Raw genomic sequence first — 71673 nt, 5'->3', positions numbered from 1 at the left:
TTCTTTCTTTGACACACAGAGCAGCTGGCCCAGCCCCGTGTCACAGTGAGCACGAGAACTAGTGGGAATGGATATTGCCTCACCGTCTTGACATGTGTGGCAGAAAGCAGAGGAGGCGCTGTGACCTAGAGCTGGATGCCTCTGGGACCCCAGACTGCTGTGCCCCAGGAGGGTCTGTCTTCAGTGCCACGCTGAGGCCTGGGGACAGCTCTGAACTTTACCTGCATGGCCAAGAACCCAGTCAATAACAGTAGCTCCCTTCCCATCTTGGCGGCACCTTCATGCACAGGCACCTGGCATCTGAGCATGTACCCTGCTTGACAGCTCTGAAATGGAAGGTGCAGGAAGGAGTCCTGTCCCCTTCAGGCCCTGAGGAGAAAGGCAAACACTCGAGAGAGAGTGGGTTGGCCAGGGTGTGTCCGAGTGGTCGGGGAGAGGGAGACCCACTGGAGTCGACGGGGAGGCTGGAGGGATCTGGGCAGGAGGGGCTGGCTGGGACCTGTGGCTGCCCTGAGCGGGCAGGGAGGCCCTGACGCAGAAGCTGTGGTTTTCTCTCCCCATCTGCATGGCCAGGAATCCTGGGCGGTGAGGAATCAGTAGGGGAGACAGTGATCGGCAACCTTGGGAAGTCAGCTACTCTGCCCCTGGAGGTCCCAGCGGGGCAGGAGGTAGAAAAGGTTACCTGGAGCTCTCGAGGCCTTGTTGCTATTTTGCGACCAGGACCGGCAGGGGAGCCAATCCTGGTTGCTGGGAATCAGGGACCCTACAGCCAGCGACTGAGCATCCCCCACCACAACTACTCTCTTCAGATCAGCTCCCTGAGGCTGCAGGACTCTGGCCCCTATAGAGCCTGGATAACTCTGCATAGTCCCCCAATCATCATCACCAAGGATTTCATCCTGCGTGTCTATGGTGAGGGGGTTAGAGGGCTTATGTTTGAACATGACCTTCCCTCTCCTCTGCTTGGCCAGGCTGGAGCCTTCTCATGGCTTGAACCTTCCCTTCTTGGCACAGAGAGACTGCAGGAGCCCAAAATCACAGCCAGCTCTCAGATCATGAAGGATGGGACCTGCTTTGTCACACTGGCCTGTTCGCTGGACAAGGTTGGAGAGGATGTTCAGTACAGCTGCGACCCCCGAGGCCAGGGGGCAGTTGTGTCACACGGGGGCACCACTCTCAGCGTCTCCTGGAGACCTGGGGTCAGCGACAGCTATCAGTGTACAGTCAAGAACCCCATCAGCCAGAGCTCCCACTCCATCCCCGTCAGGTCCCTCTGCTCAGGTAACAGCTTCCTTCTGAGAACCTTTCTCTCCCAGTCCAGATTCTCAGCATGCCTGCCTGCCTTCCTTGGAGTTCTGGGAATGATTGAAGAAGAGGAGGGCTGGATTAGTTTGCAACAGGGAGTGTCTCTGGGGTGGCAGGAGATGAGAACTCTGGAGCTCTGCCCACCTTCTGTCGGCACTGTGCCTAGATGTGTGGCAGGCTCAGCTGGGCAATGGCTCATTCCTGGGACTCCCTGAGAAAAGCTGCTTCACTCACCCCATTCAGTCCTGCAGAACCCCTGGAGGAGGGGGTCCCAGACCTCCTTGCCTGTGAAGCTCTGCCCTTCTCCTTGCCTGTAGCTGCTCTGAGAGGACAATGGGACCGTGTTCCTCTGGTGGGCAAAGGTGGCTTCTCCTGGCTTCCACAGGCCACGGCAGGAAACCACCTCAGTCCCAACACACCTGTGTCTCTCGTCTTCTCCACTGACTTCTTGAAACGGTTGTCTCTGCTTCCTGTCTCTTGTTCCTCACCAGCCATCCACACTTCAACCCCTTGTGGCTGGTTTGTCCCAGTGGCATCCTGATGGCTAAGCTCATGGTTCCTCCTCAATTGTCATCCTTGACCTGCTTTCCTCAGCCATCTGGGCAGCTCTCTCCTGGACTTTTTTTCTCCAGCCAGCGTCCTTTTCAGGACTGATGCTGTCCTTTGCCCAGGCCTCTCCCAGCACCTCCTCTTTTCTTCCTGTTGCCAAAGGCAGAAGGTCAGGCATTATTTAGAACCTTTATCTTCCCTGCTGCCTGCCCTTGCTCACACCTTCCTTGCTTCACATATTCTTCACCTGGTCTTCTAACTTCTCTCCCCTCCCAATCACCCTCCTGATTGTGCTGCTGCTGCTGCTGCTGCTAAGTCACTTCAGTCGTGTCCGACTCTGTGTGACCCCATGGACGGCAGCCCACCAGGCTCCCCCATCCCTGGGATTCTCCAGGCAAGAACACCGGAGCGGGATGCCATTTCCTTCTCCAATGTGTGAAAGTGAAAAGTGAAAGTGAAGTCGCTCAGTTCTGTCCGACCTTTAGCGACCCCACGGACTGCAGCCTACCAGGCTCCTCCATCCATGGGATTTTCTAGGCAAGAGTACTGGAGTGGCTTGCCATTGCCTTCTCCGGATTGTGCTGCTAGGGGAATTCTAAATGAAAGAAATGCTTGTGTTTCTTTTCTGCTTTAAACATTATGGTGTCTGCCCAGTATCTAAAGTATAAATATTTTAGCACCTCTTTGTTCATAAGCAACACATATTTACAGAGCATTTTTAAGGCCTATGTTGTTCTAGTCATTGAAGATACGGTGAAGAAGAGGTCTGGATAAATTCCCACCCCTTGGGGAACTCACAACTGTAACCACCTTTAGCTGACTCTAGTAAATGAATTTTGGAGAAGGAAATGGCAACCCACTCCAGTATTCTTGCCTGGAGAATCCCAGGGACGGGAAAGCCGGGTGGGCTGCCGTTTATAGGGGTTGCACAGAGTCAGACACGACTGAAGCGACTTAGCAGCAGCAGCAGCAGTAAATGACTTTAGAAGAACACTGAGCATGCTGTATAATGGCCTTGATGCATGTGTCTGTCTCCTCAATTGAATCATGACAAAGCCCATGCTTACCTTTCTCTGCACCTCCAGTACCCAGCTTGTAATAGAGGTTTAAACTGTGAATTTGACAAGCATTTAAGGACAGTCTGAGCTGGGTGTAATGGGACACAAGGAAAAAGGATCATTGGTTTCAGACATTAGCATTCTCCCTCCCGATGGGACATGGAGGATATTTCAACTCCATCCCCAGATACAGCTTCCACAAGGGGCTTCTAGCCCCCCCTGCACCTCTGACTTTTCTTCCTGGAAAACTCCTCCCCCTGGTTTCTCTGTCTTCCTATTTCTTCCCTTGTCTTCCTTTTACCCAACTCCTAACCTGTGATCATTGTTAATTCAGGTTCCTTCCTACCCTGCTGCCTGAGGAAAGAGTTTCTTCTCTTTTTGATCCTGGGAGCTTTGCAGAGTAAATAGATTTGAACTTGGCATGTGGAAAAGCCAAGAGTAGGAACGTGAAAAGAAGGTCACTCTGTGAAACACAGATAGGAAATCTACACAGAGAAAGAGGAGTGTGACCTGACACCTGAATCTCCAGGTGTGAGAGAGAAACACTTGTACTGATTAAACCATGAAACCTATTTTGTTTGCAAACTGAGTTCAAAACAATGAAGAAACAGTTACATATTTTCTGTTCAAAACCACCTGCTTATGTTTTGTTTAATTGTGTTTTAACATGTTCAGAAAGAAATTGAATGGTTTGAAATATAATATATAATGATAATAAAATTATTAAATATTGTGCATAGGTATTATTTTTTATTAAAATTTATGTAAATGAGCTCAGAGGGCCCAGATTCAACTTAAATTTTGTCTCCTTGAAGCATTCTTTTTTTTTAAGTAATTAATTTATTTTTTATTGGAGGCAAATTATTTTACAATATTATATTGGTTGGTTTTGCCATATATTGACATGAATTCGCCCCGGGTTTACATAAGTTCCCCCTCCTGAACCCCCCTCCCACCTCCCTCCTCCCTCCATCCTCCCTCTGGGTCATCCCCGCACGCCAGCTCCGAGCATCTTATAACATGCATCGACCCTGAACTAGTGATTCGTTTCACATATGACAACACACGTGTTTCAATGCCATTCTTCTTGAAGCATTCTTTTACCACCTTATTTAAGCAAATCTCCCTGGGTTATTGTACCCAGTTAGTTTTGTCAAATTATCACAATTTGTAAGTATATATTGCTAGTTTACTTGTTTTTTGTCTGTCTCCCCCACAAGACATTCAGCCATTGAGGGTTCTTGGCTTATGGTAGATATTTTAATTTTTTTTTTTTAACACATGAATGACTAGATGGATCAGAGTTGAGAACATTGTTTTTAAGATTTGAGGACTATTAGGAAGTTTCATCGGAGAAGGCAATGGCAAGCCACTCCAGTACTCTTGCCTAGAAAATCCCATGGATGTAGGAGCCTGGTAGGCTGCAGTCCATGGGATGGCTATGAGTCAGACATGATTGAGCGACTTCACTTTCACTTTTCACTTTCACACATTGGAGAAGGAAATGGCAACCCACTCCAGTGTTCTTGCCTGGAGAATCCCAGGGTCAGGGGAGCCTGGTGGGCTTCCATCTATGGGGTCGCAAAGAGTCAGACACTACTGAAGTGACTTAGCAGCAGCAGCAGCAGGAAGTTTCATAAAAATTGGAGTCCTATATGATTGTGTGTTTTTTCCTTTATGCTTTTGATAAAGGGAAGAGGAAAATGGAATCTTCAGCCTAAAATTTCCTTGAGTGTTCAATAGCTAGCAAAAGAAAGAAGTTGGAGGTTTTGACAGCAAGCTGTTTTGAAGTGCTAAATAGATTGCTCTAGAGTTTGAGCCCAGAGAAGGAAATGGCACCCCACTCCAGTACTCTTGCCTGGAAAATCCCATGGACAGAGAAGCCTGGTGGGCTGCAGTCCATGTCGCTACGAGTCAGACATGACCGAGTGACTTCACTTTCACTTTTCACTTTCACACATTGGAGAAGGAAATGGCAACCCACTCCAGGGTTCTTGCCTGGAGAATCCCAGGGACGGGGGAGCCTGGTGGGCTGCCGTCTATGGGGTCGCACAGAGTTGGACACGACTGAAGTGACTTAGCAGCAACAGCAGCAGCAGCAGAGTTTGAACCATGTGCAAACAATGGAACCAAAAGTATAATTTAGGTGAGAGAATGACCTTGAACATCTTTTTTTTCACTCTCAACTGATTACTTTAGTTCCTACTTCACTTAGAATGAGGATTGACATACTCCATCCATTATAAAGATTCTAGTAAAGTAGTTGGTGATATATCCTGAAATGTAAATAGTCAGCCAAGATCACAAGCTATTTGAGAGTCTCCAAACAAACAGAATCAATTAAAAAAAGAAAAAAAGAAAAAAAACTTGAAAGACAGAGAATGCAGGGAGCAAGAGAAAAAAAATAACCCCCCTAAATCTGTATTTAATATTCTTAGAAACATGAGAAGATATTACATTTTTAAAAAGGAATAGAATGGAGCATGATGGAGTAGGATGACCCTGAACTCTCTTTCTCCCATAAAGAAAGAAAGAAAGTGAAGTTGCTCAGTCATGTCCGACTCTTTGCTACCCCCTGGACTGTAGCCCACCAGGCTCCTCCATCCATGGGTTTCTCCAGGCAAGAATACTGGAGTAGGTTGCCATTTCCTTCTCCAGGGGATCTTGCTGACCCAGGGATCAACCCCAGGTCTCCTGCATTGCAGGCAGACACTTTAAACTTCTGAGCCACCAGGGAAGCCCATGGGCACACAAATTATAACTATTTACAGAGAAGTATCAATGAGAAAAGCTGGAAGACTAGCAGAAAAGATTTTCTACAACTAAAGAGACAAGGAAGTAGCCACAGTGAGACACGGTATAGTCAAGACCAGTGTCCTCAGGCAGACCATCCACAAATGAGAGGACAGTTGCAATTACAAAAGTTCTCCCCAGGGAGTGAGTGGTCTGAGTCCCATGTCGAGATCCCCAGAGCAGAGGTCCTGCACAAGGAAGATAAGCCCCTGGAATGTTTGGCTTTGAAGATCACTGGGGCTTACTTGTGGGAGAGCCAGAGATCTGTGGGGAATAGAGACTCTGTTCTTTAAATTTTTTTTTAAATCTTACTGATTAATTTTTATTGAAGTATAGTCAGTTACAATATTGTGTTAGTTTCAGGCATACAGCAAAGTGATTCATCACCCCTCCACCTTCTCCTTTGGTAACCGAAAGTTTGTTTTCTAGGTCTATGAATCTGCTTCTGTTTTGTAAATAAGATTTGTGGTTATCAGAGGCAGTAAGATAGAAGGAGGGAGAATTAGATGACCTAGTGTTTAAAAAGTACAAACTTCCAGTTATAAGATAAATAAATATAGGGATGTAATATACAGCATGATAAACATAATCAACATTGTTGTATGTTACACATAAAAGTAGTTAAGAGGATAAATCCTAAAGTAACATTTTTTGAGGTCACATATTATGAACCCCTACTGGCAGGATTCAGAGTTCTGAAGGCACAGAAAAAGTGGAATTGCTGGATTACTTGATTGCCTGATGTGTTTGACCATATTCAGCTAAGTTTTACAAGTGGAAGAAAGAAATGATCAGCTCTAGGAAAAACAAAGAGCTGTTAGAAAGGAAATGGAGTCATAATGCTCTGTGTGACTCAAATGTGAGTATATATTATCTTAAATATTGAATATTAGTTTAACAAAAAGGTATGTCACAACTATCCTGGTAGACTTTGTGGGAAGTTTTTGTGTTGTTAAGGGCTTTAGGGAGGTGTGGGGTGGCAGTGAGCAAGGTGAAAAAGGGTAGGGTATAAGACAGCCAAATCCCCATTACTATAGCGTGAAGTCAATAAATAGCACCTAAACTCAAGAAATAGCAGAACCAGATATATTATTTCTATAAATCAAGGGGATAGAAGAAACAAATCAAAGAATTGATGATAGTTACCCATGTGAAAGAGAAGTTCTGGCGTGTGGCAGAGGTTGGCTATTTTTTGTTATGTTTTATGTTACTGAGTTTAATTTTAAAGGCCATATGTGTGTATATATGTAATACTTTAAAAAATTAAAATACTAAAAACCATAAAGAGATAAGGAACAACAAGACAACTGAAAGTTCTAGGAAATTGACTGGGGATGGGAAGACTTAGATCGGAGACGGGAGTTCCTCAGAACAGTTTAAACAAAGGTGCAGGGATTAACCAGTGAAGCTTTAGTTGAAACAAACTTAATCACTGTTGGATATCTTTTCAGTAAATCCAGCTTCAATTATGCATTCAGCTTAATTCAACATTATTAACTAGTTAATATTTATGCTTATTAAAAAGATAATAAACTGTCCTAACTGAGGAAGTCATTCTGGGGCTGTCAGTGATCTTGTGTACTGCTCCATACAGTTGTCTATCAGGCACCCCACACAGCATGCTCCGTGACAGGAAATACACAGTGATTGAAGGCACAGACTTAAAATATAAACCTGTGTCACAAGGCACTGTTCACTCTCTGCATCTGAAAAGAACCAGCACACTTCACTCATGGGCTGTAGTCTGGCACTGGAATATGGGGGAGAAGGAAGAATTTGCTCAGGGTCTGTTTTAGAGACCTTGCAGAAGTCCCCAGTGTTTGTGGGAGTGGAGTACTTCATCACTAACCTCAGCTGGGTAGCAACATGGGAGGCTTATTCCTGATAGAAACGATCCTGAGGGAACTTCCTTCATGGTGCAGTGAATGGGAATCAGCCTGCCTGTCAGTGCACACATGCTGCAGAGCATGTGTCACAACCACTGAAGCCCAGGTGCTGTAGGACCCACAAGCCACAATTACTGAGCCTGGGTGTTGCAGCTACTGAAGCTCTTTCACCTAGAGTCTGTGCTCTGCAACAAGAGAAGCCACAGCAGAGAAGCCTGCACACCACATCGAAGAGTAATCCCCACTCGCTGCAACTAGACAAAGCCTGCGAGTGGCAAAAGAAGACTCAGCACAAATTGTTTATATATATATATACACTGAGTTATTGTAGTCCTCAGAAATCTAGATGAGAAGAGGCTCAAACCCTGGTCTTTACCCACAAAAAGCTGAGGAAAGTGGGTGTTTATTAAATGCTATTTTAGGTGTGAAGTGTGACCTGAGTGTGTCTAAGTGTTAGGTACAGCCAGAAGCACTTCCTGTGTTGCAAAAAGAGGTGAGAACAGAAAGGAATGACTGACCCTCAGAAGTAAATTAGTTACAGTTGCATTATTGTTGTTGTTCAATTGCCCAGTCGGGCCTGACTCTTTGTGACCCCATGGACTGCAACACACCAGGCTTCCCTGTCCATCACCAACTTCTGGAGCTTGCTCAAATTCATGTCTATTGAGTTGGTGATGCCATCCAACCATCTTGTCCTCTTTCATCCCCTTCTCCTGCTGCTTTCAATCTTTCCTAGCATCAAGGTCTTTTCCAATGAGTTGGCTCTTAGCATCAGGTGGCCAAAGTATTGGAGCTTCAGTTTCTGCATCAGTCCTTCCAATGAATATTCAGGATTGATTTCCTTTAGGATTGACTGATTTGATCTCCTTGCTGTCCAAGGGACTCTCAAGAGTCTTCTCCAACATCACAGTTCAAAAGCATCAGTTCTTCGGTGCTCAGCTTTCTTTATGGTCCAACTCTCACACCCATATGTGACTACTGGAAACATCATAGCTTTGACTATATGGACCTTTGTAGGCGAAGTGATCTCTCTGCTTTTTAATACACTTTCTAGTTTGGTCATAGCTTTTTTTCCAAGGAGCAAGTGTCTTTTAGTTTCATGGCTGCAGTCACCATTTGCATTGATTTTGGAACCCAAGAAAATAAAGCCTGTCATTGTTTCATCTATTTGCCATGAAGTGATGGGACCAGATGCCATGATCTTAATTTCTTTGAATGTTGAGTTTTACGCCAGCTTTTTCACTCTCCTCATTTATCTTCCTCAAGAAGCTCTTTAGTTCCTCTTCACTTTCTGCCATAAGGGTGGTGTCATCTGCATATCTGAGGTTATTGATATTTCTCCCAGCAATCTTGATTCCAGCTTGTGTTTCATCCAGCCAGGCATTTCTCATGATACACTCTGCATATAAGTTAAATACGCAAGGTGACAATATACAGCTTTGACATAATCCTTTACCAATTTTGAACCAGTCCATTGCTCCATGATTGGTATGAAAAAGTAAATTGACAGTCTAGACTATGGAGCAACGAATTGTTGGGAAAATCTCCTTAGCTTTTCTCCATTGAAAATTAAACAGATTTCCACAATGTGGTTCTGCACAGCTTTCTGCACCTGTTCTCTCTCTGCACTCCAAAGTATAGCCACTAATGCCCCATGGCTGCTATGGTGTCTCTGTGCTATCATACCTGCTTCCCCCTTTGCCCAGAGGGCTGGTTGCCCTTGCTCCATCTGGCTGGATTCTCTCTTCTCTGTTCCCATAATTCTTTATCCAAACTCAAATCTGTCTAGCTGCTTCTTGACTTGTTTATTTTTCTTGTCAGATGAGAGCTCTTTGAGGTTAGGAGTCATGCCTTATTTTTCTCAGTTTCTTGACCATAGCACACAGTGCTGTTATTGTTCTTTAGCTGTTAAGTCATGTCTGACCCTTTTGTGATCCCATAGGCTGTGGCCCAGCAGGCTTCTCTGTCCATGTGATTTCCTACTCAAGAATACTGGAGTGGGTTGCTATTTGCATCTCCAGGGGATCTTCCCAACCCAGGGATTGAACCCATGTCTCTTACATTGACAGGCAGGTTCTTTACCACTGAGCCACCAGGGAAGCCCATAGAACAAAATAGGTGGTCATTAAATGCTTCTTGAGTGAGTGAATTTAAAAAATGAATGAGTGAATTATTAATAAAATCTCTGTGGAAGAAGGAACACAATCATTTCTGTTTGCACTACAGTGGGTAGAGTCTAGTTGGACAGTATCAACAAATTTACAGATATTTATTTTAAAGTTTGAAGCAATAAGAAAGTTCAGAAATAGACATGAAAGTCCAGAGTATCTAAATCCTCTATCCCACATTCTTATCAGTCTTCTATGGCAATTATGTGTCTTCTATAACAATTAAATTCTGCCTTCTTTTCTCTGTGTTCTTTTTAGACTTTCCTGATTATGTTACTTCAGTATTCTTCCCTCAGAAGAATTAAGTAGATACAATTAGGCAGCTTTACTCCATGAAAACACTGTATGTTTTTTCCCAGTTCTCATGAAGCTTAATGTACAGATATTTTTCATATGGTTTTATATTTCATTCAAAGAGCAAATATAAAAACAACTGACTATAATAAGAATCTATGATCAGCAAACTATAAATATGTTTGTAGTTCAGATAAATACAATCCTCAGTTCAATTCAGTTCAGTTCAGTCACTCAGTCGTGTCTGACTCTTTGCGACCCCATGAATCACAGCACGCCAGGCCTTCCTGTCCGTTACCAACTGCGCAAGTCTACCCAAACCCATGTCCATTGAGTCGGTGATGCCATCCAACCATCTCATCCTCTGTTGTCCCCTTCTCCTCCTGCCCTCAATCTTTCCCAGTATCAGGGTCTTTTCAAATGAGTCAGCTCTTTGCATCAGGTGGCCAAAATATTGGAGTTTCAGCTTCAACATCAGTCCTTCCAATGAATACCCAGGACTGATCTCCTTGAGGATGGACAGGTTGGATCTACTTGCAGTCCAAAGGACTCTCAAGAGTCTTCTCCAACACCACAGTTCAAAAGCGTAAATTCTTAGGCACTCAGCTTTCTTCACGGTCCAACTCTCACATCCATATATGACTACTGGAAAAACCATAGCCTTGACTAGATGCACCTTTGTTGGCAAAGTAATGTCTCTGCTTTTTAATATGCTATCTAGGTTGGTCATAACTTTCCTTCCAAGGAGTAAGCGTCTTTTAATTTCATGGCTGCAATCACCATCAGCAGTGATTTTGGAGCCCAGAAAAATAAAGTCAGCCACTGTTTCCACTGTTTTCCCATCTATTTCCCATGAAGTGATGGGATCGGATGCCATGATCTTAGTTTTCTGAATGTTGAGCTTACAATCCTATCTAAATATTTCAATTTCCTTTTATTGTGTTTTAAAATAAGAGATGGGACTTCCCAGGTGGTGCAACGGTAAAGAATTCGCCTGCCAGTATAGGAGACACAAGAGAGCTGCGTTTGATCCCTGGGTGAGGAAGATTCTCTGGAGCAGGAACAGGCAACCCACTCCAATATTCTTTCCTGGAAAATTCCATAGACAGATGAGCCTGGTGGGCTACAGTCTATGGGGTTTCAAAGAGTCCAACATGACTGAGAGACTGAGCACTCAGTAAGAGACTTTTCCTAAATAGAATTTTTAAATTGTAAAAAAACAAGCAAAAGCCCAAACCGGACTAGTTAGTACATTGGAGGAATTTGCTCATGGTTTTCCAGCTAACACCATGAGGGGACAGCAGCAAGCTGACCCCGGGCTTTTTAAATTTTGTTCATTGCTCCACACCACAAGGGCTGCAGCACACCAGGCTTCCCTGTCCTTCCCTGTCTCTGGAGTTTGCTCAAACTCACATCCTTTGAGTAGACAATGCCATCCAACCATCTCATCGTCTGCCCCCCTTCTCCTGCCCTCAATCTTTCCCAGCATTGGGATAATTTTTCCAATAAGTCAGGTTTTCACATCAGGTGGCCAAAGTATTGGAACTTCAGCTCCAATTCAGTATCAGTCCTTCCAGTGAATATTCAGGCTTTATTTCCTTTAAGAATGACTGATTTGATCTCCTTGCAGTCCAGGGGCCTCTCAAGAGTCCACTCCAACACCATAGTTCAAAAGCATCAATTCTTTGGCACTCAGCCTTCTTTATGGTCCAACTCTCACATCCGCTTGCTTTAAAATTTGTTGGAAAACCCTGAAGTCACTAGTTTGCATTGTGATTTTGTTTTCATAATTTTTTCTGTTTTTTTTTTTTTTTACTAGATGCTTCCCTGGTGTCTCAGTGGTAAAGAATCTGCCTGAAATGCAGGAGACCCAGGTTCGATCCTTGGATGGGGAAGATCCCCTGGAGAAGGACATTGCAACCCACTTTAGCATCCTTGCCTCGGAAATTTCATGGACTGAGGAGCCTGATGGGATACAGTCCACGGATTTGCAAAGAGTCAGTCACGAGTGAAGTGATTTTTTGTAAATGTATATAATAACTTATTGTTCACAGATGAATAATCTAAATTAGGCACAGAGCAGTTAGAAAGGTTGTTCAAAGCTTCAGGACCAAGGAAAGGAGTACTACAATGGAATTCCAGCTTCATTTCACCCTGGAATCAGTGGGGGAATAGTGGTGACTTCCTTTTCATGATACAACCAGCTGACGACAGGTGCACATGCATTGCTAGCTCAGCAGACTACTTTGGCATTCTCTCTTGTTTGAACTACTTCTCAGAAAGTGAGCTTTTGCTGAATTTCCAAAAGAACGATAGCTTCTTGTGTCTGTCCTTTGGCATTTGTTACTTGACAGGATACATCTGTGCATCTTCTACATTTGCAATATAGATGGTTAACTGTGACCTAATACCTTCCTTTTGTTCCACTACCTTTGTTTGAAATTACCTTCTTTCCTTGAGGATTATACTAGTCTATACTTTCAGGTTCACTAGTTGCTGTACATGTGAAAAATTTAGGTTCGACCGCACTAAGCTCTACTTTGCTAAGTGAAATTGTCACTTCAAGAGTTTTTTCTTTTCCTTTGTGCTTAGTCTAGTTTCACTTGCTCAGAGAATGCTATGTGCAAAAGACTTGCACCCAGAACTTCAGACGAGGGTTCCTTGTTTTCTGTCTGTTTTGGTTTCTCATCTGTGAAACGTGAGGTTGCATTGAGTTACCCTTAGAATCTCTTCCAGCTCCAAAATCATGTGTATCAGGTTTAAATAGGAGATGTCTGGCTCTGATCTGGGCTGTGTGAATGAATAAATCAATGAAACAGAGGGGAGTGTTAAGTATTTCACTTGATCTGTGAACACTGGTCTACCACCTCTTATCACGTGGTTCACTATTTTAATTGTCTGTTTAACAGCTATTACAAGGCTTCAACTACTCTTTATACTTAAAGGTCTGGAGAAGGAAATGGCAACCCACTGCAGTATTCTTGCTTGGAGAATCCCATGGTGAGAGAAGCCTGGTAGGCTCCGGTCCATGGGGTCGCAAGAGTCGGACATGACTTAGGAACTACACCACCACCACCATACTTAAAGGTCTAGAGGCTCAGTTCCAAATGAAATGTGTATGATTAGGCAGTGGTTTCCTAGGTAACTTTTGTTGAATGAGTATCATATAATAAATTCTCTGCTAAACCCTTTTGAGAAGGCAATGGCAAGCCACTCCAGTACTCTTGCCTAGAAAATCCCATGGACTGAGGAGCCTGGTAGGCTGCAGTCCATGGGGTCGCTACGAGTCAGACATGACTGAGTGACTTCACTTTCACTTTTCACTTTCACACATTGGAGAAGGAAATGGCAACCTACTCCAGTGTTCTTGCCTAGAGAATCCCAGGGACAGGGGAGACTGGTGGGCTGCCGTCTATGGGGTCACACAGAGTCGGACATGACTGAAGTGACTTAGCAGCAGCAAACCCTTTTCATGTATGATTATCTTTAATCTTTAATCCCACTATGCACCTATGAAGTAGAAATTATTATCTATATTTTCTAGATAAAGAAACTGACATTCAGAGAAGCTTAATGGTTATAGGATCATTGTTATAGGATCAGGAGGAGACATATAATACCCAGAATTGTTCCCTCTTTTCTCTCATCCCAGTTTTCAGGGTGGCAAAACTGTGGTGCTGGAGCAGACTCTTGAGAGTCCCTTGGACTGCAAGGAGATCCAACCAGTCCATTCTAAAGGAGATCAATCCTGGGTGTTCATTGGAAGGACTGATGCTAAAGCTGAAACTGCAATACTTTGGCCACCTCGTGCGACAAGTTGACTCACTGGAAAAGAGTCTGATGCTGGGGGGATTGGGGGCAGGGGGCGACGGGGATGACAGAATGAGATGGCTGGATGGCATCACCGACTCGATGGGCATGAGTTTGAGTAAACTCCAGGAATTGGTGATGGACAGGGAGGCCTGGCGTGCTGTGATTCATGGGGTCGCAAAGAGTCGGACACGACTGAGCGACTGAACTGAACTGAACTGAACGGTAATTCAGGTAGGTGATTAACTACCATTGGAAACATGGGCATCTCCTGTCTCTCCCGTTTTTAATTAAGAATTCTTTTATTTACTTTTGTTCCCTGGTGCTCCAAGTCAGTGTACCCCTTGGTTTTTGTTTTGCCTAGTGTCAACCAAAAAATAATGCAGGAACCTGAAAATAAGAAAAGAGCTTAGGGGATTTCTCTGGTGGTCCAGAGGTTGAGACTCTGCACTTCCACTGTCAGGGCTACAGGTCTGATCCTGGTCAGAGAACTAAGATCATGCATGGTGGGCAGTGTGGACAAAAAAAAAAGTTTATGTAGAGTCTTAAGAATTGTAATTATGGTTTTCTCAAGGTATACGCACAGTAGCGGGATTGTTGGGTCACATGGTAGTCCTGTTTTTAGTTTTTTACCTCCACACTGTTCTCCATAGTGGCTGTATTAATTTACATTCTCACCAACAGGGCAAGAGGGTTCCCTTTTCTTCACGTCCTCTCCAGGATTTATTGTTCGTAGATTTTTTGATGTGGCCATTTTGACTGGTGTGAAATGATATCTTATTGTAGTTTTGATTTACATTTCTCTAATAATGAGAAAAATTGAGCATCTTTTCATGTGCTTCTTCACAATCTGTATGTCTTCTTTGGAGAACTGTCTGTTAGGACTTCTGCCCATTTTTTGATTGGGTTGTTTGTTTTTTTGATGTTAAGTTGCATGAGCTGCTTGTATATTTTGGAGATTAATCCTTTGTCAGTTAATTCATTTGCAAATATTTTGTCCCATTCTGAGAGCTGTCTTTTTGTCTTATTTATAGTTTTCTTTGCTGTGTATATGTTTATAACTTTAATTAGGTCTTGCTTGTTTATTTTTGTTTTTATTTTCATTACTGTAAGAGGACACCTTATCTTTGACAAAGGAGGCAAGAATATAAAATGGAGAAAAGACAGTCTCTTCAACAAGTGATGCTGGGAAAACTGGTCAACCACTTGTAAAAGAATGAAACTAGATCACTTCCTAACACCATACACAAAAATAAATTCAAAATGGATTAAAGATCTAAATGTAAGACCAGAAAGTATAAAACTCCTAGAGGAGAACATAGGTAAAACACTCTACGACATAAATCACAGCAGGATCCTCCATGACCCACCTCCCAAAATATTGGAAATAAAAGCAAAAATAAACAAATGGGACCTAATTAAAATCAAAAGCTTCTGCACAGCAAAGGAAACTATAAGCAAGGTGAAAAGGCAGCCTTCAGAATGGGAGAAATTAATAGCAAATGAAACAACTGACAAATAATTAATCTCCAAAATATATAAGCAGCTCCTGCAGCTCAATTCCAGAAAAATAAACGACCCAATCAAAAAATGGGCCAAAGAACTAAACAGACATCTCTCCAAAGAAGACATAAAGATGGCTAACAAACACATGAAAAAATGCTCAACATCCCTCATAATCAGAGAAATGCAAATCAAAACCACAATGAGATACCATTTCACACAGTCAGAATGGCTGCTATCCAAAAGTCTACATGCAATAAATGCTGGAGAGGGTGTAGAGAGAAGGGAACCCTCTTACACTGTTGGTGGGAATGCAAACTAGTATAGCCACTATGGAGAACAGTGTGGAGATTCCTCAAAAAACTGGAAATAGAACTGCCGTATGATCCAGCAATCGCACTCCTGAGCGTACACACGGAGGAAACCAGAATTGAAAGAGACACATGTATTCCAATGTTCATTGCAGCACTCTTTATAATAGTGAGGACATGGAAGCAACCTAGATGTCCATCTGCAGATGAATGGATAAGAAAGCTTTGGTACATACACACAATGGAGTATTTTTCAGCCATCAAAAAGAATGCATGAGTCAGTTCTAATGAGGTGGGTGAAATTGGAGCCTATTATACAGAGTGAAGTCAGCCTGAAAGAAAACCATCAACACAGCATGCTAACACATATATATGGAATTTAGAAAGATGGTAACCTTAACCCTGTATACGAGACTGCAAAAGAGACATAGGTATATAGAACAGTCTTTGGGACTCAGTGGGAGAGGGTGAAGGTGGGATGATTTGAGAGAATGGCATTGTAGCATGTATATTATCATATGTGAAATGAATCCCCAGTCCAGGTTCAACGCATGATACAGGATGCTTGGGGCTGGTGCACGGGGATGACCTGCAGGGAGGATATGGGGAAGAGGGAGGTGGGAGGGGGATTCAAGAGGGGGAACACATGTACACCCGGGGCAGATTAGTGTCAATGTATGGCAAAACCAACCAATATATTAATGTAAAGTAGTTTGCCTCCAATAAAAAAATAAATAAATAAAATTAAATTAAAAAAAAAAAGATCTTGCTGCGATTTATGTCAATGAGTGTTCTGCCTATGTTTTCCTCTAAAAGTTTTATAGTGTCTGGCCTGACATTTAGGTTTTTAATCTATTTGAGTTTGAATTTGTGTATGATGTTAGGAAGTGTTCTAATTTCATTCTTTCACCTGTAGCTGTCTGGTCATTGCAGTACTATTTACAACAGCCAGGACATGGAAACAGCCTAAATGGCAGTTGACAGATGATGGATAAAGAAGCTGTAGTACATAATACAATGGTATATTCTTCAAACATAAAAACGAATGAAATCGGGACATTTGAAATGAAGTGGATGGGCCTAGAATCTGTCATACTGAGTGAAGTGAGTCAGAAAGAGAAAAACATATATTGCATATTAAGGCATATGTATGAAACCTAGGGAAATGGTACTGATTGCCCTATTTGCAGGGCAGGAATAGAGACACACTTACAGAGAATGGACATGTGAACACAGGAAGGGACAGGGAGAGTGGGACGAGCTGGGAGAGTTCAGTTTCAGTTCAGTTCAGTTCAGCCACTCGATCGTGTCCGACTCTTTGCGACCCCATGAATCACAGCACGCCAGGCCTCCCTGTCCATCACCAACTCCCAGAGTTCACTCAAACCCATGTCCATTGAGTCGGTGATGCCATCCAGCCATCTCATTCTCTGTCGTCCCTGTCTCCTCGTGCCCCCAATCCCTCCCAGCATCAGAGTCTTTTCCAGTGAGTCAACTCGTCACATGAGGTGGCCAAAGTATTGGAGTTTCAGCTTTAGCCTCAGTCCTTCCAATGCTGGGAGAGCAGCACTGACATATTTACACTGCCACGTGTAAAACAGATGGCTAGTGGGAAGTGACTCTATAGCTATGGAGCTCAGTGGTTTGTGATGACTTAGACTGGAGGGATGGAGTCGGGTGGGAGGGAGGTTTAAGAGGGAGGAGTATATGTGTCCATATAGCTGATTCACTTTGTCGTACAGCAGAAATTAATATAACATTGTAAAGCAACTATTCATTGTTGTTGTTCAGTTGCTAAGTCATGTTTGACTCTTTTGATCCCATGGACTGCAGCACACCAGGCTTCCCTGTCCTTCATCATTTCCCAGAGTTTGCTGAAACTCAGGTCCATTGAGTTTGTGATGTCATCCTACTATCTCATCCTCTGTCATCCCCTTCTCTTGCCTTCAATCTTTCCCAGCATCAGGGTCTTTTCTGATGAGTCGGCTCTTTGCAACAGGTGGCCAAAGTGTTGGAGCTTCAACTTCAGCATCAGTCCATTCAATGAATATTCAGGATTTATTTCCTTTAGGATTGATGGATTTGATTTCCTTGCTGTCCAAGGGCCTCTCAAGAGTCCTCTCCACCACCACAGTTCAAAAGCATCAGTTCTTCAGTGCTCAGCTTTCTTTGTGGTCCAACTCTCACATCCATACATGACTACTGGAAAAGCCAAAGCTTTGACTATATGGACCTTTGTAGGCAAAGTGATGTTTCTGCTTTTTAATTTGCTGTCTAGGTTGGTCATAGCTTTTCTTCCAAGGAGTAAGTGTCTTTTTAATTTCAAGGCTGCAGTCACCCTCTGCAGTGCTTTTGGGGTCCAAGAAAATAAAGTCTGTCACAGTTTCCATTTTTTCCCCATCTATTAGCCATGAAGTGACGGGACCAGATGCCATGATCTTCGTTTTTTGAACGTTGAGTTTTAAGCCAGCTTTTTCATTCTCTTCTTTCACTTTCATCAAGTGGCTCTTTAGTTCCTCTTTGCTTTTTGGCATTCCACACTAGTTCTACTAAGTTGCTTCAGCCGTGTCTGACTCTTTGCAACCCTGTGGGTGGTAACCTGCCAGGCTCCTCCCTCCGTGGGATTCTCCAGGCAAGAATACTGAAGTGGGTTTCCATTTCCTTCTCCAGGGGTTCTTCCCCACCTAGGGATCAACTCTGCATCTTTTAAGTATCCTGCATGAGGCAGGTGGGTTCTTTACCACTAATGCCACCTGGTTAGGGTGGTATCATCTATATATCTGAGGTTACTGATATTTCTCCCAGAAATCTTGATTCCACCTTTTGATTCATCCAGCCAGCATTTTGCATGATCTACTCTGTATGTAAGTTAAATAAGTAGGGTGACAAAAGCAAAACAACTCTACTGCAATAAAAAAAAAAAGAATTTTAATTTAGGAGACAGTGAAGAGGAACTCAAAAGCCTCTTGATGAAAGTGAAAGAGGAGAGTGAAAAGGTTGGCTTGAAGCTCAACATTCAGAAAACAAAGATCATGGCATCTGGCCCCATCACTTCATGGCAAATAGATGGAAAAACAGTGGAAACAGTGTCAGAGACATTACTTTGCCAACCAAGGTCCGTCTAGTCAAGGCAATGGTTTTTCCCGTGGTCATGTATGGATGACATGAGTTTGAGTGTACTCCGGGAGTTGGTGATGGACAGGGAGGCCTGGCGTGCTGTGATTCATGGGGTCGCGGAGAGTCGGACACGACTGAGCGACTGAACTGAAATGAACTGAACTGATTTGGGTAACCCCCAAAAGGTATAAAGAATGTTCTGAGGAAGAGAAAGAGTCAGAGGCTTATGAAGACAAAAAGCATGATGATGTTAAACGTTGCCTATTGAAAACTGTGATTGAAGCTATTTAGGGTAGGGGCCCAATAAATAGATAGACTCTCATGAATTATTGCAGGGCAGAGACATTACTTTGCCAACAAAGGTCCGTCTAGTCAAGGCTATGGTTTTTCCCGTGGTCATGTATGGATGTGAGAGTTGGACTGTGAAGAAAGCTGAGCGCCGAAGAATTGATGCTTTTGAACTGTGGTGCTGGAGAAGACTCTTGAGAGTCCCTTGTACCTCAAGGAGATCCAACCAGTCCATTCTAAGGGAGATCGATCCTGGGTGTTCATTGGAAGGACTGATGCTAAAGCTGAAACTGCAATACTTTGGCCACCTCATGCGACGAGTTGACTCACTGGAAAAGACTCTGATGCTGGGAAGGGTTGGGGGCGGGAGGAGAAGGGGACGACCAAGAATGAGATGGCTGGATGACATCACTGACTCTGTGGACATGAGTTTGAGTGAACTCCGGGAGTTGGTGATGGACCGGGAGGCCTGGCATGCTGTGATTCATGGGGTCACGGAGAGTCGGACACGACTGAGTGACTGAACTGAACTGAACTGAACTGAAGTGTCCAATAAATATAATCTTGAGTTCTCCCAATAAGTATCCTGAGTTCCTGGTGGATGTTCTGGATAACTCCATTAGGACAACAAGTGCTCAAAAGGACAGATTCCCTCGTGCCTGAGACATGTGTAAGTCACATTTTGTTAATGGCTTCCTGGCTCCATTTTAAAGAGTGATCTTAGCAATACCAATTCCATTTTTATTTTCCTTTACCACTAGTTTGGGGTGGAAATGATATGGAAAAGCAAGAGCAAAAACTGTGTTTTCCTAGCCCTGGGGAATCCTGGTCCCCACAACTGTCTTCTTTTTTATATTGTTATTATTTTTAATTGTAGGATAATTGCTTACAGTGTTGTGTTGGCTTCTGCAGTACAACACACTGTCTTCTCTTAATTTCCTGGTCTTTGGTCTCCCTCCACTGTCCCATCACTCACCTTGCTGTCCACAATCTCTGAAGGGTAAGCCTCAGCTGATAACCTCTGCTCTCCTTTGAACTCATCTTCATTTCTTAGCCTGGACTTTTGTCAGTTGCATTCTTCCCAGACTGACTCAGCTCCAGGATCATTCCTTTTGGAAGCTGTTCCATTGAGGCTGTGCCAACCTCATATGAACTACCTTTGGCAAAGAAGAAACAATTCTTAGCCCTTGGTACATGTCTTTCAGTTCTTACCTGCCATCTCTTTTCTTAGTGTTTATACTTTTGTCTCTCATTTTTATTGTCAGCAACTGAAAATGTGCTGAACACATTGATGGTGTATAATAGATATTAGTTGCAAGAATAAAAGATTCAATAACTGGGAAAGATGAACAATAGCAGGTTTCATTTTAAAAGAATGTTCAGAGCAGAATTATTTGTAAGCCAAAAATCAAAACCAAACCAGATCAGTAAGGTAAAAGATAATCTTTGGCCTATTACCTCTTGTGTAAAATGGTTATATTTATTATGAGGATTAAATAAGTGTATAGATATGTATATATATATTTGTATATACATATAGAACTATACATGTTTGTGTATATGCATATATACATAAACCAATATTTTAAATGTTTAGAATGATGCTTTGCATACAGTCAATACTCAGTAAATATTCAAAATTATAAATTATTATTTTATGGTTGGTGAACTCTTCTCTCTTTCTGGTCACCTTCTTGACAAATTGTAATAAAGGGCACACTTAGGACTTCCTTGGTGTTACAGTGGACAAGAATCTGCCTGCCAATGCAAGGACACAGTTTCGAGCCCTGGTCCTGGAAGATTCAACATGCCACAGAGCAACTACAAATCTGTACGCCACAACTACAAACCCACGTGCTGCAGTTACTGAAGCCTGTGTGTCTAGAGCCTATGCTCCAAGGCAATAGAAGCCACATCAGTGAGAAGCCCATGCACTGTAACGAAGAGTAGCCCCTGCTCACTGTGACTAGAGAAAGCCTGTGTGCAGCAACAAAGACAGCACAACAAAAAACTTGTCTGCAGGGTCTTTGACATTCCTCCTTCCAAACGGTGGAGCCCAACTGCCCACCCCCACCTCTGCCACAGAGTTGGCTGTTAAAATAAGCAAATAAATAAAGGCCATGCCTAGAATTATGGCCAGATTGAACCCAAAGTATTTCAAAGATTTTTTATAAATACATGAATGGACATGTCTTGCAGTGGTCTCTCTTCCTCCTAAGGATGAAATAATAGAGAAAGGGGTCATGCTCCACTGTGGGCTAGTCTGTGACAAGCTGTCCCACCAGGATGTTCTTGCTCATGATGTCTTATCTTCTAGGATGCTTGGTTATCTCCAGTTGTGTGAAGAACACTGTTTATGAGAATTATTTTTAGAAAAAGTTTGAGGCCTAAAAATATATTTTCTTCTAGAGATAATATTTGCTTGCTTCTGCCAGGTACTCATGAACACTAACAGTTTTAATACTGCAAGCACCTAAATCCAATTTAAGCTTCTACTCATCATTTTTTTTTTTTAGCTTTTTATTTTATATTGCTGTATTGCCGATTAACAATGTTCAGGTGGACAGCAAAGGGACTCAGCTATACGTATACATGTATCCATTCTTCCCCAAACTTCCCTCCAATCCAGGCTGCTACATAACACTGAGCAGGGTTCCCTGTGCTATACAATAGGTCCTTGTTGGTTATCCATTTTAAATATAGCATGTACAAGTCGACCCCAAACTCCCTAACTATCCTTTCACCCAGTAACCATAAATTTGTTCTCTAAGTCTATGAATTTATTTCTTTTTTTGTAAATAAGTTCACTTGTATAATTTCTTTTTATATTCCGCGTATGAGGGACATCATACGGTATTTCTCTTTCTCTCTGTGATTTCACTTAGTATGACAATCTCCAGATCCACCCATGTTACTGCAAATGGTGTTATTTCATTCTTCTTAATGGCTGAGTAATATTCCACTGTATATATGTCCACATATTTTTTCTTATTTACTTATTTATTTTAATCAGAGGATAATTGGTTTACAAAATTGTGTTAATTTCTGCCATATATCAACGTGAATCAGCCATAGGTATATATATGTTCTCTGCCTCTTGAACCTTCATCCCATCTCCCACCCCATCCCACTTCTCTAGGGGGTCACATATCACCAGGTTTGAGCTCCATATATCATAGAGTAAATTCCCATTTGCTGTCTATTTTACATACGGTAATGTGTAGGTTTCAATGTTGCTCTTTCAATCTGTCCCACTTTCTCCTTTCCCTACTGTATCTACAAGTCTGTGTCCCCATTGCTGCTCTGCAGATAGTGTAATAGAAGATATTTATTTTTCTCTTTCTGACTTACTTCACTCTGTATAGTAGGCTCTAGGTGCATTCACCTCATTAGAACTGACTCAAATGCATTCCTTTTTATGGCTAAATAATGTTTCATTGTATATATGTACAATGCCTTCATCCATTCATATGCTGATGGACTTCTAGGTGGCTTCCATGCCCTAGCTATTGTAAATAGTGCTGCAGTGAACATTGAGGTACATGTGTCTTTTTCAATTCTGGTTTCCTCAGGGTGTGTGTTCAGTAGTGTGATTGTTGGATCATAAGGTAGTTTTATTCCTAGTTTTTAAAGTTTTAAAGGAATCTCCATACTGTTCTCCATAGTGGCTGTATCAAATTATTTAATACATTCCCACAACGAGTGCAAGAGGGTTCCCTTTTCCCAACACCTTCTCCAGCATTTATTGTTTGTAGATTTTGTGACTGGTATGAGATGATAACTCATTGTAGTTTTGATTTTCATTTCTCTAAATGAGTGATGTTGAGCATCTTTTCATGTGTTTACTAGCCATCTGAATGTCTTCTTTGGAGAAATATCTGTTTAGGTCTTTTGCCAACTTTTTTTTTTTTTTTTTACCTCACAAAGCACAGACTTTATTGGAGTATTTGGCATGGAAACCCCACAGCTCCAGCCACACAGCCAAGGACACAACCACTTCTGAGGTGCACCAGCCATCACACAGAGCAATAAGTTAGCATGTGAGGCAAGCAGGTATGTGGAGTGCTCAGCCTGAGGAGCCCTGTGCTCCAGGAAGACTGGGGATGAGGTGGGGGTATGTGTGTGAACAGAGACAACAGTCTTGGACACAAACTGCAAGAGAACAGCTTCCAAAGTCAGCCAGCCAACATGCTAGGGCAGGTCACCTAAACCAGGATGCTTCAGGCCAGGAAGAGCAGAGATCTGGCCTCTCCCTCCTCCTGACCCCTCAGTCAGACACCCTAGGCAGTGAGAGAACTGTGTCTCATTTGAGCCAGGTTCTTGGAACCTTGAGCTGTCTCCACAGCCTCTGTCCTGCAGACGGAGGACACTGCTTGGGCAAAATCAGACCTAATGCATCCCACCACTTCTGGCCTTGGCTTGGCGACTCTCTCTTGGGAGCAGGGTCCCTATTTAGAGATTTGCCAGGGCAGCAAAGGCCCTACTAGGGCAAGAGCCAAGGACCACAGATGGTTTTCACATGGCCAGCTACCAGGTCTCAAGTCTCAGTGCTAAGACGATTCAGTAATACCCTATAGGCCTTGTGTCCCCATGTCTGTAAAACAAGGATTTGTCCTCCTTCAAGGAGATCCAGTCTCAGATTCTACCCACTTTTTGATTGAATTTTTGTTTTTTCTGATATTCAGCTGTATGAACTGTTTGTATGTTTTGGAGATTAATCTTTTGTCAATTGATTCATTTGATATTATTTCCCCCTATTCTGAGGGTTGTCTTTTCACTGTATTTATAGTTTCCTTTGCTGTGCAAAAATTTTTGAGTTTAATTAGGTCCCCCTTGCTTATTTTTCTTTTATTTTCATTACCCTAAACAGTGAGTCACAGAGGATCTTCCTGTGATTTATGTCACAGAGTGTGCTGCCTATGTTACCCTCTAGGAGCTTTATAGATTCTGGTCTTCTATTTAAGTCTTTAATCCATTATGAGTTTATTTTTTTGTATGGTATTATGAGGTATTCTAGTTTCATTCTTTTACATGTAGCTGTCCAGTTTTCCCAGAACCAATTATTGGAGACACCATCTTTTTTCCATTGTATATTTTTGCTTCTTGTGTCAAAGATAAGGTACCCATAGGTGCATGGATCTAACTCTGGGCTTTCGTTCATTTTCCATGGGTCTACAGTTCAGATTTTGTGTCAGTACCACTCTGTTGTGATTACTGCAGCTTTGTAGTATAGTGTGAAATCAGGAAGGTTGATTCCTCCAGAACCATTTTTATTTCTCAAGATTGTTTTGGCTATTCAGTTTATTAGGGCTCACTTGCTCACTCAGGCTCACTTGCTCACTCAGGCTCACTTGCTCACTGAAAGCATTTCCTTTAAGATCAGGAACAAGACAAGGGTTATCTTGTCCACTCTCACCACTTTTAGTCAGCATAATTTTGGTAATCCTAGCTACAGCAATCAGAGAAGAAAAAGAAATGAAAGGACTCCAAATTGGGAAAGAAGAAGTAAAACTGTCACTGTTTGGAGATGACAATATAATATACATAGAAGTCACCAGGAAATTACTAGAGCTAATCAATGAATATAATAAAGTTGCAGGATATAAAATTAATACACAGAAATCCCTTCATTTCTATACACTAATAGTGAAAAGTCAGAAAGAGAAATTAAGAAAACAATCCCGTTCACCACTGCAACAAAAAGAATAAAATACCTAGGAACAAATCTACCTAAAAAGACAAAAGACCTGTATGCAGAAAACTATAAGACACTGATGAAAGAAATCAAAGTTAACACAAACAGATGGAGAGATATACCATGTCCTTGAATTGGAAGAATCAACACTGTGAAGATTTCTATATTACCAAAGCAATCTAGAGATTCAGTGCACTCACTATCAAACTACCAAAGGTATTTTTCACAGAACTAAAGCAAGGAATTTCACAATTTGTATGGAAACACAAAAGATCCTGAATAGCCAAAGCAATCTTCAGAAAGAAGAATGGAACTGGAAGAATCAGCCTTCCAAACCTTGGACTATACTACAAAGCTACAGTCATGAAGACAGCATGGTACTGGCACAAAAACAAAAAGATAGACCAATGGAACAAAATAGAAAGCCTGAAGATAAATCCACATACCTATGGAAACTTTACCTTTGACAAAGGAGGCAAAAATATACAATGGAGAAAACACAGTTTCTTCAGGAAATGGTGCTGGGAAAACTGGTCAACTACATGTAAAAGAATGAAATTAGAACAGTTTCTAACACTATGCACAAAAATATATGAAAAATTAATTAAATATGTAAGTGTAAGGCCAGAAACTATAAAACTCTTAGAGGAAAACATAGGCAGAACACTCTCTGACATAAATCACAGCAAGATCCTCTATGACCCACCTCCTAGAGTAATGGAAATAAAAACAAAAATAAATAAACAGGATCTAATTAAACTTAAAAACTTGCACAACTAAGGAAACGATAAGCAAGGTGAAAAGACAGCCCTCAGAATGGGAGAAAATAAGAGCAAATGAAACAACTCACAAAGAATTAACCTCCAAAATATACAAGCAACTCATGAAGCTCAATACCAGAATTCCAAACAACCCAGTTATAAAAGTGGGCAGAAGACCTAAACACACATTTCTCCAAAGAGGACAAACAGATGGATAATAAACACATGAGAAGATGCTTAACATCGCTCATTATTCAGTTCAGTTCAGTTCATTTCAGTCGCTCAGTCGTGTCCAACTCTTTCTGACCCCATGAATTGCAGCACGCCAGGCCTCCCTGTCTATCACCAACTCCCGGAGTTCACTCAAACTCATGAGCATCAGATCGGTGGTGCCATCCAGCCAATTCATTTTCTGTTGTGCCCTTCTCCTCCTGCCCCCAATCCCTCCCGGCATCAGGGTCTTTTCCAAAGAGTCAACTCTTCACATGAGGTGGCCAAAGTATTGGAGTTTCAGCCTCAGCCTCAGTCCTTCCAATGAACACCCAGGACTGATCTCCTTTAGGATGGACTGGTTGGATATCCTTGCAGTCCAGGAGACTCTCAAGAATCTTCTCCAACACCACAGTTCAAAAGCATCAATTCTTTGGCACTCAGCTTTCTTCACAGTCCAACTCTCACATCCATACATGACCACGGGAAAAACCATAGCCTTGACTAGATGGATCTTTGTTGGCAAAGTAATGTCTCTGCCTTTTAATATGCTATCTAGGTTGCTCACAACTTTCCTTCCAAGGAGTAAGCGTCTTTTAATTTCATGGCTGCAATCACCATCTGCAGTGATTTGGGAGCCCCCAAAAATAAATCTGACACTGTTTCCCCATCTATTTCCCATGAAGTGATGGGACCAGATGCCATGATATTAGTTTTCTGAATGTAGAGCTTTAAGCCAACTTTTTTACTCTGCTCTTTCACTTTCATCAAGAGGCTCTTTAGTTCCTCTTCGCTTTCTGCCATAGGGGTGGTGTCATCTGCAAATCTAAGGTTACTGATATTTCTCCCAGCAATCTTGATTCCAGCTTGTGCTTCTTCCAGCCCAGCTTTTCTCATGATGTACTCTCCATATACGTTAAATAAGCAGGGTGACAATATACAACCTTGACGTAATCATTTTCCTATTTGGAACCAGCCTTTTGTTCCATGTCCAATTCTAACTGTGGCTTCCTGACCTGCATACAGGTTTCTCAAGAGGCAGGTCAGGTGGTCTGGTATTCCCATCTCTTTCAGAATTTTCCACAGTTTATTGTGATCCACACAGTCAAAGGCTTTGGCATAGTCAATGAAGCCGAAATAGATGTTTTTCTGGAACTCTCTTGCTTTTTCCATGATCCAGCGGATGTTGGCAATTTGGTCTCTGGTTCATCTGCCTTTTCTAAAACCAGCTTGAACATCTGGAATTTCTCAGTTCACATATTAATGAAGCCTGGCTTGGAGAATTTTGAGCATTACTTTGCTAGCGTATGAGATGAGTGCAATTGTGTGGTAGTTTGAGCATTCTTTGGCATTGCCTTTCTTTGGGATTGGAATGAAAACTGACCTTTTCCAGTCCTGTGGCCATTGCTGAGTTTTCCAAAGTTGCTGGCATATTGAGTGCAGCACTTTCACAGCCTCATCTTTCAGGATTTGAAATAGCTCAACAGGAATTCCATCACCTCCACTAGGTTTGTTCGTAGTGATGTTTTCTAAGGCCCACTTGACTTCACATTCCAGGATGTCTGGCTCTAGGTGAGTGATCACAAAATCGTGATTATTTGGGTCGTGAAGACCTTTTTTGTATAGTTCTTCTGTGTATTCTTGCCACCTCTTCTTAATATCTTCTGCTTCTGTTAGGTCCATACCATTTCTGTCCTTTATCAAGCCCATCTTTGCATGAGTTGTTCCCTTGGTATCTCTAATTTTCTTGAAGAGATCTCTAGTCTATCTCATTCTATTGTTTTCCTCTATTTCTTTGCATTGATCTTTCCTTATCCCTCTTCGTTATTCTTTGAACTCTGCATTCACATGGGAATATCTTTCCTTTTCTCCTTTGCTTTTCACTTCTATTCTCTTCACAGCTATTTGTAAGGCCTTCTCAGACAGCCATTTTGCTTTTTTTGCATTTCTTTTCCATAGGAATGGTCTTGATCCCTCTCTCCTGTACAATGTCATGAACCTCCGTCCACAGTTCATCAGACACTCTGTCTATCAGATCTAGTCCCTTAAATCTATTTCTCACTTCCACTGTATAATCATAAAGGATTTGATTTAGGTCATACCTGAATGGTCTAGTGGTTTTCCCTACTTTCTTCAATTTAAGTCTGAATTTGGCAATAAGGAGTTCATGATCTGAGCCACAGTCAGCTCCTCGTCTTGTTTTTGCTGACTGTATAGAACTTCTCCATCTTTGGCTGCAAAGAATATAATCAATCTGATTTTGGTGTTGACCATCTGGTGATGTCCATGTGTAGAGTCTTCTCTTGTGTTGTTGGAAGAGGGTGCTTGCTATGACCAGTGCATTCTCTTGACAAAACTCTATTAGCCTTTGCCCTGCTTCATTCTGTACTGCAAGGCCAAATTTGCCTGTTACTCCAGGTGTTTCTTGACTTCCTACTTTTGCAATCCAGTCCCCTATAATGAAAAGGACATCTTCTTTGGGTGTTAGTTCTAAAAGGCCTTGTAGGTCTTCATAGAACTGTTCAACTTCGGCTTCTTCAGTGTTACTAGTTAGGGCATAGGCTTGAATCACCATGGTATTGAATGGTTTGCCTTGGAAACGAAGAGAGATCATTCTGTCATTTTTGAGATTGCATGCAAGTACTGCATTTCGGACTCTTTTCTTGATCGTGATGGCTACTCCATTTCTTCTAAGGGATTCCTGCCCAAAGTAGTAGATATAATGGTCATCTGAGTTAAATTCACCCATTTCAGTCCATTTTAGTTCGCTGATTCCTAGAATGTCGACGTTCACTCTTGCCATCTCCTGTTTGACCACTTCCAATTTGCCTTGATTCATGGACCTAACATTCCAGGTTCCTATGCAATATTGCTCTTTACAGCATCAGACCTTGCTTCTATCACCAGTTACATCCACAACTGGGTGTTGTTTTTGCTTTTGCTCCGTCCCTTCATTCTTTAAGGAGTTATTTCTCCACTGATCTCCTGTAGCATATTGGGCACCTACTGACCTGGGGAGTTCCTCTTTCAGTATCCTATCATTTTGCCTTTTCATACTGTTCATGGGGTTTTCAAGGCAAGAATACTGAAGTGGATTGCCATTCCCTTCTCCAGTGGGCCACTTTCTGTCAGACCTCTCCACCATGACCTGTCCGTCTTGGGTGGCCCCACACCACATGACTTAGTTTCATTGAGTTAGACAGGCTGTGGTCCATGTGATCAGATTGACTAGTTTTCTGTGATTATGGTTTCAGTGTGTCTGCCCTCTGATGCCCTCTAGCAACACCTACCGTCTTAATTGTGTTTCTCTTACCTTGGACGTGGGGTATCTCTTCACAACTGCTCCAGCAAAGCTCAGCCACTGCTCCTTACCTTGGACGAGGTCGCCCTTCCTGACCTTGAATGTGGAGTAGCTCCTCTTGGCCCTCCTGCGCCTGCGCAGGCACCACTCCTTGGACATGGGGTTGCTTCTCTCAACCACCGCCCCTGACCGTGGACGTGGGGTAGCTCCTCTCGGCCACAGCCCCTGACCTCGGGTGTGGGGTAGCTCCTCTCATTATTGCTCATTATTAGAGAAATGCAAATCAAAACCACAATGAGGTATCATCTCACACCAGTCAGATTGGTCATCATCAAACAATCTACAAACAATAAATGCTGGACAGAGTGTGGAGAAAAGGGAAACATCTTACACTGTTGGTGGGAATGCAAATTGATACAACCACTGTGGAAAACAGTATGGATATTCCTTAAAAAACTGGAATAAAACTACCATATGACCCAGCAATGGAGAAGGCATTGGCATCCCACTCCAATACTCTTGCCTGGAAAATCCCATGGACGGAGGAGCCTGGTGGGTGTGTCGGACACAACTGAACAACTTCGCTTTCACATTTCACTTTCATTCATTGGAGAAGGAAGTGGCAATACACTTCAGTGTTCTTGCCTGGAGAATCCCAGGGATGACGGAGCCTGTTGGGCTGCCGTCTATGGGGTCACACAGAGTCGGACACGACTGAAGTGACTTAGCAACAGCAGCATGACCCAGCAGTCCCACAACTGGGAATATACTCTGAGGAAATCAGAACTGAAAAAGACACAGGTACACCAATGTTCATTGCAGCACTGTTTACAATAGCTTGGACATGGAAGCAACCTAGATGTCCATCAGCAGAAGAATGGATAAGGAAGTTGTGGTACATATACACAGTGGAATATTGTTCACTGTAAACAGGAATGCATTTGAGTCAGTTCTAATGAAATGGGTGAGCCTAAAGCCTGTTATACAGAGTGAAGTAAGTCGAAAAGAGAAAGACAAATACCATACTTCAATGCATGTATATGGAATCTAGAAAAATGGTACCAATAATGCTACGTGCAGGGCAGCAAAAGAGACACAGACATAAAGAACAAACTTTTGGACTTAGGAGAAGGAGAGGGTGGGATGATTTGAGAGAATAGCATTGAAACATAATATATTACCATATGTAAAATAGATAACCAGTGAATGTTTGATGTATGATGCAGGGCACCCAAAGTCATTGCTCTGTGATGATCTGAAGGGATAGGGTGAGGAAGGAGGTGGAAGGGGTGTTCAGGATGGAGGGGACCCATGCATACCTATTGCTGATTGATATTGATGCATGGCAAAAACCATTGCAATATTGTAAAGTAATTATCTTCCAATTAAAATAAATAAATAAAAAAATTTAAGAAAAGAATTATATACCGTGATCAAGTGGGATTTATCCCAGGGATGCAATGATTTTTCAGTATTTGCTAATCAGTCAGTGTAATACACCACATCTACAAATTGAAGCATGAAAACTGTATGATCATCTCAATAGATTCAGGAAAAGCTTTCAACAAAATTCAGCACCAGTTATAAAAAAGCTCTCCAGAAAGCAGGCATAGAGGAAACACTGTTGTTGTTAGTTGCTAAGTCATGTCTGACTCTTCGATGACCTCATGGACCCTGGTCCACCAGGCTCCTCTGTTCATGGGATTTCCTAGACAAAATTACTAGAGTGAGTTGCAATTTTCTCACCAGGGGATCTTCCTGACTCAGGGATTGATTCTTTATTACTGAGCCACCAGAGAAACCCCAGGTTGTCATATATGGTCTTTATTATGTAAAGTCATGCTCAAAATTCTCCAAGCCAGGCTTCAGCAATATGTGAACCGTGAACTTCCAGATGTTCAAGCAGGTTTTAGAAAAGGCAGAGGAACCAGAGATCAAATTGCCAACATCCGCTGGATCATGGAGAAAGCAAGAGAGTTCCAGAAAAACATCTACTTCTGCTTCATTGACTATGCCAAAGCCTTTGACTGTGTGGATCACAATAAACTGTGGAACATTCTAAAAGAGATGGGAATACCAGACCACCTGGTCTGCCTCTTGAGAAACTTGTATGCAGGTCAGGAAGCAACAGTTAGAACTGGACATGGAACAACAGACTGGTTCCAAATAGGAAAAGGAGTGCGTCAAGGCTGTATATTGTCACCTTGCTTATTTAACTTATATGCAGAGTATATCATGAGGAACGCTGGGCTGGAAGAAGCACAAGCTGGAATCAAGATTGCCGGGAGAAATATCGATAACCTCAGATATGCAGATGACACCACCCTTATGGCAGAAAGTGAAGAGGAACTCAAAGGCCTCTTGATGAAAGTGAAAGAGGAGAGTGAAAAGGTTGGCTTGAAGCTCAACATTCAGAAAATGAAGATCATGGCATCTGGTCCCATCACTTCTTGGGAAATAGATGGGGAAACAGTGGAAACAGGGTCAGACTTTGTTTTTTTGGGCTCCAGAATCACTGCAGATGGTGATTGCAGCCATGAAATTAAAAGACGCTTACTCCTTGGAAGGAAAGTTATGACCAACCTAGATAGCATATTCAAAAGCAGAGACATTACTTTGCCAACCAAGGTCCGACTAGTCAAGGCTATGGTTTTTCCTGTGGTCATGTATGGATATGAGTGTTGGACTGTGAAGAAAGCTGATTGCCAAAGAATTGATGCTTTTGAACTGTGGTGCTGGAGAAGACTCTTGAGAGTCCCTTAGACTGCAAGGAGATCCAACCAGTCCATTCTAAAGGAGATCAATCCTGGGTGTTCATTGGAAGGACTGATGCTAAAGTTGAAACTCCAATACTTTGGCCACCTCATGCAACGAATTGACTCACTGGAAAAGACTCTAATGCTGGGAGGGATTGGGGGCGGGAGGAGAAGGGGACGACAGAGAATGAGATGGCTGGATGGTATCACCGACTCGATGGACATGAGTTTGAGTGAACTCCGGGAGTTGGTGATGGACAGGGAGGCCTGGCGTGCTGTGATTCATGGGGTCGCAAAGAGTCGGACATGACTGAGCGACTGAACTGAACTGAACTGATGTGTCCTCTGGCTTTCCTGTTGGCTCAGCAGTGATGAATCTGCCTGCAGTGCAGGTGATGTGGGTTTAATCTCTAGATCAGGAAGATCCCCTGGAGAAGAGATTGGCAACCCACTCTGATATTCTTGCCTGGAGAATCCCATGGACAGAGGAACCTGGGGGGCTCCAGTCTGCGGGGTCACAGAGAGTCAGACAGGATTGAAGTGACTGAACATACACACACACTGGGACCCACGACCTGGAGCCAGTTCCTTTGGGAGAGCATACAACTGGCTTTAGACTGTAACATCTGGCATGTCTTTGCCATCCCAGGCACTCCCCGGTACATCCCGATTGTGGCTGCAATACCCATCCCTCTCCCCAGCCTGAAGGAACAAATTCTTAAAAATTTGCCAAGGCTTGATTTAGTATCCAAGCTGTGATTTCCCCTGAAGAACAAAAGTTCCACGCACACTTGTGAAAATGTGAAATCTGCTGTTTTAGGATGAAAAGCCCTATAGATAGCAATTTGGTCCACTTGGTCAAATGTATATTACTTAAAGCTTGTGTTTCCTTATTAACTTTCTCTCTGGATGATCTGTCCATTGGTATTAATGTGGTATTAAAGTCTCCCACTATTACTGTATTACTGCTAGTGCCCTTGTCCCCATCGTGTGCCCCTGCCACCCCATGCCTCTGCAGATACCTTCCAATACTAGTATGCAGGTTTGGTTCTGTCTTCTGTGGAGTCACTGCTCTTTTCCCCTGGGTCTCAGTGTGCACAAGATTTTGCGTGTGCCCTCCAAGAGTCTCTTTTTTCCCTTCTCCTGTGGAAGTCTTGCAATCAAATCTTGCTGGTCTTCAAAGTCAGATTCCCTGTGGACTACTACTTCCATTGCTGGCCTTTCTTGGGGCTCAGACTCTTCATAACAGTGGGAGAACCTCTGTGATATAATTGTTCTGAGTTGGTGGGTCACAAATAGAGCAGGTATGGGATTTGATTTTATTTTGATTGTGTCTCTTTTACCATTGAGATCTCAACTCAATCCTCACTGCAATGGAGAAGCCTTCCTAGACCCTTGCAAAATCCCCCTTTATAAGGTTGTCATAGTACCATGCACCTTTCTTTCATAGTAGTCATCACTGCTATGATGTTATTTGAGGAATAATTTGATTGTTGGCCTCGAAAAAGTGAAGTCCCTTTTCTGTCTCTGTTGCACCAGTGAAAGGGAAACTTCTCTATTTCCTTTCTATTGACAACCAATATATCTGACACCAAATGTGTGGGCTTTTTTCCCTACACCAAAAAATTGTCTTAAAGCTTAACATTCAGAGAACCAAGATCATGCCATCTGGTCTCATCACTGGCAAATAGATGGGGAAACAGTGGAAACAGTGGCTGACTTTATTTTGGGGGGACTCCAATCTCACTGCAGATGGTGACCGCAGCCATGAAATTAAAAGACACTTACTCCTTGGAAGAAAAGTTATGACTGCATATTAAAAAGCAGAGACATTACTTTCCCAACAAAGGCCCATTTAGTCAAGGCTATGGTTTTTCCAGTAGTCATGTATGGATGTGACCGTTGGACTATAAAGAAAGTGAGAGCCAAAGAATTGATGCTTTTGAACTGTGGTGTTGGAGAAGACTTTTGAGAGATTAAACCAGTCTATCTTAAAGGAAATCAGTCCTGAATGTTCATTGGAAGGACAGATGATGAAGCTGAAACTCCAATATTGTGGCCATCTGATGAGAACTGACTCATTTGAAAAGACCCTGATGCTGGGAAATATTGAAGGCGGGAGGAGAAGGGGACAACAGAGGATGAGATGGTTGGATGGCATCACCAACTCAACGGACTTGAGTTTGAGTAAACTCCGGGAGTTGGTGATGGACAGGGAGGCCTAGTGTGCTGCAGTCCATGGGGTCACAAAGAGTTGGATATGACTGAGCGACTGAACTGAACTGAACCAATTCTATGACACAAGCTTGGTGTCATTTCAATTCTGACAATATTTATACCTAGAGTTAGTGTCATATCCCACAAGTTAAGTGCTCAGATCCACAAGACTACCCCACTTCTGAGGTCAGTCTCAAGTCTGGGCTTCTTGTACTTCTGACCAACCCTTTATGAATGCAGCATAACCTCTTTTTTTTCCCCCAGTAATTTGTTAGAATGGCTCACAAAATTCAGGAAAACAGTTTACTTACTGGATTAGTGGTGTCAACAAAAATTTTAATCAATACTCAATCTGAGAAAGAAATGGAAAGTTTTCCCAAACTGAGGATGCAACTGAAAGGATAGTCTATATGAAAGCTCTGAGGACTATTCTAAGAGGTGAAGGAGGAGACTAGTACATATGGATTTTGGCAAAGGTAATACAGGCAATTAAGCACACATCTCCTTGCTGCGGAACAGACATCTCAGTTAATGGTTTTAGTGCTTTTCTAAGTATGGGAAGATGCAAGGATTCAGGTTCATAAGAAGTTTCTCCTGAGAATACCTCACCATCTGAAGGCCAGTTCTGTCAGTTTTACCAGAGTATAGAGTACCTCATTCTGATCATCCTCCTGAATTCTTTTCAGGTTATATTGTGGGTCATTGACTATGGCTATTATGGAACTTATAGACTATGATTATGACTTTTATAAAACTGGATGATGGACACCATTCTTTACAATCACTTTTCTTTTAGTCTTAATTTTGACCAAGATTTGGGAGGCATTTGGTGACCAATTTGTCCCATGGTACTAGGACTGCTCATTCCCATATTTCCATATCTAGAGTTACATCATTACAATCCTTGATCTTATAGGCGTATATATTTGGTCAATCATTTCAAGTCACTAGTCAACATAAACTTTATCTGAGGCTCAGACATACATGTGGTAATTCAAGAAACAATGATCTTATAAAATAGGCAGAATATAGGTAAGATAGCTGGTAATACTAATGTGGTCTTAAGTTAATATTTAAGCTAAGAACGTTCATTAGTTGTGGCCCAGTATCCCCTCAGGTTGTCTGACCATTCTGTTCTGTACCACTACTACCTTTATGAAAAACTGTATATTGCATATGCATATAGTCTACATGCATAAGATGGATGCATCTCCAAAGAAATATGCATCGACAAGGTGAGTTATTGTGACTCCTTACAGGATTTAGAAGGGAATATTATCTTTTAAGGAGTGACATGGCTGGTCCCAGAAGGAGAAAATTTTGTCTTTGTGGTTGAGTAGATATTTCTGCCATTGGTGAGATCTGGTTAACACATAATGCAGCTGCACAATGCACACTAGAGGTGGGGGTGAGGGGACGAGGAGGTCAAAGGACAGAGGGAAAGTGTATGCTCAGTTTTCTTCGTGTCTTGCCTTAAAATGTGAATTTTTACTTCATCACTGGTTTACTATGAATGATACATCTCAGAAACAGACAAATGGAAGAGATGGACAGAGCAAAGTATTTAAGAAGGAGTGTGACGTTTCCATGTCCTCTCCAGGCTCATGACCCTCACAGCCTCCATGTGTTCACCAGCCTGGAGGCTCTCTGTACTCTCTTGGTTGGCAATTTTTTAAAATAGAGGCTTCATTATGTAAGCATGATGATTAAATCATTGAACATTGGTGACAGAACTCTATCTCTAGCCCCTCTTCTATCCCTGGAGATTGGAGGTGGATGGGTAGGAGAACTGGGGGATGATGGGGCTGAAATTCCAACCCTCTAACCACGTGGTTGGTTCCCCTGGTGACCAGCTAAAATCCTGAGACTATCCAGGAACTTCAATCATATGACTGTAATAAGATTAGTCATCTTATTAGTTCAGTTAGTTCAGTCGCTCAGTCGTGTCTGACTCTCCGCGACCCCATGAATCATAGCACGCCAGGCCTCCCTGTCCATCACCAACTCCCTGAGTTCACTCAAACTCATGTCCACAGAGTCGGTGATGCCATCCAGCCATCTCATTCTCTGTCGTCCCCTTCTCCTCCTGCCCCCAACCCTTCCCAGCATCAGAGTCTTTTCCAGTGAGTCAACTCGTCGCATGAGGTGGCCAAAGTATTGCAGTTTCAGCTTCAGCATCAGTCCTTCCAATGAATACCCAGGATCGATCTCCCTTAGAATGGACTTGTTGGATCTCCTTGCAGTCCAAGGGACTCTCAAGAGTCTTCTCCAGCACCACAGTTCAAAATCATCAATTCTTTGGTGATCAGCTTTCTTCAGAGTCCAACTCTCACATCCATACATGACCACGGGAAAAACCATAGCCTTGACTAGACGGACCTTTGTTGGCAAAGTAATGTCTCTGCTTTTTAATACATTATCAAGGTTGGTCATAACTTTCCTTCCAAGGAGTAAGTGTCTTTTAATTTCATGGCTGCAATCAGCATTTGCAGTGATTTTGGAGCCCAAAAATATAAAGTCTGACACTGTTTCCACTGTTTTTCCATCTATTTCCCTATTACACACACACAATACATCACTTTGAAGATTTCAAGGGTTTTTGGAGTTGTGTGTAAGGAATGTGGGAGAAGACCAACATATATTTTTTATTCTATCACAATATCACAGCTTCTCACATTAGAATATAAGCACTCTGATGGCAGAGACCTCTGTTTGGGCTCACTGCTTTATTTTGTGTTCAGCACAGTTCCTGGCACTGTGCAATGCTTAATAAGGCCTGCTGAATGAGTAAATACTGAAGGCATGTGTGAATGAATAAATATCTGTCTGAAATGGTATAGATGCATTTCCTGTATTTCTATTTCCATTTAAGCACCTGGGATCTACAGCTTACAAGCCCTAAACTACACAGCTTTGGGGGCTGCAAGTGTTGGACCTTGATGTAAAAGGTGATTTCCTGTTCTTACCAGCTGGTGATTTCCTTTGCCTGTTGGTTGAATTCTTGAGGTGTCCTTCTGCATCTGGCCTTGGGAAAGATCTTGCATGTCGGGATTCCAGATCTATTGGCATCCCTGGGCCCAATTTCAGCTCTGGTGGGCAAGAAAAAGAAGAAGTGGGGAGAGTAATTCTAACTGTTTTAGCACGTGAGCTGGCTTACAGGAGAGAGGGGGTGGGGCAACGGATGCAGTTACAATTCTCCCCCTCCTAATCGTCACCCCTTCTGAAGGTCCTCCAACCTCAAGCCGCCCTCTCATAACCTTTTCCTCTGATGACTGTAGGGGGACTTCTCCCCACCCATCCTCCTTCAGAGAAGGCACTTTCCATCTTCCGCCATCTCACCCCCAATAGGTGGGTCTCAGATTTTCCCTTGCCCCTCACAGTGGGCAACACTTCTGTTTTTCCTCACTGAATGCTTATTTAAAATTTCTTCCACTCCATTATGTCATATGTGCCTTCTTATTAAAGAACATTTGAAAAATGAAGACAAGCAGAAGAAAATGATGCTACCTACTACCCCTCCCCGCAAAAAAAGTGTTAATATTTTGATTTTTTTTTCTGATGAAACAAATTCATATTTTATGGCAAGACAAAAAAAAAACTTAAACATAAAATTTTTCTTTGCCCACTTGGGGCTCCTCCTTGCCCTTACTGTGTATTATGTGTCTGCATAACCAGACCTCCTAAGGAATAACACTTCTTTTAACATTGTAAAGCATCGTAACTCCGTAGGAGATAATCTTCCTACTTAATCTTGTAAGGGGTCAGGACCTATGACTCGCTTACTTGCTTTGTATGCATAGATCTGGATTGTGTAAACTGTCAATAAACCATCATTTGACTATAATCGTTTGTCTCAAAATCATGTATAACTGTGGTTTGAATTCTACAAGGGATGAACAGTCCTCAGAACTTTCTTAAAGAGCATCTCCTGGGTTATAATTCTGAGGTTGGCATGAATAAAATTTTCCATTTCTTTCTTAGGTCAACTATTGATTAATTTTTTCATTGACACAATTTTTTTTGCATAGGCCTTTTAAAAATGTAATTGTAATCATACAACATACTAAAATTGCGTTCTACTTTTTATATTTGTGATGTTGTATGGGAGGAAACCCAATTTTCTACCCTCTCCCTTTCTAGGTTCTGTGACTGAGACCCTCCCCTTAATCAAAGATTAACAAGAGAAAAATAGACAGAAGTGTAATAACAAGTATACCTCCTATATACATACGAGATATGCAGGAAAACTAAATAACACCCTCGCCCCCAACATGGCCCCTTCCATCTCCACCTCTAGCTAAAGAGAAAAGATAATGTGAAGGGCAGTCATGGGAGGTTTGGGCAAAGCACAGTAATGCATGCTTGTTATTCAGTTTTAGATCACTGCCTTCTTGCCTGGATGGGAGGGGAGTTTGGGGGAGAATGGATACATGTATATGTGTGGCTGTGTCCCTTCCCTGTTCACCTGAAACTATCACAACATTGTGTGTTAATCAGCTATCAGTTCAATTCAGTTCAGTTCAGTCGCTCACTCGTGTCCGACTCTTTGCGACCCCATACTCAAGTACAAAATAGAAAGCTAAAAAATTAAAGAATCAACTATGAGTAACATGTTCTTTTATTGGACAGAGAGGTTTACTGGTATTTGAAACTCTATTGTCTGCTCATCTGTGACATGCCCATGGGTGGCCCTACTCAGAGGGAAGTCCAGGCTCTGGTTTAAACTTCATGTTTTTTGCTTTTCTCTCCGTGATCCTGGAGTCAGAATGAGGAGGTTGTCTTGGGAAAGTCAAGACTGAAGGATCCATGAGGGTGATAAGATGGAGATGTACACTGATGGTTCAGGGGGGCTTTCCAGAGCCAAGTCACAACATTACACTGGGGAGTAGTCCTAAAAACTAATGTTGTCATGGTTCCATCTTAGTTTTTATCAACTGGATGTGAATGAGGCTTCATTGTCATATACTCAATATGTTTGCTTAAATCTTTGGCTAGCCAACGTTTTTTCATGTCTTTCTGACAGCTATTTTTGTTCAATAATGAATAGTGAAGTGATATTTACTGTAAAAAATAAACCACCGCCTTTTCCATTGATAAGAATTTTTAGAGATTTAGTCACCCTCCTCTTCCTGGTACAAAGGGGAGAAACCCTTCACATGGAGATTTCCTTTATAAATATAAATGTCCCTTACAAAAGGATAACTTCTGCTTGGTTTTCAGAGCTTCTCCTAGGTCTGCTGTTTCTTAAAAATAAACAGCTCAAGGAAATTCCCTGGTGGTCCAGTGGTTAGGACGCTAGACCTTCACTGTCAAGGGCCAGGGTTCAGTTCCTGGTCAAGGAACAAATATCCTACAAGCTGTGTGCTGTGGCCAAAACAAACAAAACACACACACAGACCTAATCAGCTCAAAGTAATCATGCTCAAGAGCCATATTTTTAGGTGCTATAAAAGACGCTTACTCCTTGGAAGGAAAGTTATGACCAACCTAGATAGCATATTAAAAAGCAGAGACATTACTTTGCCAACAAAGGTCCGTCTAGTCAAGGCTATGGTTTTTCCCGTGGTCATGTATGGATGTGAGAGTTGGACTGTGAAGAAGGCTGATCGTCGAAGAATTGATACTTTTGAACTGCGGTGCTGGAGAAGACTCTTGAGAGTCCCTTGTACTGCAAGGAGATCCAACCAGTCCACTCTAAAGGAGATCAATCCTGGGTGTTCATTGGAAGGACTGATGCTAAAGCTGAAACTCCAATACTTTGGCCACCTCATGCGACGAGTTGACTCACTGGAAAAGAGTCTGATCCTAGGAGGGATTGGGGGTGGGAGGAGACGGGGACGACAGAGAATGAGATGGCTGGATGGCATCACCGACTCGATGGGCATGAGTTTGAGTGAACTCCGGGAGTTGATGATGGACAGGGAGGTCTGGCATGCTGTGATTCATGGGGTCGCAAAGAGTTGGACACGACTGAGCGGCTGAACTGAACTGAACTGAAAGTTGGCTATCCTTAATGTCATAACATTTTCTAGTTTTATAATGCGTAATTCTCTATTGTAAGCTTTAAAATCACTGATGCGATTTCATTACTGGTAATTTATCTGTTCACTTAGTGACTGAACAACAACAGCAGCAACAAAAGTTGGTCTGTTCATATCTTCTACTTGCTGGTTCAGTTTTGGGAGATTGTACCTTATCCATTTCTTTCTAGGTTGTTTATTTTACTGTCATATAGCTGTTCACAGTAGTTTCATATGATCCTTTTTATTTCTGTGGTGTCATTTGTAACTTCTCCCTTTTTCATTTCTGATTTTATTCATTTGGGCCTTTTCTCTTTTTTTCTTGGTATGTCTGGCTAAAGGTTATCAATTTCATTTATCTTTTCAAAGAACCAGCTCTTTTTTTCTTTTTGTAAAATTTTAATTGGAGGCTAACTACTTTACAGTATTGTACTGATTTTTCCCATACATTGACATGAATCAGCCATGGGTGTACATGTGTTCCCCATCTAGAACCCCCCTCCCACATCCCTCCCCATCCCATCCCTCTAGGTCATCCCAGGGCAGCAGTCCTGAGCACCCTACCTCATGCATCGAACCTGGACTGGTGATCTATTTCCCATATGAAAATATACCTGTTTCAATGTTATTCTCTCAAATCATCCCACCCTCACCTTCTCCCACAGAGTCCAAAAGTCTGTTCTTTACATCTGTGTCTCTTTTGCTGTCTCCCATAAGGTCATCATTACCATCTTTCTAAATTCCATATATATGCATTGATATACTGTATTGGTGTTTTTCTTTCTGAGTTACTTCACTCTGTGTAATAGGCTCCAATTTCATCCACCTTATTAGAGCTGATCCAAATGCATTCTTTTTAATTGCTGAGTACTATTTTATTGTGCATATGTACCCCAGCTTTCTTATCCATTCGTCTGCAGATGGACATCTAGATTGCTTCCATGTCCTGGCTATTATAAACAGTGCTGTGGTGAATATTGGGGTACACGTGTCTCTTTCAATTCTGGTTTCTTCGGTGTGTATGCCCAGGAGTGGGATTGCTGGTCATATGACAGTTCTATTTCCAGCTTTTAAAGGAATCTCCACACTGTTCTCCATAGTGGTTGTACTAGTTTGCATTCCCATCAACAGTGTAAGAGGATTCCTTTTTCTCCACACCCCCTCCAGCATTTATTGCTTGTAGACTTTTGGATAGCAGCCATTCTGAATGGTTTGAAATGGTATCTCATTGTGGTTTTGGTTTGCATTTCTCTGATAATGAGTGATGTTGAGCATCTTTTCATGTGTTTGTTAGCCATCTTTGTGTCTTCTTTGGAGAAATGTCTGTTTAGCTCTTTGGCCCATTTTTTGATTGGGTCACTTATTTTTCTGGAATTGAGCTGCAGGAGCTGCTTGTATATTTTTGAGATTAATTCTTTGTCAATTGCTTCATTTGCTATTTTTTTTAATTTTTATTTTTATTGGAGGCTAATTATTTTACAATATTATATTGGATGGTTTTGCCATACACTGACATGAATCCACCCCTGGTGTACATGAGTTCCCCCTCCTGAACCCCCTTCCCATCTCCCTCCTCCCCTTATCTTCCCTCTGGGTCATCCCCAAATACCAGCCCAGAGCATCCTGTAAAATGCATCGACCCTGAACTGGCGATTAGTTTCACATATGATAATATACATGTTTCAATGCCATTCTCCCAAACCATCCCACCCTCACCCTCTCCCAGAGTCCCAAAGACTGTTCTATACATCTGTGTCTCTTTTGCTGTCTCGTATACAGGGTTATCATTTGCATCTTTCTAAATTCCATATATATGCGTTAGTATACAAAACCAGTACCCAGTTGTGGATGTGACCAGTGATAGAAGCAAGGTCCGGTGCTGTAAAGAGCAGTATTGCATAGGAACCTGGAATGTTAGGTCCATGAATCAAGGCAAATTGGAAGTGGTCAAACAGGAGATGGCAAGAGTAAACGTTGACATTCTAGGAATCAGTGAATTAAAATGGACTGGAATGGGTGAATTTAACTCAGACGACCATTATATCTACTACTTTGGGCAGGAATCCCTTAGAAGAAATGGAGTAGACATCATGGTCAACAAAAGAGTCCGAAATGCAGTACTTGGATGCAATCTTAAAAATGACAGGATGATTTCTGTTCGTTTCCAAGGCAAACCATTCAATATTACAGTAATCCAGGCCTATGCCCCAACCAGTAATGCTGAAGAAGCCGAAGTTAATCGGTTCTATGAAGACCTACAAGACCTTTTAGAACTAACACCCAAAAAAGATGTCCTTTTCATTATAGGGGACTGGAATGCAAAAGTAGGAAGTCAAGAAACACCTGGAGTAACAGGCAAATTTGGCCTTGGAGCACGGAATGAAGCAGGGCAAAGGCTAATAGAGTTTTGTCAAGAGAATGCACTGGTCATAGCAAACACCCTCTTCCAACAACACAAGAGAAGACTCTACACATGGACATCACCAGATGGTCAACACCGAAATCAGATTGATTATATTCTTTGCAACCAAAGATGGAGAAGCTGTATACAGTTAGCAAAAACAAGACGAGGAGCTGACTGTGGCTCAGATCATGAACTCCTTATTGCGAAGTTCAGACTTAAATTGAAGAAAGTAGGGAAAACCACTAGACCATTCAGATATGACCTCAATCAAATCCCTTATGATTATACAGTGGAAGTGAGAAATAGATTTAAGGGACTAGATCTGATTGATAGAGTGCCTGATGAACTCTGGACGGAGGTTCGTGACATTGTACAGGAGACAGGGACCAAGACCATCCCCATGGAAAAGAAATGCAAAAGAGCGAAATGGCTGTCTGAGGAGGCCTTACAAATAGCTGTGAAAAGAAGAGAGGCGAAAAGCAAAGGAGAAAAGGAAAGATATAAGCATCTGAATGCAGAGTTCCAAAGAATAGCAAGGAGAGATAAGAAAGCCTTCCTCAGTGATCAATGCAAAGAAATAGAGGAAAACAACAGAATAGGAAAAACAAGAGATCTCTTCCAGAAAATTAGAGATTCCAAGGGAATATTTCATGCAAAGATGGGCTCGATAAAGGACAGAAATGGTATGGACCTAACAGAAGCAGAAGATATTAAAAAGAGGTGGCAGGAATACACAGAAGAACTGTACAAAAAAGATCTTCAAGACCAAGATAGTCACGATAACGTGATCACTGACCTAGAGCCAGAAATCTTGGAATGTGAAGTCAAGTGGGCCTTAGAAAGCATCACTACGAACAAAGCTAGTGGAGGTGATGGAATTCCAGTTGAGCTATTTCAAGTCTTGAAAGATGATGCTGTGAAAGTGCGTCACTCAATATGCCAGCAGATTTGGAAAACTCAGCAGTGGCCACAGGACTGGAAGAGGTCAGTCTTCATTCCAATCCCAAAGAAAGGCAATGCCAAAGAATGCTCAAACTACAGCACAATTGCACTCATCTCACACGCTAGTAAAGTCATGCTCAAAATTCTCCAAGCCAGGCTTCAGCAGTATATAAACCGTGAACTCCCAGATGTTCAAGCAGGTTTTAGAAAAGGCAGAGGCACCAGAGATCAAATTGCCAACATCCGCTGGATCATGGAGAAAGCAAGAGAGTTTCAGAAAAACATCTATTTCTGCTTTATTGACTATGCCAAAGCCTTTGACTGTGTTGATCACAATAAACTGTGGAACATTCTGAAAGAGATGGGAATCCCAGACCACCTGACCTGCCTCTTGAGAAACCTGTATGCAGGTCAGGAAGCAACTGTTAGAACTGGACATGGAACAACAGACTGGTTCCAAATAGGAAAAGGTGTACGTCAAGATTGTATATTGTCACCTTGCTTATTTAACTTATATGCAGAGTACATCATGAGGAACGCTGGGCTGGAAGAAGCACAAGCTGGAATCAAGATTGCCGGGAGAAATATCGATAACCTCAGATATGCAGATGACACTACCCTTATGGCAGAAAGTGAAGAGGAACTCAAAAGCCTCTTGATGAAAGTGAAAGAGGAGAGTGAAAAGGTTGGCTTGAAGCTCAACATTCAGAAAACAAAGATCATGGCATCTGGTCCCATCACTTCATGGGAAATAGATGGAAAAACAGTGGAAACAGTGTCAGACTTTGTTTTTTTGGGCTCCAAAATCACTGCAGATGCTGATTGCAGCCATGAAATTAAAAGACGCTTGCTCCTTGGAAGGAAAGTTATGACCAACCTTGATAGTATATTAAAAAGCAGAGACATTACTTTGCCAACCAAGGTCCGTCTAGTCAAGGCAATGGTTTTTCCCGTGGTCATGTATGGATGTGAGAGTTGGACTGTAAAGAAGGCTGACCGCCAAAGAATCGATGCTTTTGAACTGTGGTGTTGGAGAAGACTCTTGAGAGTCCCTTATACTGCAAGGAGATCCAACCAGTCCATTCTAGAGGAGATCAATCCTGGATGTTCATTGGAGGGACTGATGCTAAAGCTGAAACTGCAATACTTTGGCCACCTCATGCGACGAGTTGACTCACTGGAAAAGACTCTGATGCTGGGAAAGGTTGGGGGCGGGAGGAGAAGGGGACGATGGAGAATGAGATGGCTGGATGGCATCACCGACTCTGTGGACATGAGTTTGAGTGAACTCCGGGAGTTGGTGATGGACAGGGAGGCCTGGCGTGCTGTGATTCATGGGGTCGCGGAGAGTCGGACACGACTGAGCGACTGAACTGAACTGAACTGAACTGATACTGTAGTGGTTTTTCTTTCTGGCTTCACTCTGTATAATAGGCTCCAGTTTCATCCACCTCATTAGAACTGGTTCAAATTCATTCTTTTTAATGGCTGAGTAATACTCCATTGTGTATATGTACCAAAGCTTTCTTATCCATTCGTCTGCAGATGGACATCTAGGTTGCTTCCATGTCCTGGCTATTATAAACAGTGCTGCAATTAACATTGGAGTACATGTGTCTCTTTCAATTCTGGTTTCCTCCGTGTGTATGCCCAGGAGTGCGATTGCTGGATCATATGCCAGTTCTATTTCCAGTTTTTTGAGGAATCTCCACACTGTTCTCCATAGTGGCTATACTAGTTTGCATTCCCACCAACAGTGTAAGAGGGTTCCCTTCTCTCCACACCCTCTCCAGCATTTATTGCATGTAGACTTTTGGATAGCAGCCATTCTGACTGGTGTGAAATGGTATCTCATAGTGGTTTTGATTTGCATTTCTCTGATGATGAGGGATGTTGAGCATTTTTTCATGTGTTTGTTAGCCATCTTTATGTCTTCTTTGGAGAAATGTCTGTTTAGTTCTTTGGTCCATTTTTTGATTCAGTCATTTATTTTTCTGCAATTGAGCTGCAGGAGCTGCTTGTATATTTTTGAGATTTATCAGTTGCTTCATTTGCTATTATTTTCTCCCATTCTGAAGGCTGTCTTTTCACCTTGCTTAGACTTTCCTTTGCTGTGGAGAAGCTTTTAATTTTAATTAGGTCCCATTTGTTTATGTTTGCTTTTATTTCCATTACTCTGTGAGGTGGGTCATAGAGGATCTTGCTGTGATTTATGTCAGAGAGGGTTTTGCCTATGTTTTCCTCTAGGAGTTTTATGGTTTCTGGTCTTACATTTACAGCTTTAATCCATTTTGAGTTTATTTTTGTGTATAGTTTAGAAAGTGTTCTAGTTTCATTCTTTTACAAGTGGTTGACCAGTTTTCCCAGCACCACTTGTTAAAGAGATTGTCTTTTCTCCATTGTTTATTCTTGCCTCCTTTGTCAAAGATAAGGTGTCCATAGTTGCGTGAATTTATCTCTGGGCTTTCTATTTTGTTCCATTGATCTGTGTTTCTGTCTTTGTGCCAGTACCATACTGTCTTGATGACTGTTGCATTGTAGTATAGCCTGAAGTTAGGCAGGTTGATTCCCCCAGTTCCATTCTTCTTTCTCAAGATTGCTTTGGCTATTCAAGGTTTTTTATAATTCCATATGAATTGTGAAATTATTTGAAAGAATCAGCTTTTAATTTCATAGATTTTTTTCTATTGTGTTTTAGTCTATATTTTATTTCTGCTCTGATCTTTATGATTTCTTTTCCTTCTATTAACTTTGGGTTTTGTTTGTTCTTCTTCCTCTAGTTTATAATCCTTAATTCTTAAAGTAAACATTCATGTATCTTTCCCGTGTGGTCAGACTCTTAGGTGTTTTCCAGAACTTCACCGTCACACATGGCAAAATAACACATTTTCTGTAAGTAAGCCTCACATTACTTTTTGAGATGAGATAATCCTCAATCCAACTTCTTCAAGAAGCATTGTTTTTAAGTTCTTTTAACACTTGGTAGGGAGGGAGGCCTGGCATGCTGTGATTCATGGGGTCGCAAAGAGTCGGACATGACTGAGCGACTTAACTGAACTGAACTGATGGGGGAGAGATCAATTTCCATTTCCTCCCTGTCTTCTGCCCCTTTTTGCTGTAAGTCAGTGTTAAAATAAATTTCTTGGTCCAAGATGGAGTTGCTTCAGCCTAGGGTGTCAAGTGAGCAAAGTGAAACTCAGATAACTTGTGTCTCTCCAAATGTTTCCCTTTCTCAGAAATGCAGTATATCTGGTCAGCCAATCCCCAAAGGCCAAGCCAACTTTGGGTCTTCTCACTCCTAACAAGGTTGATGATGTGGCTCCAGCCAATCAGATAATTTCTGTTTTCTTTTTCTTTGTTCTTTATTCCTTACCCTGTAAAAGTGTCCTGTCTCCTGCCCAATTTGCAGTTCTCCAAATGGAGACTGTATACTTCATGAAGTGTTTAAGTTTGTTTGTATCACCTAAGCTGTTCATTTCTTAAATGCCACTAAATGGGACTAGAATATGCCATCCTAGAATGTGCCACTTTGGCAGGTGAATTATTTTGCGCTGAAGTCAACTAAGATAGAGTCATCCAGGAAAAACTTTTTATCACCCCTTAAAATTGCCTTAAATAATTTAGAAATGGGGTCTGTACCAGAAAAAGAGTTATTACCAGAGACAACTTTTTCATCTGAGACACTTATCTGCATGGCGGGCAGATATCTGTTAACCAAATATTTTCTCTTCTCATCTTCCTTTGAGCTGTCTTTTACCCCTATGAAGCCCTAGCCCCTCATTTATTTTATTAGCTTAGGATGGTATTATAAGCCTTAATTGCCTGACTGCCTTTGAGTCTCATATTCCTATGGATCTCCTGTACATACAAAATTAAATTTGTTTTTGTCTTGTAACTCTGTCTTCCATTGATCTAATTATCCCAGCCAATAAACCTAGATGAAAAGAGGAATTTTTTTTTCTCTCCTACAATAGACATCTCTCTTTTAAGGGCTGAGTATTTTTATTCACTTTAATGCTTCTGTTATCTTATCCTGAGTTGACTTTTGGGAAGTTAACTATTTTTTGAAGTACTATTGTCTTCGCTAAGCATCAGTACCATATATGAATCTGACTACAGACCAGGCACTTGTTTCATATAATCCCCACCATTGGAAGCCCTATAAGGGTTTTAGAGATAAGAAACTAGAGGCTCACGGAACCCAAGTCTTTGGTGAGAGCTGCTCTGCTAGTAAGTGTTCTCTACCCCAGGCCTGCCTGTCTCCAAAGCCATGGCCTTTCCTCCATCTGCAGTTGAGAAGAGGGGGATTCACCCTTCTCAAGCTTTGAGCCACATCTTCCTCTGCAGTGGCTAATAGGTGGTGGAGAGGGCTTTGCTTTTGTTCTAGGCTTGGTTGCATACTGAAGTATGGAACTTTAGCACGTCTCCTAGTTTGTCTTGGTTTCAGTTTCAACATCCGCAAACTGAACATACATACCCCAGAGTAACTTGCCTCATAGGAGTCATATGAGGACCCAATGGGACAAAATTTACATGAAAGTAACTGGCACCTAGTGAAGGATTGTGGTGTGAGGAAGTGTGGGGAGAGAGGGGAGTCTAAGAAGACTCACTTGTTGAGAGGTCTAGGTGGGTGTAAAATGCTAGTGGAATCTCAATGACACATTTTCTCCAGTGGAGTCAGGCAAACACCCTGAGAGGTTGTCATTTCAGTTAGAAAGATGGTAACGATAACCCTGTATGCGAGACAGCAAAAGAGACACAGACGTATAGAACAGTCTTTTGGACTCTGTGGGAGAGGGCGAGGGTGGGATGATTTGGGAGAATGGCATTGAAACATGCATATTATCATATGTGAAAGGAATCGCCAGTCCAGGTTCAATGCATGGTACAGGATACTTGGGGCTGGACTGGGATGACCCAGAGGGATGGTATGGGGAGGGAGGTGGGAGGGGGTTCAGGTTGGAGAACACATGTACACCCGGAGCGGAGTCATGTCAGTGTATGGCAAAACCAACACAATATTGTAAAGTAATTAGCCTTCAATTAAAATAAATAAATTTATATTAAAAAAAGGGAATACTGTAAAGTACTATTTTTTTCCAGTTAGAATAATGGGGGAGTCACATTCTTGCCTAAAGACCGACCTGGCTTTGGACTGAAGGAGAGAGAACAGCGCAGCTCAGAGAGTAAGTATCAAAATTTTAAATAAAGACAGAATCAGTATTACTAAACTTTCCTTTTCCTTTGGCCTACAATCTGCCTTGGCAAGGCATGCATTTATTTAAAATTTTAATATTTTGTCATCACAGTGATGGAACTGAGAGCAAGCCACCTCAACATGTGCAACTGTGTCAAGCAGATTATTTTAAGCTGAAAATTAGTCATCAGTTAACGAGGTTAGTCATCAGTTAGGTCTATTAAACTGTAACCTGCCTTCTGATCAAACTTGCTTTAATTGTTTTTACAAAAACTTCGGTGTCCTTCAAGCATCATGCAGCCTAAATAAGATGTTTGCCCTAATTGTTTTTCAGGAACTTGGAGTCAGCTGTTCAGTTGCAGATTGAGCCAGTTAAGACTGATTAAGATATCTGGTTCTCCAACTGGGCATTCATGAGTGTCCTCTTGATGACATTTTAACATTCAGTTCAGTTCAGTCACTCAGTCATGTCCAACTCTTTGCGACCCCATGAATCACAGCACGCCAGGCCTCCCTGTCCATCACCAACTCTCGGAGTTCACTCAAACTCATGTCCATCAAGTCGGTGATGCCATCCAGCCATCTCATTCTCTGTCATCCCCTTCTCCTCCCGTCCCCAATCCTTCCCAGCATCAGAGTCTTTTCCAGTGAGTCAACTCTTCACATGAGGTGGCCAAAGTTTTGGAGTTTCAGCTTTAGCATCAGTCCTTACAATGAACACCCAGGATTGATCTCCTTTAGAATGGACTGGTTGGATCTCTTTGCAGTCCAAGGGACTCTCAAGAGTCTTCTCCAGCACCACAGTTCAAAAGCATCAATTCTTCGGCGATCAGCCTTCTTCACAGTCCATACATGACCACTGGAAAAACCATAGCAAAAACACTGGCAAAGTAATGTCTCTGCTTTTTAATAAATTAAAAGACACTTACTCCTTGGAAGGAACATGCTAATGCAGCCATTCTCAGAACATGCATCCAATGAAGAAGCCTGTAGCTCAGTTGTAGTGCACAATGATTACTATCTCACTTTTTTTCTTATTTCTAATTACCTTTCCCCACATTCCTCATGCCTCAGACCACCTGCTTTCTTACCTGAGCCCTTCACCTTTGGGGAAGTAGGTTTGAGATTTGTTCTCCTGTCTCCTCATTCTCCTCATTTGGCTGTCTGATGAGTAAACCTTTCCTCTATTGCAAACCTTGGTGACTCAGGAACAACACTGATGCCTAAAAGAATTTAAGATAGGAAGCCTGTCCAGGAAGGTTCCGCACCCCCAATCTTCTGAGAATCAGAAAAAAACCTCTTCCTCAAGACTTGCTGACTTTATCTTTAAAAAGTAATTACATAGCGGCGCGGGGCTCGCCACGTGGGCCGCGCCGCCCGTGGGGCCGGCTTCCTGCGAAGTGACCTGGCCCTGAGGCGGAGGGCGGTGGCGCACCTCGTCTCAGGTCCAGCCAGGTGGGTGGACGGGAGCGGGGCCCCGGAAGGAGGCCCTGCGGCGTGCTTTCTGCGCTGGGCTGCGTGCACGTGGTGGCCTGCGGCTTATCCCACGTGGCCCTTCCAGGGCTGAAAGGGGCGGGGTTGGTAACCTGGAAAAGGAAGTCTTAATTGAAGACTACGGGTTAAGACCTATTTTTTTCTTTTTTTTAAAGCTGCTTTAATTTAAATTCAGACGAGGGTGGTGGAATTTGGTGCCACAATTTACCTCAAAGGCTTTTTCAAGGAGGTTTTCCTCACGTGAAGGGCCTTGAATTGTTGGCAGTTGCAGCGGTCCAGTTGTAGTCCGCATTGAGAAACGGTGCGGCGAAGCAAGGTTCGATTCTGGCTGGGGGCGTAACTTTTAAAAAGGGTGTGCTTAAAGAACGTAGCAAGAGAGTAGCCTTTGTATCCAAAGCAAAGGCCGACAAAAACCAAGGTGACTCCAAGAAAATGGCTCCTCCCCGAAGGAGGTAGAAGAAGATAGTGAAGATGAGGAAATGTCAGAAGATGAAGGCGATGAGAGCGGTGGAGAAGAGGTTGTTGTCCCTCAGAAAAAAGGCACGAAGCCTGCCACAGCTCCAGCAAAGAAGACGATGGTTTCCCCAACAAAAAAGGTTGCAGTTGCCACACCGGCAAAGAAAGCAGTTGTTACCCCTGGCAAAAATAGGCAGCAGCTACACCAGCCAAGAAGACAGTTACCCCTGCCAAAGCAGTGGTAACACCTGGCAAAAAGGGAGCCGCCCCAGGCAAAGCATTGGTAGCAACCTCTGGTAAGAAGGGAGCAGCCGCCCTAGCAAGGGAGCAAAGAATGGCAAGAATGCCAAGAAGGAAGAGAGTGACGAAGAAGATGATGACAGTGAAGAGGAAGAGGACGATGAGGAGGAGGAGGATGAGCCAGCAGTGAGGAAGGCAGCTGCTGCTTTTTTTGCTGCTCCTGCCACAGATGATGAGGATGAAAAGGATGAAGATAACGAGGAGGAGGAGGACAAAGATGACTCTGAAGAAGAACCTATGGAGACTGTACCAGCCAAAGGAAAGAAAGCTCCAGTAAAAGCTTTCCTGTGAAGGTCAAGAGCTCTGATGAAGATGAAGATGAAGAAGATGACGATGATGAAGAGGAGGAGGAAGAGGATGACGATGATGAAGAGGAGGAGGAGGAAGAAGAGCCTGTCAAAGAAGCACCTGGAAAAGGAAAGAAGGAAATGGCCAAAAAAAAGCAGCTCCTGAAGCCAAGAAACAAAAAGTGCAAGGCACAGAACCAACGGCGTCTTTCAATCTCTTTGTTAGAAACCTGAACTTCAGTAAATCTGCTTCTGAACTGAAAACAGGTATCAGTGACCTTTTTGCTAAAAATGATCTTGCTGTTGTCAATGTCAGAATTGGTGTGTCTAGGAAGTTTGGCTATGTGGATTTTGAATCTGCCCAAGACCTGGAAAAAGCCTTGGAACTCACTGGTTTAAAAGTCTTTGGCAATGAAATTAAGCTAGAAAAACCGAAAGGAAAAGACAGTAAGAAAGATCGAGATGCAAGAACACTTTTGGCTAAAAATCTGCCTTACAAAGTTACTCAGGATGAATTAAAAGAAGTGTTTGAAGATGCTGTGGAGGTCAGATTAGTCAGCAAGGATGGAAAGAGTAAAGGGATTGCTTATATTGAATTTAAGACAGAAGCTGATGCAGAAAAAACCTTGGAAGAAAAGCAGGGAACAGAGATAGATGGGTGATCCATTTCTCTGTACTACACCAGAGAGAAAGGTCAAAGTCAAGACCACAGAGGTGGAAAGAATTGCACTTGGAGTGGTGAATCAAAAACCCTGGTTTTAAGCAACCTCTCCGGTAGTGCAACGGAAGAAACTCTTCAGGAAGTATTTGAGAAGGCAACTCATATCAAGGTGCCCCAGAACCAAAATGGCAAATTTAAAGGGTATGCATTTATAGAATTTGCTTCATTTGAAGATGCTAAATGGCTGGATGGCATCACCAACTCGATCGACATGAGTTTGAGTGAACTCCGGGAGTTGGTGATGGACAGGGAGGCCTGGCGTGCTGTGATTCATGGGGCCGCAAAGAGTCGGACATGACTGAGCGACTGAACTGAACTGAACTAAACTGAAAGAAGCTTTAAATTCATGCAAGAAAAGGGAAATTGAGGGCAGAGCCATCAGACTGGAGTTGCAAGGACCCAGGGGATCACCTAATGCAAGAAGCCAGCCATCCAAAACTGTTTGTCAAAGGTCTCTCTGAGGATAAAAACAAAAGATACGTTAAATGAGTCACTCGATGGCTCTATTCGAGCAGGGATAGTCACTGACCGGGAGACTGGATCCTCCAAAGGGTTTGGTTTTGTAGACCTCAATAGCGAGGAAGATGCCAAAGCTGCCAAAGAGGCCATGGAAGATGGTGAAATCGATGGGAACAAAGTCACTTTGGACTGGGCCAAACTGAAGGGTGAAGGTGGCTTTGGTGGCTGAGGAGGAGGCAGAGGTGGCTTTGGAGGCCGAGGTGGTGGCAGAGGTGGATTTGGTGGCAGAGACTGGGGAGGCTTTGGAGGGTAAGGAGGCTTCTGAGGAGACAGAGGAGGAGGAGGAGACCACAAGCCACGAGGAAAGAAGACGAAGTTTGAATAGTTTGTTCTATCCCTGTCTCTCCCTCTTCCATTTGAAAGAAAGGACTCTGGGGTTTTTACTCTCTTACCTGATCAATGACAGAGCCTTCTGAGGACATTCCAAGACAGTATACAGCCCTGTGGTCTACTTGGAAATCCATATAGATAACATTTCAAGGGATATAACCCTGTTGGTGTTGACTGGATATTTGTATAAACTTTTTAAAGAGATGAGTGATAGAGCTAACACTTATCTGTAAGTTTTGAATTTATATTGTTTCTTCCCATGTACAAAACCATTTTTTTCCTATGAAGTTTTGTTTTTTGTGTTTTCTTTTATGTTGGAGGGTGTAAAGGAAAGCAGAATGTTTTATCGTGATTTTTGCTTCAGCAATTTTGGGACAAATTAAAAGTCCTAGAATTCTGAAAAAAAAAGTAAAGTAATAAATACAATCACTTATACAATATATACCATGTGAATATCACTCCATTGGTTATGGTGTCTCAGAAAGGACACATCTATGAAGGGGAGCAGAATTTGTCACCTCAAAAATATGTCTCTTTGGCATAAGGATTATTTTGTGCTCATTGTTTTTACACAAATAGCAAAAGCCCTGAAAATGAATAGACCTTCCTCTTTTGTAAGTGACATTTATTTTCACACTTCCCCAATGCAGAAGTTGTTTTCCCTTAAATAAAGGAGACACTTCACACCCCTGGACCTGGGATCTCAGATCTGTTCCCAACATTTCCTTTCAAGTTGTGTATCCAGAAAGACATCCAAAAGCAACCTTCTCTCTCTTCATGTTCCTTGTTTGAGTTTCCATTCAGCCCAGCTGTCTTCTACCTGGCTTCTCTTTCCTTGTGCACTTTGACTCCCAAGTCTTGTGTGTCCACACTTGACCCCCTGGGTTTCAGAAATCTGTGGTCAGGCCTGCTGCCACTGCCCAGGGAAGCAGTTCCTGAAGGGTCAGTTTCAGGATAGCAGAGAGCACGTCTGACCAAAATCAGTGTGAGCTCAGCACAGTACTTGTGAGCTCAGCATGTCCTGATGGGTCAGTAAATCAATCCCCTTCTGGCTGCTGTCTTCTGCTTCTGCTGCTAAGGTCAGCTGGCCACCCTGAAGTTCTGGCCCTCTTGGCAACCAAACCTTGATGTGTTCCTCATCTCCAAACCCTGGAAAGGGAGCTGTTATTCAAAGGTGTGAATCTGTATTAACATATCAACAGAGATGCTTCTAAGCCCCTTGCTTTGAGTTGGCCAATAAATTTCTGATCAAATTTCCAGGGAGGGATTTGGGGTTTGAGGAGATTTGTCTGCAGTGGATAAGATGTGGGACTCTTTTTTTTGGCCTCATCCCATGACTTGTGGGATCTTAGTACCCTAACCAAGGACTGAACCTGGGCCCTCAGCAGTGAGAGCACAGAGTCCTAACCACTGGACGACATGGGAATTCCCAGATTAGGAACTCTTAACTCTGAAGGAGCATAAGGGATAGTTTATTCTGGAAGGAAGTCAGTGTTCTCTATTCTTCCTTGATGTTTTTGGCCAAGTCAGTGAATTCTTCTGACCATTTTCTTTGGAGAACATGTCTGTTTAGACGACATTCTTATAGGTAGATGACCTTGGTGTATCTGACGACATGGGCAGGGAGTGGGGCTCTGTTACCTGTCAGGCAGACATAAAGATGAAGAACACTGTAAGGGAGCAGGGCTCTGGATCCCCCCGAGAGACCACACTGTCCCAGACACTTCACTGCCAAGGGTACCCAACCCCAACCCCCCACTGTGCTTGCTCCCCTGTTTAATCATTTTGACCTTAGAAAAGCTATCCCTCAAGCTTAACCCACATTTATCTTGAATGCTTAATGGACTGAACTTTCCTTCTAACAATCTATCCAAACCAACCGTTCCTATTACTAAGCACAGTGTTTGCCCCATTCTCAATTTTCTGATCTGGTTTGAAGAGGAGAAAGGAAGGTATCCCTGCTTCCACCAAGCATGATCTCTGAAGGAATAAGTTTTACAAACTTACCATGTTGATAGTAATTTGACTGTAGGGGGAGGTACAAACTAGATGTAACATAGCTAGACCATGGAAAAGAAGAGGAATGTTCTCCTGCCTCCAGTTTACAACTCGAAATAAGCTGGTGTTGTCTCCCCAGCCATCCCTTTCTCCCAGGCACAGCCTAAGCCATGGACCTTTTCCCATGCCCTCAGTCAGGATCCTGCTTATTTTTCCTATCACTCCTACCTGGAACCTCTTTCCTACTGTTTGTTCTACTTTATCCCCACTTCAACTTCTAAAAAAAATTCTCTCCTTTCCTCACATACTGTGTAAACTTAAGCAAAGGGGATGGGATATACTGGGTAACCAGGGAAAATGAGATCCCTGAGGCCCAAGAAATTCTAGGTAATCTTGAATAAGAAAAGAGGATGGGACACCTAAGATGAAATTCAGCTCTAAGGGTTCTTACCTTTGGGGGTATGTGCACAGTGGAATAAACGGTATTTGCCGGGTTTTCCTCTGGAATAGTGTTCTGTTAGAAAACAAAGAACAAACAAAAGAAATCATCACCTACACCCTGGGCCCTTGCAAGAAAAGTTATGACCAACCTAGACAGCATATTAAAAAGAAGAAACATTACTTTGCCAACAAAGGTCTATCTAATCAAACCTATGGTTTTTCCAGTGGTCATGTATGGATGTGAGAGTTGGACTATAGAAAGCTGAACATCAAATAATTGATGCTTTGAACTGTGGTGTTAGAGAAGACTCTTGAGAGTCCCTTGGACTGCAAGGAGATCCAACCAGTCCATCCTAAAGAAAATCAGTCCTGAATATTCATTGGAAGGATTGATGCTGAAGCTGAAACTCCAATGCTTTGGCCATCTGATGCAAAGAACTGACTCATTTGAAAAGACCCTGATGCTGGGAAAGATTGAAGTTGAGAGAGGAAGGGGACGAAAGAGGATGAGATGGTTGGATGGCATCACCGACTCGATGGACATGAGTTTGAGTAAACTCTGGGAGTTGGTGATGGACATGGAGGGCTGGAGTGCTGTAGTCCATGGGGTCGCAAAGAGTTGGACATGACTGAGCAGCTGAACTGAACTGAACTGAACTGAACACCCTGAGTCATATAGACAAGGCTAAAGAGACATCCAGAATCCAGAGAAGGGAAAGCAGAGGTGGGAGGAGATGGTGAGAGGGAAGAGAGAGTTCTGGAGCAGGAGCAGGGAATGAGAAGTATTCTTGCCCGTGACTGCCATTGTAATTATTAATGACTGTTTTCAAGAAGCAATTGCATTATTTTTAAACTGTGTTCTGTTTAAATCACTTAATAAATATGTAAGATAAATAAGTCCCATGAGCTATGAATCTCCCAAGTGATTAAAAAATAATTTGAAACAATACTGCTAATGTTGCGAACAAACTCAAATCAGAAGGGGATAAAACAATGATGACAACAATAACAAAAGCTCCTTCCAGGCCGGAGAAAGATATCCTGGGTCAGTAAAGTTTATTCCTGAACATCAAGGACAGTACTGTGGTCTCAAGCAGGGAATGTGTCTTGAGCAGGAGAAGAGGGGGATGTTGGGAAAGTGATCAATTTGATAAAAGTCAGGCTGAGTGGAGCACAGAGAGGGCTCTCCTGCGAGGAAGGAAGGAGTTCTCAGGACATCAACAACTTGGAAGAGGAAACGTAATGACTCCTCTTGGAAAAGTTGTAGGTAAGTGTAAGAAGATGCATCCTGATGCTGAGGCATTGACAGCTGGAGTAACACTTAAGATTTCTGAGGCTCCAAAGTGCTTTAATTCTTTCATTAAGTGGGCCAATGTGGAAAGAGCACTATGGCCCCTAAGGAGCAAGCCCAGCCTTGGCTACAATGATTGCTCCCAGGGGAACTTTTGAAGCTGTCTACCTTTTGAGTTTCTTGTCTCAAAACTGCCTCTCTCTCTTTTTTTCTGTAATCAATTAATCAATTTGGCTCTGCTGAACCTTAGTTGTGGCACATAGGATCTTCATTGCCAAGTGCAGTCTCTCTTAGTTGCAGCATGTGGGATCCAGCTCCCTGACCAGGGATTGAACCCGGGCTTTCTGCATTGGGAGTGTGGAGTCTTAACCACTGGACCACCAGTGAAGTCCCCAACTTGTCTCTTGTTATTTGGATTTCTTTCAACTTTATCTTGGGATTTTCTTTTCAAAGAGTTTTCTTTGAATTAACCTTGTGGTCACTGAAGCTTGATGACCCACTCGTGGGACGTGTTGGGTGTGGAACATCTGAGCCCCCTCCTGCTGGTTCCTTGAATTGCCTCAGAGGAAAAAGCATCTCTGAAGCCCATCTTCTGACACCATAACTCAAATATTATGTCAAAATCATATTTCTGTTTCCACCATCCTATACAAAAGGAATCAGGCCTGTTGAGTGGCCATTGAGCCAGGTGGGGGAAGGAGTGATTCCATGGATCACAGTGTTAGCATTCCCAGCTGGGTCAGAACCAAAGGCCATCAATTGCTGCACAGGAAAGAATCCATAAAGATGGAAGTGATACAGGTGCATTGGGTTTCAAGGGTTATACATTCTCATTTCTCATGTTCCCCAAATCCTTGGAAAAAGCTCAACTAAATAAAGGAAGGACTCAGAGGAGAATCAGGCCCCAGAAAAAAATGGGAAAGAACTCACATTAAAATAAGAGATTGTATCATACTCGGGCATCTCTTCAGAAATGGAAGGGAAGGGAAGAGTTTCCTGATGAGTGTCCAGTTCCTTCTTCTCTTCAATGAACTCTGAAACCAAGTTGAAAGAGAATCAGAGCTGGTCCTCCTTCCACTGGCCACCCCTATTGGTCCACCATCCCATTTGATTAACCCACTTAGGGTAAACAACCATCCTGACTTTCCTGTAACTGAAGGGTTTTCCAGTACATGGGACTTTCAATGCTAAACCCAGGAAAACTCCAAGATAGCCCTCATCACTTTGCTTCCCAAACTCTAAATAGGAAGCGGAAGAGATCATAAATGCTTCCAGGAGGGAAAGAAGATCTCAGTGTCTGTAGTTCATGCCTAACCAAGGCTTAGGTCCCTCCCTGATGCCCTAACTGGACAGTATGAGGGGGAACTCAAGAAGACAAATCAGCAGGGCTTAGGGACATGGGGTATAGCATGGAGAAAGACAGACAATGCCTTCTCCAAGATGAATATATCTAGACTGAGGTGGGGAGTAAAGGGAAATCTCTGGAGTTGATCCAATGGAGAGAATAGGGATGGGCTGGGGGCTCTGACAGGGATGGACTGACTGGAGGGTGCTGGTCTGTGGATCTCAGTGTTGGAGGCCATGGCCTTCCAGTCAGGGGAGCAGAGTCAGTTGTGTGGGGCCTGTGTCAGCAAGAGGGCTACGCTAGTAAGTCCCTCTGGAGGGAAGGAGAAGGCAGGCACTGGAGACGGAACTGAGAAGACCTTGGCCTTAGGATAGAAATTAAAATTTTCTCTCCACTCTAGAAATAAGGAGTGCCAATGGATGGTGCTGTCCTTTCGGACAGACTGTGGCTTCTTCATTTCTGCATCCTTAGTGCCAGCACGAAGATTGGCACATAGTCCAACATATGCTTGTTAAATGAATGAGGTAAAAGATGCAAGATTGAGGTAAACAGTACATACTCTACCTTTTTTTCTTTCTCTTTGTATGATCAAAATAATTAACACCAGTGCAAGGGAACAGAGCAGGATGAACGACAACAGGATGTAGAGGATCACGTAGGGAGCCTGGCCACCAGCAGCACCTTTACAAAGAGAATGGGTGGAGGCACAGGGCAGGGAGAAGAGTCAGCTAGGGAAAGTGGCCCAACTTTTGGAGCAATTGAAACCTTCCTCCCAGTCTGATGACTTCCCCGGGGCTTCTAGTTTTCTCAAAAGGTTTGTTCGCATGGGAACCAGGAGAAGATATAGATCTAAGAACAGGGGCTCCTGGAGAAAGAGGAGAGATGGTCACCTTCACAGAGATTCTGGGCAAAGATAGGGTTTGAGGAGTTGCTGCTGATGGGGTTAGTGGCCATGCAGATGAAGGTCCTGTCACTTTTCTCCCACCTCCAGGATATGGGGAGGATGGAGCCACTGTAGGATTCATTGGTTGCCTCGTCCATAGACTTCCAGCTGTAGGTTACATCCTGTTCTCCATGTTCCATGGAACATGTGAGATTGGTTACACAGGTGCCATTCTTATTGTCCTGCAGACCTATGATGACTTTGGGTTTTGACAGGTACTCTGTAAGAGAAATAGACAATCGAATAGACATCCAGTCTTTGTTTGAACAGCTTCAATATCAGGGAGTTCACCACTTTATGAAGGCAGTCATCCACCTTCGGATCTGATTCTGCTCACCATAGACACGCAGCTCATACTCCTGTGTGAGGGGCTCCTGGAGGGTTGAGCTGTGTATCTCCACACGGTAGATACCTGAGTCATTCTTCTTCAATCTGCTGAGCTTCAGGGAGTAGCCTTCATGTGGGAAATTCACTCTTTCCTTGTTACGCTTTTGGGTCACTATGATAAGGGCTTTTTTGTCTGCCGTTTTTGGCTGTATGGTGACGAGAGTGGTTGAATTGAAGACCCAGATAATGCTGTCAACTAGATTTACTGAGAGATTCAGAGGGAAAATCACAGACCCACCAATGGCACCAACCAGCTTCTTTGGGATTCCAGAGGCTGCTGGCCCTGCAGAAACAGAGAACCATAAACCTGAGTCCCTGCCCTTGCCACCAATTACTCACTCCCTTTGGGTCCCAGAAAGGTCCCAAGAAACCCTTTCAGTCTAACTTAACCAGCCCCAGGAAACCCTTTGGGACCTCCTCACACAAAGACAGTGAGGTCAGAACTCTGCCTGAAAGGGGTGATGGCAGGTAAGCCCACCCCATTTCCAGAGACCTCTGGTTGAAAAGACTAAGCTCTGAGGTACACTGTGAAACCCAGCTCCAGCTTTGACAAATTCCTATAGAGGGACAAGTAAGGAGGTTATTGTTCAAGCTCCACTTAGGACTTCCAGGCTGCTCCTGGGAGAGCCGATTTTGATGCAGATGAAGGTAGCAGTCTATGTGACCTGAGGTATGAGGTCTCAAGCATAAGCCAGAGCATTGAGAAGAAAGCTATAAGTTCTTAAAGACAATGGTAATGTAGAAGTTTGAGGATGATTTATTTTTCTATTTTTTAAGTTAATTTATTTTTTATTGAAGGATAATTGCTTTACAGAATTTTGCTGTTTTCTGTCAAACCTCAACATGAATCAGCCGTAGGTATACAAATATCTGCTCCCTTTTGGAACTCCCTCCCATCTCCCTCCCCATCCCACCCCTCTAAGTTGATACAGAGTCCCTGTTTGAGTTTCCTGAGCCATACAGCAAATTCCCGTTTGCTATCTATTTTATGTATGGTACTATCACCTCACACCGGTCAGAATGGCCATCATCAAAAAGTCTACAAACAGTAAATGCTGGAGAGGGTGTGGAGAAAAGGGAACACTCCTGCACTGTTGGGAACGTAAATTGATACAGCCACTATGGAAGACGGTATGGAGATTTCTTTAAAAAAAAAAAACTAGGAGTAAAACCACCATATGACCCAGGAATCCCACTCCTAGGCATATACCTTGAGGAAATCAAAATTGAAAGAGACACATGTATCCCATTGTTCATTGAAGCACTATTTACAACAGCTAGAACATGGAAGCAACCTAGATGTCTATCGACAGATGAATGGATAAAGAAGTTGTGGTACATATGCACAATGGAATATTTTTCTATTTTATAATAGAATGGAGGGAATTCAAGATCATCTCCAAATGAGGTTCTCATCCACTTGAGTTCCAATATCCTTTCTTAAGTGAAAAGGAAAAAAATGAGTGACTGGGAGCTTTGGAATATACCCAGGCTACCTTGTGATACTTACTCTGAACTATCAGGAATTGTAGTAGGGTTTTGATGCCCACTGTTTCCCCAATTTTTATTTCACTGCAATATTAATTCACCTCAAAAAGCATGACTTGCAAACAACCATCACTGATTTTGTGTCTCCAGGTGAAAAATAGCTAAGAATGACTGCTGAAAAAGCTTCCAGAAGTGGTTAACTGAGTATTTCTAGTGAACGAGTATGAGGAATAAGTCACCTTCTACCTATTAAGATCTGAAGGATGGGCTCTGGATGTAGCAGTGAGGGAACTTAGATAGGGACTAGCTGTTTGAAAATCCCTACTCTGATCTCATGTAACCCAAGCCAATGCTTAGGGCAAGAATTTTTTTTTTTTTTTCACAGTCTCATTTTACAGATCATGAACCACAGCCACAATGAGGTTAAGTGACTTACTGAAATACATGGTAAGAGGCAGACACTACCTCAGTACTCACAGGGTTAAGACCTTACACAGCATATTTTACAAATGAGAAAACTGAATAGTAGACGTTATTCAAGGTTCAGAAATAGTAGAAAAACTAAAACCAGAACTGAAGTCTTCTCCTTAAAGATGTTCTCTATAAAAGTAAAAACCCAAAGTTATTTTTCCTTCCTGGTTGGTCATTCTTCCATAAAATATTAAAATTTTGTGCTGTGTTGGTATAAAAATGAATGTAACACCTGTTAGATTTATTACTACATAGTCATTATTATTGCAATATTTTTTTAATTCAGATTAAAAAAAAATCAAAATGAAAACTCATGTGGGTCCCAGGCACTGTGCCTAATTGGGCCTGTGTGATTGACCAAGCATTCAGGCTGTTTGTTATTTCACAGCTAGATCTCTTACCATAATATTTTCTACCACCCCATCACTCATGTAACTCATAACCCTTCTAGTAAAACCCAAATTTCTGCAACTGGCATATCCAGGTATCCAAAATCATGAAAGCCTAAAAGTGTTAGTTGCTCAGTCATGTCCGACTCTTTGCTACCCCATGGACTATACTGTCCATGGGATTCTCCAGGCAAGAATACTGGAGTGGGTAGCCATTCCCTTCTCCAGGAGATCTTCCCAACACAAGGGTCAAACTCAGGTCTCCCATATTGTAGGCAAATTCTTTACCATCTGAGATGCCAGAAGAAGTTTTTTTTTTAATCTAAAATCATAATTCCTATTAGCACTCAACTACCCTAGAAAGCATTATTCCCAAATAACTATGTTGCTGTTCAGTTCAGTTCAGTTCAGTCACTCAGTCGTATCCGACTCTCCACGACCCCATGAATCACAGCACGCCAGGTCTCCCTGTCCATCACCAACTCCCTGAGTTCACTCAAACTCATGTCCACAGAGTCGGTGATGCCATCCAGCCATCTCATTCTTGGTCGTCCCCTTCTCCTCCTGCCCCCAACCCTTCCCAGCATCAGAGTCTTTTCCAGTGAGTCAACTCGTCGCATGAGGTGGCCAAAATATTGCAGTTTCAGCTTTAGCAGCAGTCCTTCCAATGAACACCCAGGATTGATCTCCTTTAGAATGGACTGGTTGGATCTCCTTGCAGTCCAAGGGACTCTCAAGAGTCTTCTCCAACACCACAGTTCAAAAGCATCAATTCTTCGGCGCTCAGCTTTCTTCACAGTCCAACTCTCACATCCATACATGCCCGTGGGAAAAACCATGCTGCTGTTACTAAGGGTTTATTCTGTTTCAAATATGTTTTTTGTAAATATTACACCTGTGACTTAGAGCAATCCTGAAAATTAGTTTCAGTTTTATCAGGGATCAAAACCTAATAAGCCATGGGCCAAATCTGGTCTGCCCTGTTTTGAAAATAAAGTTTTATTGGAACACAGCCATGTTCTTTCCATAGCATCAGTCTATGACTGCTTTTCCACTACAAAGGTTGAATTGGATAGTTGTGATAAAAATCATACTGCCCGCAAAACTTAAAATATTTACTATTTGGCCCTTCATAGCAAAAGTTTGTTGATTTGATTAAAAAAAAAAAAATAAAACCTCAAGTAACTTGTCCAAGAGCACAAAGCTAGCAGGCAATAATTTGAGGGTTTAACCCAATGTCATTCCAGCCCTGGAGCCTGAACTCTTTACACTACAGCTCAGTTTGAAGGTCCCTTGGCATTTGTTACACCTCCAGCCCTTTCCATTACTCCCCATCCTCAGTTCCCTCAAGGGTTTAGGTGTCCACTCTGAAGCCCAAGGGCCTCATGGAATCGCGATCTCCCACTCAAGTTCTTTCTTGACCTTCCTTCAGGTGCAAGCAGTTCTACCAATGCCCCAGAGTAAGGGAATCTGTTGCTACCAGATGTTGACCTAGTCCTCTGATTACAGGTCTTCAATCTTGACCAACTTATTTGTTAAATTTATCTCTGCAAGAACTGGTTTCTATTCCTGGGTGAATACTTTTTAGGAGTTGGTTTTTCCTTGCAAATATTTTCCTCTCTATAATTTATCAGTCAGGGGATATATCATTTGGATCATTCAAGCCTTTGTCAAATCATCCTGTTAAGTAAGCAGATTAAAAAAAAAAAAACTGCCCTCCTTGCTTCTCTAATACTAAGGGAAAGATGATTTTTCATTGCTCTCTCTTTGATTATCTCATGATGTGTCAGAATAGTCCCAGTAAATGTTACAGACAACAATTAATTTTATTTTGAATTTTTGATTTATCAATTGTTGCATTCATTCTTTTACTTCAATCACAAGATGGAAGGGGTGAATATTTTGAAGTCAAGTAAAGACTGGCTATGACTTGCCCCTAAGTAGGTGAATTTCCTGGATTAGGGCACATTTCAGTATATTTTTTTCACTTGAGGTTTGGGGGGATGTTTAAGTTAGGGAGGTGATAAAACTGTAAGAATGTGACTTCAGTATTTTAGCACTCATGCGGCACTTAAGCCATGAGTAAATAATTGTTCTTTTTACATCTCTACATATGTAGTTCTATCTCCCCAGGGTACATTTTAAGAAATGTGAATTTTGTGAAGACATAAAAAATGTCTTCAAATTCGTTGTTCCTTGTTAGAATGAAACTGCAGGACAATACAATGCAAATTGCCAACAGGAACCTAGATGGAGGATATTGTTCTGTCTTTATTGTATCTTCAGGATGAGAAGAAGTATCTTAAAAGATGAAAGTGGTTCCATGCCATTCCCTTATGTGAGCTCAGAGGTTAGGGGGCTGGACTGGTGAATCCTAACCAATTTTGCTTCCTCTTCCCAGTTGACTGTTTCTTGATCCAGAAACAAGACACTTCTCTTCTCAGGTGTTAAGACTGAACTAAAGCTTCCCTTTCTTGGATGGCTTCCCCACCTTCAGTGTGTGGCCCTCTACAGGGTTTTACCACATCTGGGTAGGTTATGTTCTGCTCACTCAGGCATTCCTTCTTTTAACAAGAGTTTGTTTAGCTTCATATTTTGGCCAGATACTGTTTAGGAACTGGAGGGTATAAATGGGGAGCCAAATAATCATGATCTTTGCACTCATGGAGTTGGAAGAGAGTCATTAAATAAGTAGCAACACGTGTTGTGAAAGGGGAAGTGACAGATACTTAGGGAACACACAGTGGGGGGTGGGGGATGTAACGTGTGATCAGAAGAGCCTAGAGAATGGGTGGCTATTCCCATCTATCTACAAGGCCTGGAGGTTTGGGCCCCGTGAGAGTCCCACCTGGATCAGTGCAGTGAACACTGTAACTTCCTCCTCTGCATCCATCTCGCTCTTTCCTCATTTTGCAGCAGCCAAATGGTCTGGATAAGACTGACAGGCACTCAACTCAAGTATCAGCCTTCCTCTGGCATTAGTTCAGGGGTATCACATGTCCCAGGTTGATTGTATCTAGAGAAGCCCAGGATTTTTGCTCCTAGGCAAGCAAAAGTTGATGCTGTGGGATGATATGAAGCCTTGGACGGCCATTCACTTAACCACCAGACAAGCAACCAGGACTCCCCCCTCAGCTGGTCCCCAGTTTATGTCCTAACTCACGCCTTTGTTGGTGCTTTATCCTTTTCTCTGCCCATTGAAATTGTATTGAATACTCATAAAGCCTCCTTCAAAGCCCTTCCCTGAGAAAGTCTTCAACTCTTTCTCACACTTAATCCCTTGAAATTCCACCATGATTGTCATTTTATCTTCCACTTTAAATTCCCCAGAAGGAGCTATTCCCTGGCAGGTGACTAGACATACCATTTTGCTGTGAGTTAGCAGAAGACTAATCTACAGACATTAGGTTCGAGATCCTGTGGTGATGGGGTCTGGGATCTCATCCAGGGATAAGTGGAAATGACCTCTCCTCTCAGGCAGCTTGGGGCAGTGTAAAACAGTTAGAACTCTGGGCTAACTGGGTGTCAGGAGACTTGGGTTCCATTCTGGTTCCTCTGTAATAGTAACTCCAGCAATGAATACTTGGTATAATGAGTACTCCCTTTCTTGATCCTCAAAGCAACTCTGTGTGATAGAGATTAAGCTGCACTTTATAGATAAAGAAATTGGGGCTCCAAGATGCTGAGTGACTTTCCCAAGACCCCAAACTGGAAAGTGGCAGATGTGATAAGAGGAGATAGTTCCTCAGCCTCCTCTAAAGACCCTCATTCTTTCCACTTCTGCCTCCCACTGCTGCTTTGACTTTCAGTATTCTAAAGTCTCACAGGAGGAAAGGCATAACCTTTATTCACCAGAATTTGGGTGACGATGAAGGGTGAATACAGATGTGAAGGCTTTTTTTTTGAGACACACAGAGCAGTCTGAACCATGGTGATGGGCACAGGGGTAGCAAAGAGACAGGCTTTGAGAATGCTTCCTATTTTTTGGTCTCATTTCTACAAGAATGGCTAAAAGTGAGATTTCCCAAAACCTCTTTTGGGTGGCTTCTCAGCAAGGTAAGCTTCTTAGAAGGTCATCTGGACCCTAATGCATACACATGAGTCACTGGCTAATACACACCAAAAGAGTATGTCCAATCACTGCACAGGGAGATAGCTCCTACTGTGAGCATTCCCACCTACTTTTGGAAGTGGAGGGAGCTGAGGAAGAAGACCCTTTGCTTTCTGCCGTGGCCAAGTCTCAGATATTTTTGGCACCAGGAGAGTCAACCCTAAGATGCTCTTCATAACAAGAAGGGACCACAGCTCCTCCCCTTTGCCACATGCCTTTCCTTTGTGTTGTCACCTCCCAAACCTTCCTTCTTGTTTGTCTCTTCTTATCTTTTTCAACACCTCCCCAATACCGTCTCACCCACTTTTTCTAATTTCATTTTATTAACTTTTTCCTAAACACTACTGTATAATAGAATAACCATAAAATTGTGCCCATTTTCCAGATGAGAATACTGAGGCTGCAAGAGTTACTCCTAGCCTCTCTGAATTTGGCTAGGGTGATTCTTGGTTGGTGCATCCACATTCTGACAATGGAGTTGTCAGAATGCCTATCCTTCTTGGGCATTTCTGGTGCCTACCTTGGCTTCATGTACCTGGAGAAGGAAGGAATCCCTGGGGAAGATTCAGCTCAAGTACACATTTATCAAGCACTTTTCCTGGGAGTACAGTGTTAGCCAGTTAGTTTGCTGTGATGAAATGAGCACTAGCTTTGGAAACTCAATCTCTGCTCTACCTCCTAATAGCTGTATGATCTTGCCTAAGACATTTGACTTCTCAGAGCCTACATTTTGGGGATAATAACACCTATCTTGTAAACTTGTGAGGAAATTGTATGAAAAGTGCCTTGTGTAATAGGAGCTTAATAAATGGTGATTTATTATTATATTGTTTTGCATTTAATATCTCATTTAAAACATCACAATAATTTGCAAGTTAGGTTTCATTTTCAGTTACGTATTTGTAAGCAAAAAGTTTCAGAGGCTAAGAAACCTATTCACAAGAATATAGCTACTATCAAACTCAGGACTTCTTGTTCAGGGGCAGCACTCCTTCCATGGTCCTACTTCCTGGAAGCTCTAGAACAATCTTGGATTGTCCTTTCAATCACAGAAGGTATAGCATGCAGGCTGCCACAGTCTCTTGGAGCAGGGCACACACTTGCAACCTGCTGCCCCAGGTCAGGTTTCAGGTGAACACCTGGGTTTTGAAAAGTCCTGCCATGTTTTCCCCACCTCACCATCCCCAAGTTCCACTTCTGATCACCATTTCCGTTCAGGAGTGGTTTTTAAAGTGGGGGTCTATACCAGGACCAGGTGCTTCCTAAAAATGGCAACTTCTAACGAACTCAAGGAGGGTGAGAGTCTATTGATGCTGAACACTTCAAGAGGTCTGGTGGTGGGGAGGAAAGGATTGGTTTTCTAAGCAGAGACTGATTGGATTGCTTGGGTTAAGAGAGAAAAATCCAAATGTTCTCTGCCATTAAAATGATGGTTAAATGCATAATCATTTAAAATATTTTTCTAAATAATATATATTTAAATTGATGTAAATATAAAACACCTGGGCTTCCCTGGTGGCTCAGTGGTAAAGAAACTGCCTGCCAGTGCAGCAGATGCAGGTTTGATCCCTGGGTCAGGAAGATACCCTGGAGACAGAAATGGCAACCTTCTCCACTATTCTTGCCTGGGAAATACCATGGATAGAGGAGCATGGCAGGCTACAACCCATGTGATAGCAAGAGTTGGACACATCTTAGTGACTAAACAACAATGAAAATATAAAACATAGAAATACATGTATAAATATATTTAAATAAAATATTTAAAATATATATTTTTAAGTAAATAAATATACACTTGGACCATCTCACCATCTCATTTTGTTTTTAAAATTACTCTCAAAATGAGGGAAAGCTGAGGTCTGAAGAAGATGACATTCTTCACTTAATTCATGGCAGACTCCAGATTAGAACACAGGTCTTCCTGATACCCAACACCGCTTCTTTCAGCCCTCCCTTCCCTGGGACAGTCAGAAGAGCAGTCAACCCCCAAAGTCATTCCTTCTCCTTTCCATCCAGTCTCTTTCTGCCCTCTGTGATTCAGATACCACAGGAAACGAAAAGCAATATTACATGAGAGATAGAGCCTGCTGAGTTGAGCCAGAGGTCCAGAGTGGAGCCAGGAGCCTGGAGCTACACCCAGGATGGGGTAGACAGTCAGGATGATAAGAGGATCTGGTTGCACTCACCTGTGAGCTGGCAGAGGAGAAAGATGAAGCATGCTGGGGCGCCAAGCATATTGCTCTGTGGATGTCAGTCACTGAAATAAACCCACTTCCCTTCTGTAGTGCTTATATCTCTTCCCCAGTTGAAAGGCGGGGTCATGGGATGACAGTGAGTCATCTTAATGACTTTTCCCCCCTATGCTTACAAGGAATGACTAAATGACTAATGACTAAAGCTATATATTCAGCTCTTTCTGCTATACCATAGGACCTCTCAGAGATTCAGAAGAGAAACCATGGAAGGAAGTAGAAGGTTATATGGAGAATGAAAGAGTCACACTGGAGGTAATAATAATATCTCTTGACCTTTTCAGAGTACCAGGAGTACCTGAATTCTTTTATGCATTCCTCATAACAATCTTGTGAGTAAAATACTTCCATAATTCCTGGTTTTAAAGATGAGAAAATGAAGGCTTAGAGTATATTACAGCAGAATTAAGTAGTTCTTTAATCAAAAGAGATCATTATAATAGTAAAAAGAAAAGCCATGTGGTGGGAGAAGATATTTGTATTATAATACATTTATTCTACAAGGGTCTTGTATCCATAACACGTGGTTGTCCCACTGTTCCAGCACCATTTATGGCAAAGACTGTCCTTTCTGTATTGAATTGCTTTTATACCTCTTTCAAAAAGCAGTTAATCATACTTGTGTGTGTACATTTTGGGGTTCATTATTCCATTCCATTGGTTTATATAAGGTAATTGTTGATTTATCATGGCTTAAGTCTGTCATTTTACTGTTTGCTTCTGGTTTCTTCTGATTTTTTTGTTCTGTTTTGCTTTCCTGGCCATTCTATAGGTTACTTAAATTAAAAAAATTCCATTTTGATTTGTCTATAGTGTGTCTTGAATGTATCTCAATAAATTTTAAAATGACTGCCTAAAGCATTACATTATTGTTGTTTTTCAGTTGCTAAGTCATGTCCAACTCTTTGTAACCCCACGGAGTGCAGCACTTCAGGCTTCCCTGTCCATCACCAACTCCCGGAGCTTACTCAAACTCATGTCCATCGAGTCGGTGATGCCATCCAACCATCTCAACCTTTGTCGTCCCCTTCTCCTCCTGCCTTCAATCTTTCCCAGCATCAGGGTCTTTTCCACTGAGTCAACTCTTCACATCAGGTGACCAAACTATGGGAGCTTCAGCTTCAGCATCAGTTCTTCCAATGAATATTCAAGGTTGATTTCTTCTAGGATTGAATGGTTTAATATCCTTGCTGTCCAAGGGACTCTCAATAGTCTTCTCCAGCACCAAAGTTCAAAAGCATCACTTCTTAGGTTCTCAGCCTTCTTTATGGTCCAACTCTCACATCAGTACATAACTTCTGGAATTCATGTCAATGTATGGCAAAACCAACCAATATAATATTGTAAAGTAATTAGCCTCCAATAAAAAAACATAGCTTTAACTATATGAACCTTTGTCTGCAAAGTGTCTCTGTTTTTTAATACACTGTCTAGATTTGTCATAGCTTTTCTTTTAATTATATGGCTATAGTCACCACCCACAGTGATTTTGGAGCCTAAGAAAATAAAATCTGTCACTGTTTCCACTTTTTCCCCATTGAAGTTTTTTTTAATTTATTTATTTTAATTGGAGGCTAATTACTTTATATTATTGTATTGGTTTTGTCATACACTGACATGAATCTGCCCCAGGTGTACATGTGTTCCCCATCTTGAACCCCCCTCCCACCTCCTTCCCTTCTTTCACCCTCATCAAGAGGCTCTTCAGTTCCTATTTGCTTCCTGACATTAGAGTGGTATCATTTTATTATCTGAGGTTGTTAATGTTTCTCCTGGGAATCTTGTGATTCATCCAGCCTAGAATTTCACTTGATGTACTCTGCATATAAGTTAAGTAAGCAGGGTGACAATATACAGTCTTGATGTTCTCCTCTCCCAATTTTGAACCAGTCCATTGTTTCATGTCTGGCTCTAACTATTGCTTCTTGACTTGCATACAGGTTTCTCAGGATGCAGGTAAGGTGGTCTGGTATTCCCATCTCTTGAAGTTTTCCACAATTTGTCATGATCCACACAATCAAAGGCTTTAGTGTAGTCAATGAGGCAGAAGTAGATGTTTTTCTGGAATTCCCTTTCTTTCTTTAAGATCCATTTACCAGTTTAACTAATGTGTAGAAACATTATGTGTACTAGATTCTTTTACCATCACTCCTTAATATTTTATCTTAAATAAAACCTCTCCATACACTGAGAATCATGTCAGGTAAAGTTATAATTTTTGCTTCAATTATCAGACATAATTTAGAAAACTCCAGAGGAGGAGGATATGAAATTATCTGTTTGTCCAGTGGTTAGGATTCAGTGCTTACACTGCAAAGGCTGGGTTCAATCCCTGGCTAGGAACTAAGATCCTGCAAGCTGCATGGAGTGGCAAAAAAAAAGGAAAGAAAAGAGAAAGATAGTCCGTTATATTTTCTCATATATTTTTACTCTTCCCATTGCTCTTTCTTTATGCTTGATGTTACACGTTTCTTTCTTTTTTCTTTCTGTTTCTAGATATTCCTTTAGCCATTTTTTTAGGGTAGGTCTGTTGGTGACAAATTCTGTTAATTTCCCCTCATATTGAGGATGTCTTGATTTCACCTTCATTTCCTGGGTATAGAATTCTAGATTGACAGTTCTTTTCTTTCAGCACTTGAAAAGCATTTGCTACTTCTCTTGCCCATATTAGTTTCTGATGAGAAATGAGCAGTCCTTTAAATTACTTTCCTCTGTAGTTTATGTGTTGTTTCTCCCTGTTATGAAGATTTTTTTTCTTTTTTGTTCGTTTTCAGCCGGTTGATATTAATCTGTTTTGGTATATATTTCTTTGAGTTTCTCCTGTTTGGGGTTTCTTCAGTTTATTGAATGTGTAGGTTTGCGCCTTTGCCAAATTTGGAGAAATTTAAATGTTTCTTTGAATACTTTTTCTTTAGACAAGAAAAATAAAAATATGTGTGGATTATAAGAGGAGAGACATATTATCATATTTTCAGATCATGTTACTGCTGATGTAGAAAATCTGTAGAGAACTACAGTATGAGAACTAATAAGGCAGTGAACAGGAGTCAAGCAAACAACCATATTGTATACAAGATATTCTTCTAACTTGGCACTCACTTTTTTTACTAATCTTGACCTAGTTCAATTAAGAGACAAAGAGTTATTTTCCCAATGGTAACATGGCATTTTATAAGCAGAATCAGGATATTGTGGCTTTTCTTGTCCTAGAAACGACCATGCTAAGGTTTCTGGGAAAATAAAGAGAAAATATTTTTGAAATGGGAAAGGACATGGATGGGGTGGAATGAGATCAGTAAAAAAAATCCTAGGAATGCCCCATTAGGACACAACTGAAAAAAGGAACTAAAAACAGTTTATGCTTTTGAAACAGAAAGTAATTACCTTTGGAAAGTGAAACTTAGCAGCAGAAACTTATTATTCAGTAGTCACCCCCTCAAATATTCATGGGATATTTTTGCTCATGGAACTTTGTTCTCTCTTGGTTTTCTCCCACCCCAGGCTTCTCTAATTATCCTTTGCTCAATGTTGCAAATTTCTCCCATCTATAAATATTGAAAAGTCTCTGAGTTCAGTCCTTGCTGTTATTGTTGTTTAGTTGCTAAGTCATGTCTGACTCATTGCAACCCCATGAACTGTATAGAGCTCCTCTGTTTGTGGGATTTCCCAGGCAAGAATACTGGAGTGTGTTATCATTTCCTTCTTCATGCGGTCTTCCCAACCTAAGGACTGAACCCATGTTCCCTGCTTGGCAGGCAGATTCTTTACCACTGAGCCACCTGGGAAGCCCTCAGTCCTTAGACTTACTCATTTCTTTATCTATCCCAATTCCTTAGTCCAGCTCATTCAGTCTCTTGATTTG

The 71673-nt window shown here is 42.3% G+C and overlaps 1 protein-coding gene, 1 long non-coding RNA gene, 1 other non-coding gene and 2 pseudogenes across 5 annotated transcripts in view; 4 read left to right on the top strand and 1 right to left on the bottom strand.

The window, feature by feature from the left end:
• The window catches only part of LOC129540450 (T-lymphocyte surface antigen Ly-9-like), a 13318-nt pseudogene extending 9998 nt beyond the window's left edge, over positions 1-3320 (top strand). The window contains exons 4-7 of the transcript XR_016037144.1: positions 20-289; positions 568-912; positions 1015-1281; positions 3247-3320. The product of XR_016037144.1 is annotated as a T-lymphocyte surface antigen Ly-9-like (transcript). The remainder of the gene's footprint in view (positions 1-19; positions 290-567; positions 913-1014; positions 1282-3246) is intronic.
• An 8557-nt stretch (positions 3321-11877) lies between these two features.
• Positions 11878-11948, top strand: TRNAF-GAA (transfer RNA phenylalanine (anticodon GAA)). Its single transcript has one exon. It is a non-coding gene; the product is annotated as a tRNA-Phe (tRNA).
• A 23265-nt stretch (positions 11949-35213) lies between these two features.
• On the top strand, positions 35214-52687 carry LOC129540449 (nucleolin-like; annotated as a pseudogene).
• A 597-nt stretch (positions 52688-53284) lies between these two features.
• Positions 53285-67884, bottom strand: SLAMF7 (SLAM family member 7). 2 transcript variants are annotated; one of them, XM_055402179.2, is made up of 7 exons: positions 67746-67884; positions 59048-59380; positions 58658-58930; positions 58332-58448; positions 57353-57456; positions 55142-55204; positions 53286-54333 (listed from the first exon to the last, which is right to left on the bottom strand). In XM_055402179.2, the coding sequence occupies exons 1-7, from the start codon at positions 67792-67794 to the stop codon at positions 54262-54264; spliced, it is 1011 nt and encodes a 336-aa protein (XP_055258154.2). In that variant the 5' UTR covers positions 67795-67884; the 3' UTR covers positions 53286-54261. The 2 variants fall into 2 exon arrangements, with proteins under 2 accessions (XP_055258156.2, XP_055258154.2); XM_055402181.2 differs by lacking the exon at positions 58332-58448 and having other exon boundaries at positions 53285-54333.
• A 56-nt stretch (positions 67885-67940) lies between these two features.
• Positions 67941-69198, top strand: LOC148778233 (uncharacterized). Its single transcript, XR_016037140.1, has 2 exons — positions 67941-68066; positions 68695-69198. It is a non-coding gene; the product is annotated as an uncharacterized LOC148778233 (long non-coding RNA).
• The last annotated feature ends 2475 nt before the right edge of the window (positions 69199-71673 follow it).

The sequence above is a fragment of the Moschus berezovskii genome, chromosome 4, assembly GCF_049115385.1.
Source record: "Moschus berezovskii isolate FMDL1 chromosome 4, NW_MosBer_1.0, whole genome shotgun sequence".
In the NCBI taxonomy this organism is placed as follows: domain Eukaryota; kingdom Metazoa; phylum Chordata; class Mammalia; order Artiodactyla; family Moschidae; genus Moschus; species Moschus berezovskii.
The sequence above is the reverse complement of the archived record's forward strand: the minus strand, read 5'-3'. Positions and strand labels throughout refer to the sequence as shown.

Coding starts and splice junctions, on each gene's coding strand:
- SLAMF7 (XM_055402179.2), bottom strand. CDS start 67,794: ATGCTTGGCGCCCCAGCATGCTTCATCTTTCTCCTCTGCCAGCTCACA. Junction 57,457..58,331: donor ACAAAGAGAAAGAAAAAAAG/GTAGAGTATGTA, acceptor ACTTGGTTTCAG/AGTTCATTGAAGAGAAGAAG. Junction 55,205..57,352: donor ATACAATCTCTTATTTTAAT/GTGAGTTCTTTC, acceptor GTTTTCTAACAG/AACACTATTCCAGAGGAAAA.